Source organism: Phyllobates terribilis, unplaced genomic scaffold (genome assembly GCF_046119375.1).
Source record: "Phyllobates terribilis strain yellow unplaced genomic scaffold, ASM4611937v1 Scaffold_11__3_contigs__length_659146591, whole genome shotgun sequence".
Taxonomy (NCBI): domain Eukaryota; kingdom Metazoa; phylum Chordata; class Amphibia; order Anura; family Dendrobatidae; genus Phyllobates; species Phyllobates terribilis.
In genome coordinates, this window is record NW_027362771.1 from 607154723 (window position 1) to 607226233 (window position 71511).

Here is a 71511-nt window from a genome sequence, read left to right on the forward strand (position 1 = left end):
GCTCCAGGGCAGACCGCTGAAGCTGGTGTTGTGGGTGCAGCAGAGCGTAGCATAACTCCCCACGGGAGGAGTATAGCCTCAGGGCAGTGTATGCGGAGGATGGGGGTGATGGTGCAGGGCAGCAGCAGTAATGACACGGAGTCAGTGATGCAGTCCAGGGCCTTTACTCACAGTTCTTATTATCCAGACCACATCTGCAGGTAACGGCTGCCCACGTCGTACTGTGCTCACCAGGTGAGGGGCTCAGACAACTCCCAGATAACTTTGGAGTGCTTCACAGGACCCCCTTTGTGTGTCCTTTGTCTGGCCTTTCTTACCAACCCTTCTGTCCGGCTGCCTCGGGCCTCCTCTTGGTAAACTTGGCGCCAGTTTCCCTGACCCTATGTGGTGCCTTCCTAGCGGGTGTAGCGAGGGGCTGCGCCACATAAAATGTCACAGCCTCCTGTTTCTAGCTGAGGGTCGTTTCCTGCCTCCACTAGTTTCGGGGACCGGTCTCCCCCTTTGGCCTGATCCCTCCACGCAGGTGGATTCGGGCGTGCGGTGGCGACTCGCCCGTCCGCACCCCTGAGATCCCTTCGTTCCCCGTTTCTGGAGCCTTCTCCGCTCCTCTTCCTTCCTTCGCCCTCTTCCAGGCCTGGGCCTCTGTTACTAGGCCCGCCTCCGGAGCAGAGCTCATGCAGAGCCCCTGCTCCCTGCCACTTCTGCTCAGACTTCTCTGCACTGAACTAAGATGGTGCCCACCTTTTATACTCCCTTCTCAATGCACCCAGGAACTGCTTCCTCCCTGCTCCTGCACTACAGGGTTCCCCTTCCTCAGTGTTCCCTCCCCCCACTTCAGCCAGGGACAGGGACTGTCGTGCCCATCTCAGGGGCATATTGGTCGCCCTGCCCCACGGCAATGTGGTGTAACGCATGCAGGTGTCCGGTCCTGATCCACACTACATCCTTACCTGAGAGTGAGATATCACACCTCTGGGTGAGGTGCAATACCTCTGTAGCAACCGAGCCCTCAGGGTGCTACAGTTCCATTTATCTTCAGCCTAGGTGACGTATTGCGATACAGGGCCGTGATTTTGGCTATAAAAGGGTCCCCTAGACCCCTACCCCAAGCTTTTTAAGAGAATCATATATGGCGTGCCAGGAGACTCTATGGAATGCTTTCTCAGCATCCAACGAGAGTATCTAATTAAAAATTTTTAACTGCATCTAGCACAGGAAATACTTTGTGCCTAGTAGCAGGGTCTGCTAGTCAGCGGATTATCCCGGCTGTTAAGCAAGCTACACCACCTGTAGTTTGGACACTTCATTTTTTCAAAGGAAATGCTTCGGGACCATGGGATACTCAGTGAAGAGCATCAGGAGGCACCCCAAGGCATAGGGGCTAGGACTGGCAGTAGGATGCCTTGCGGTGGACAGCCGAGCTCGATCCTTATAAGAGCTTTTTAACTGCAGCAGCTTTAGTGGACGCTACTGGAGCTGTAATTACGCGGCTGCTGGCATGAGACTTGCCCTCCAATAGATCCTTGTAAATGGATTTAAAGTGTATTTATTCAAATTAGAGAGACAATTTAAATTAAAAAGCTTAGAGCTGCCTCCACCACAGGGGGGCTCGCTCGACCCACCAGCGGACAGGCACCAGTATTGGGAGAGGGGGGCTGGCCGTCAGGGTTCACCGCGGCTCTGGCACAAACCCGGCGACACGGAGGTGGCACGGGCAGGAGCGGACTGAACGTGTCGGCTTCTCACTTTTTGGATTTTAGAAGGGCATGACATGCCTATATCTGTGTCTCCCACTCCTTTTACTCCTCCACCTCTTTTCTTTTCGCATGACTATATGTACTTGTCACTTTTCCATGTGTTAGTTGTGTCTTCTGAGCAGTTTGTCAGCTTTTGGACACCTTTGAAGGTGTTTTCTATGTGTTTCTATGTGTTTTTGTTTGCCTGCCATTGGTTTTAACGGTGTTCGAAGGTGTTCGACGAACAGTTCGACGAACAGATCGGCGAACACACGGGTGTTCGACGAACCGAACCGAACTTGAACACTACGGGGGTGGCTCAACACTAGTTATAAAGGAAAGAAATGTCCAGGAAGGATGGGAGATTTTGCTAAATTAAATTCTCACTGCACAATCAGTAACAATCCCGAAAAGAAGGTAGAATGGAAAGCATTTATGGAGACCAGGATGGCTAAATACTGAACTTAAAAGCTTGCTAAAAAGGAACAAAGAAATGAATATCAAATGAAAAGAATGGTTCATATCTAAAGAATATAATGCTGTCTGCACTGAAAGCTGGGCTAGCATTAGAAGAGCTAAAGCCAGTACTGAAGTGAGGCTTGCAAGAGAGACCAAAAGCAATAAGAAAGGATTTTTTTAGTAAGTCAAAAGTTAAAGAAAAGCCAAAGATGCTATAGGATTTTTAAAGGATGAAAAGGGTAAAGTGGTCAATAATGATGTTGAGAAGACTGAACTTTTAAATTCCTGTTTTGCTTCTGTGTTCTCTAAGAAAGCAAATGTAACATCAAGTGATCTTCACTGTGCTGTAGAAGAAAAGGAACATGTGAGCAAGTCATACGTATGAATACGGCATATGAATAGTCATGTTGGCTTTAGGCATCAGAATTAACTACATAATTTACCATCTATGTTACATCCATGTCAGTTCAATCAATGATCAACCATTCTCAAAATGTGCCAAAATCAATCTTGGTCAAAAGAAGTCTAACTGCTAGCTCATATCCCTGCTGCCTTTTTAGGATTATCAATACAGGATGAGTAGAGTGATTAGCAAACATAAACAGAGCCATGCTGCTTCTGATGCTTTCCAGTAAGTCACCCTAGTGATGGATTCATAGCTACACTGCTCTGCACTGCTGTATAATGTCTTCCTTGCTGCTTCTGATTATCTGTTACGTACAGGCAGGGGTGTAGGAATCCTTCATGTTTGAGGGTCCTGTATATGGGAGATCATAGCAAGTAATCTATACCACCTAATTCAGTGATATCTAAAAATTAGCGGATGAGCCAACAGAGGAAAGATTAGTTAAATATCTGGATACAAGTCATATGTTTTGTAAAATGGTGCCCCAGAGTCAATGTACAAACAAATCCCTGATAACTGCGTTGCTGATGCATAATAACATTTGTATTTTTGTCTAATTAGTTATACAATGTTTCCCGCAACTTATATCATTAGCAAATTTCTGATTTAAATAAGTTTGAACATCCGTATGAGGTAGCGTGGCCGAGCGGTCTAAGGCGCTGGATTAAGGCTCCAGTCTCTCTGGAGGCGTGGGTTCAAATCCCACCGCTGCCATTATTTATTTGGATCTAATTTTTACCAAAAATTAGGAAACAGTTGAGGAAGTATAGGGGGTTGAGAATTTAGGAGGCAGCGGTAATTTTATCCTATACTTTTGAACTACAAAAGGTGGAAAACCTGCGAAAACTGAGATTTTAAGATTGGACTGTAGAAAGGCAGTTTTTAATGGACTCAGTAAAAAGAAAGGAAAAGTAGGATGTTCTAAAGGAAAGAAATGTCCAGGATGGATGGGAGATTTTGCTAAATTAAATTCTCACTGCACAATCAGTAACAATCCCAAAAAGAAGGAAGAATGGAAAGCATTGATGGAGACCAGGATGGCTGAATACTGAACTTAAAAGCTGGCTAAAAAGGAACAAAGAAATGAATATCAAATGAAAAGAAGGGTTCATATCTAAAGAAGAATATAATGCTGTCTGCAGGGAAAGGTGGGCTAGCGTTAGAAGAGCTAAAGCCAGTAATGAAGTGAGGCTTGCAAGAGAGACCAAAAGCAATAAGAAAGGATTTTGGAAGTAAGTCAAAAGTTAAAGAAAAGCCAAAGATGCTATAGGATTTTTAAAGGATGAAAAGGGTAAAGTGGTCAATAATCATGTTGAGAAGACTGAACTTTTAAATTCCTGTTTTGCTTCTGTGTTCTCTAAGAAAGCAAATGTAACATCAAGTGATCTTCACTGTGCTGTAGAAGAAAAGGAACATGTGAGCAAGTCATACATAAGAATACGGCATATGAATAGTCATGTTGGCTTTAGGCATCAGAATTAATTACATAATTTACCATCTATGTTACATCGATGTCAGTTCAATCAATGATCAACGATTCTCAAAATTTGCCAAAATCAATCTTGGTCAAATGAAGTCTAACTGCTAGGTCATATCCCTGCTGCCTTTTTAGGATTATCAATACAGGATGAGCAGAGTGATTAGCAAACATAAACAGAGCCATGCTGCTTCTGCTGATTTCCAGTAAGACACCCTAGTGATGGATTCATAGCTACACTGCTCTGCACTGCTGTATAATGTCTTCCTTGCTGCTGCTTCTGATTATCTGTTACGTTCAGGCAGGGGTGTAGGAATGCTTCATGTTTGAGTGTCCTGTATGTGGGAGATCATAGCAAGTAATCTATACCACCTAATTCAGTGATATCTAAAAATTAGCGGTTGAGCCAACAGAGGAAAGATTAGTTAAATATCTGGATACAAGTCATATGTTTTGCAAAATGGTGCCCCAGAGTCAATGTACAAACAAATCCCTGATAATTACGTTGCTCATGCATAATAACATTTGTATTTTTGTCTAATTAGATATACAATGTTTTCTGCCGCTTACATCATTAGCAAATATCTGATTTAAATAAGTTTGAACATCCATATGAGGTAGCGTTGCCGAGCTGTCTAAGGCGCTGGATTAAGGCTCCAGTCTCTCTGGAGGCGTGGGTTCAAATTCTACCACTGACATTATTTATTTGGATCTAACTTTTACCAAAAATTAGGAAACAGTTGAGAAAGTAAAGGGGATTGAGAATTTAGGAGACAGCGGTAATTCTATTCTATACTTTTGAACTACAAAAGGTGGAAAACCTGCGAAAACTGAGATTTTAAGATTGGACTGTAGAAAGGCAGTTTTTAATGGACTCAGTAAAATGGAAGGAAAGGTAGAATGTTCTAAAGGAAAGAAATGTCCAGGAAGGATGGGAGGTTTTGCTAAATTAAATTCTCACTGCACAATCAGTAACAATCCCAAAAAGAAGGAAGAATGGAAAGCATTTATGAAGACCAGGATGGCTGAATACTGAACTTAAAAGCTTGCTAAAAAGGAACAAAGAAATGAATATCAAATGAAAAGAAGGGTTCATATCTAAAGAAGAATATAATGCTGTCTGCAGGGAAAGGTGGGCTAGCGTTAGAAGAGCTAAAGCCAGTAATGAAGTGAGGCTTGCAAGAGAGACCAAAAGCAATAAGAAAGGATTTTGGAAGTAAGTCAAAAGTTAAAGAAAAGCCAAAGATGCTATAGGATTTTAAAAGGAAGAAAAGGGTAAAGTGGTCAATAATGATGTTGAGAAGACTGAACTTTTAAATTCCTGTTTTGCTTCTGTGTTCTCTAAGAAAGCAAATGTAACATTAAGTGATCTTCACTGTGCTGTAGAAGAAAAGGAACATGTGAGCAAGTCATACTTAAGAATACGGCATATGAATAGTCATGTTGGCTTTAGGCATCAGAATTAATTACAGAATTTACCATCTATGTTACATCGATGTCAGTTCAATCAATGATCAACGATTCTCAAAATTTGCCAAAATCAATCTTGGTCAAATGAAGTCTAACTGCTAGGTCATATCCCTGCTGCCTTTTTAGGATTATCAATACAGGATGAGCAGAGTGATTAGCAAACATAAACATAGCCATGCTGCTTCTGCTGCTTTCCAGTAAGTCACCCAAGTGATGGATTCATAGCTACACTGCTCTGCACTGCTGTATAATGTCTTCCTTGCTGCTTCTGATTATCTGTTATGTACAGGCAGGGGTGTAGGAATCCTTCATGTTTGAGGGTCCTGTATATGGGAGATCATAGCAAGTAATCTATACAACCTAATTCAGTGATATCTAAAAATTAGTGGATGAGCCAACAGAGGAAAGATTAGTTAAATATCTGGATACAAGTCATATGTTTTGTAAAATGGTGCCCCAGAGTCAATGTACAAACAAATCCCTGATAACTGCATTGCTCATGCATAATAACATTTGTATTTTTGTCTAATTAGTTATACAATGTTTCCCGCAACTTATATCATTAGCAAATTTCTGACTTAAATAAGTTTGAACATCCATATGAGGTAGCGTGGCCGAGCGGTCTAAGGCGCTGGATTAAGGCTCCAGTCTCTCTGGAGGTGTGGGTTCTAATCCCACCGCTACCATTATTTATTTGGATCTAATTTTTACCAAAAATTAGGAAACAGTTGAGGAAGTATAGGGGGTTGAGAATTTAGGAGGCAGCGGTAATTTTATCCTATACTTTTGAACTACAAAAGGTGGAAAACCTGTGAAAACTGAGATTTTAAGATTGGACTGTAGAAAGGCAGTTTTTAATGGACTCAGTTAAATGGAAGGAAAGGTAGAATGTTCTAAAGGAAAGAAATGTCCAGGAAGGATGGGAGATTTTGCTAAATTAAATTCTCACTGCACAATCAGTAACAATCCCGAAAAAGAAGGAAGAATGGAAAGCATTTATGGAGACCAGGATGGCTGAATACTGAACTTAAAAGCTTGCTAAAAAGGAACAAAGAAATGAATATCAAGTGAAAAGAAGGGTTCATATCTAAAGAAGAATATAATGCTGTCTGCAGGGAAAGGTGGGCTAGCGTTAGAAGAGCTAAAGCCAGTAATGAATTGAGGTTTGCAAGAGAGACCAAAAGCAATAAGAAAGGATTTTGGAAGTAAGTCAAAAGTTAAAGAAAAGCCAAAGATGCTATAGGATTTTTAAAGGATTAAAAGGGTAAAGTGGTCAATAATGATGTTGAGAAGACTGAACTTTTAAATTCCTGTTTTGCTTCTGTGCTCTCTAAGAAAGCAAATGTAACATCAAGTGATCTTCACTGTGCTGTAGAAGAAAAGGAACATGTGAGCACGTCATACGTATGAATACGGCATATGAATAGTCATGTTGGCTTTAGGCATCAGAATTAATTACATAATTTACCATCTATGTTACATCGATGTCAGTTCAATCAATGATCAACGATTCTCAAAATTTGCCAAAATCAATCTTGGTCAAATGAAGTCTAACTGCTAGCTCATATCCCTGCTGCCTTTTTAGGATTATCAATACAGGATGAGCAGAGTGATTAGCAAACATAAACAGAGCCATGCTGCTTCTGCTGCTTTCCAGTAAGTCACCCTAGTGATGGATTCATAGCTACACTGCTCTGCACTGCTGTATAATGTCTTCCTTGCTGCTGCTTCTGATTATCTGTTACGTACAGGCAGGGGTGAAGGAATCCTTCATGTTTGAGTGTCCTGTATGTGGGATATCATAGCAAGTAATCTATACCACCTAATTCAGTGATATCTAAAAATTAGCGGTTGAGCCAACAGAGGAAAGATTAGTTAAATAGCTGGATACAAGTCATATGTTTTGCAAAATGGTGCCCCAGAGTCAATGTACAAACAAATCCCTGATAATTACGTTGCTCATGCATAATAACATTTGTATTTTTGTCTAATTAGATGTACAATGTTTTCTGCCACTTATATCATTAGCAAATATCTGATTTAAATAAGGTTGTACATCCTTATGAGGTAGTGTGGCCGAGCGGTCTAGGGTGCTGGATTAAGGCTCCAGTCTCTCTGGAGGCGTAGGTTCAAATCCCACCGCTGCCATTATTTATTTGGATCTAATTTTTACCAAAAATTAGGAAACAGTTGAGGAAGTAAAGGGGATTGAGAATTTAGGAGACAGCAGTAATTCTATACTATACTTTTGAACTACAAATGGTGGAAAAGCTGCGAAAACTGAGATTTTAAGATTGGACTGTAGAAAGGCAGTTTTTAATGGACTCAGTAAAAAGGAAGGAAAGGTAGAATGTTCTAAAGGAAAGAGATGTCCAGGAAGGATTTGAGATTTTGCTAAATTAAATTCTCACTGCACAATCAGTAACAATCCCGAAAAGAAGGAAGAATGGAAAGCATTTATGGAGACCAGGATGGCTGAATACTGAACTTAAAAGCTTGCTAAAAAGGAACAAAGAAATGAATATCAAGTGAAAAGAAGGGTTCATATCTAAAGAAGAATATAATGCAGTCTGCAGGGAAAGCTGGGCTAGCGTTAGAAGAGCTAAAGCCAGTAATGAATTGAGGCTTGCAAGAGAGACCAAAAGCAATAAGAAAGGATTTTGGAAGTAAGTCAAAAGTTAAAGAAAAGCCAAAGATGCTATTGGATTTTTAAAGGATGAAAAGGGTAAAGTGGTCAATAATGATGTTGAGAAGACTGAACTTTTAAATTCCTGTTTTGCTTCTGTGCTCTCTAAGAAAGCAAATGTAACATCAAGTGATCTTCACTGTGCTGTAGAAGAAAAGGAACATGTGAGCACGTCATACGTATGAATACGGCATATGAATAGTCATGTTGGCTTTAGGCATCAGAATTAATTACATAATTTACCATCTATGTTACATCGATGTCAGTTCAATCAATGATCAACGATTCTCAAAATTTGCCAAAATCAATCTTGGTCAAATGAAGTCTAACTGCTAGCTCATATCCCTGCTTCCTTTTTAGGATTATCAATACAGGATGAGCAGAGTGATTAGCAAACATAAACAGAGCCATGCTGCTTCTGCTGCTTTCCAGTAAGTCACCCTAGTGTTGGATTCATAGCTACACTGCTCTGCACTGCTGTATAATGTCTTCCTTGCTGCTGCTTCTGATTATCTGTTACGTACAGGCAGGGGTGAAGGAATCCTTCATGTTTGAGTGTCCTGTATGTGGGATATCATAGCAAGTAATCTATACCACCTAATTCAGTGATATCTAAAAATTAGCGGTTGAGCCAACAGAGGAAAGATTAGTTAAATATCTGGATACAAGTCATATGTTTTGCAAAATGGTGCCCCAGAGTCAATGTACAAACAAATCCCTGATAATTACGTTGCTCATGCATAATAACATTTGTATTTTTGTCTAATTAGATGTACAATGTTTTCTGCCACTTATATCATTAGCAAATATCTGATTTAAATAAGTTTTAACATCCGTATGAGGTAGCGTGGCCGAGCGGTCTAAGGTGCTGGATTAAAGCTCCAGTCTCTCTGGAGGCGTGGGCTCAAATCCCACCGCTGCCATTATTTATTTGGAACTAATTTTTACCAAAAATTAGGAAACAGTTGAGGAAGTAAAGGGGATTGAGAATTTAGGAGACAGCGGTAATTCTATCCTATACTTTTGAACTACAAAAGGTGGAAAACCTGCGAAAACTGAGATTTTAAGATTGGACTGTAGAAAGGCAGTTTTTAATGGACTCAGTAAAAAGGAAGGAAAGGTAGAATGTTCTAAAGGAAAGAAATGTCCAGGAAGGATGGGAGATTTTGCTAAATTAAATTCTCACTGCACAATCAGTAACAATCCCGAAAAGAAGGAAGAATGGAAAGCATTTATGGAGACCAGGATGGCTGAATACTGAACTTAAAAGCTTGCTAAAAAGGAACAAGAAATGAATATCAAGTGAAAAGAAGGGTTCATATCTAAAGAAGAATATAATGCAGTCTGCAGGGAAAGCTGGGCTAGCGTTAGAAGAGCTAAAGCCAGTAATGAATTGAGGCTTGCAAGAGAGACCAAAAGCAATAAGAAAGGATTTTGGAAGTAAGCCAAAAGTTAAAGAAAAGCCAAAGATGCTATAGGATTTTTTAAGGATGAAAAGGGTAAAGTGGTCAATAATGATGTTGAGAAGACTGAACTTTTAAATTCCTGTTTTGCTTCTGTGCTCTCTAAGAAAGCAAATGTAACATCAAGTGATCTTCACTGTGCTGTAGAAGAAAAGGAACATGTGAGCACGTCATACGTATGAATACGGCATATGAATAGTCATGTTGGCTTTAGGCATCAGAATTAATTACATAATTTACCATCTATGTTACATCGATGTCAGTTCAATCAATGATCAACGATTCTCAAAATTTGCCAAAATCAATCTTGGTCAAATGAAGTCTAACTGCTAGCTCATATCCCTGCTGCCTTTTTAGGATTATCAATACAGGATGAGCAGAGTGATTAGCAAACATAAACAGAGCCATGCTGATTCTGCTGCTTTCCAGTAAGTCACCCTAGTGATGGATTCATAGCTACACTGCTCTGCACTGCTGTATAATGTCTTCCTTGCTGCTGCTTCTGATTATCTGTTACGTACAGGCAGGGGTGAAGGAATCCTTCATGTTTGAGTGTCCTGTATGTGGGATAACATAGCAAGTAATCTATACCACCTAATTCAGTGATATCTAAAAATTAGCGGTTGAGCCAACAGAGGAAAGATTAGTTAAATATCTGGATACAAGTCATATGTTTTGCAAAATGGTGCCCCAGAGTCAATGTACAAACAAATCCCTGATAATTACGTTGCTCATGCATAATAACATTTGTATTTTTGTCTAATTAGATGTACAATGTTTTCTGCCACTTATATCATTAGCAAATATCTGATTTAAATAAGTTTGAACATCCGTATGAGGTAGCGTGGCCGAGCGGTCTAAGGTACTGGATTAAGGCTCCAGTCTCTCTGGAGGCGTGGGCTCAAATCCCACCGCTGCCATTATTTATTTGGAACTAATTTTTACCAAAAATTAGGAAACAGTTGAGGAAGTAAAGGGGATTGAGAATTAAGGAGACAGCGGTAATTCTATCCTATACTTTTGAACTACAAAAGGTGGAAAACCTGCGAAAACTGAGATTTTAAGATTGGACTGTAGAAAGGCAGTTTTTAATGGACTCAGTAAAAAGGAAGGAAAGGTAGAATGTTCTAAAGGAAAGAAATGTTCAGGAAGGATGGGAGATTTTGCTAAATTAAATTCTCACTGCACAATCAGTAACAATCCCGAAAAGAAGGAAGAATGGAAAGCATTTATGGAGACCAGGATCGCTGAATACTGAACTTAAAAGCTTGCTAAAAAGGAACAAAGAAATGAATATCAAGTGAAAAGAAGGGTTCATATCTAAAGAAGAATATAATGCTGTCTGCAGGGAAAGCTGGGCTAGGGTTAGAAGAGCTAAAGCCAGTAATGAATTGAGGCTTGAAAGAGAGACCAAAAGCAATAAGAAAGGATTTTGGAAGTAAGTCAAAAGTTAAAGAAAAGCCAAAGATGCTATAGGATTTTTAAAGGATGAAAAGGGTAAAGTGGTCAATATTGATGTTGAGAAGACTGAACTTTTAAATTCCTGTTTTGCTTCTGTGTTCTCTAAGAAAGCAAATGTAACATCAAGTGATCTTCACTGTGCTGTAGAAGAAAAGGAACATGTGAGCAAGTCATACATAAGAATACGGCATATGAATAGTCATGTTGGCTTTAGGCATCAGAATTAATTACATAATTTACCATCTATGTTACATCGATGTCAGTTCAATCAATGATCAACGATTCTCAAAATTTGCCAAAATCAATCTTGGTCAAATGAAGTCTAACTGCTAGGTCATATCCCTGCTGCCTTTTTAGGATTATCAATACAGGATGAGCAGAGTGATTAGCAAACATAAACAGAGCCATGCTGCTTCTGCTGCTTTCCAGTAAGTCACCCTAGTGATGGATTCATAGCTACACTGCTCTGCACTGCTGTATAATGTCTTCCTTGCTGCTGCTTCTGATTATCTGTTACGTACAGGCAGGGTTGTAGGAATCCTTCATGTTTGAGTATCCTGTATGTGGGAGATCATAGCAAGTAATCTATACCACCTAATTCAGTGATATCTAAAAATTAGCGGTTGAGCCAACAGAGGAAAGATTAGTTAAATATCTGGATACAAGTCATATGTTTTGCAAAATGGTGCCCCAGAGTCAATGTACAAACAAATCCCTGATAATTACGTTGCTCATGCATAATAACATTTGTATTTTTGTCTAAATAGTTATACAATGTTTTCCGCAACTTATATCATTAGCAAATTTCTGATTTAAATAAGATTGAACATCCGTCTGAGGTAGCGTGGCCGAGCGGTCTAAGGCGCTGGATTAAGGCTACAGTCTCTCTGGAGGCATGGGTTCAAATCCCACCGCTGCCATTATTTATTTGGATCTAATTTTTACCAAAAATTAGGAAACAGTTGAGGAAGTATAGGGGGTTGAGAATTTAGGAGGCAGCGGTAATTTTATCCTATACTTTTGAACTACAAAAGGTGGAAAACCTGCGAAAACTGAGATTTTAAGATTGGACTGTAGAAAGGCAGTTTTTAATGGACTCAGTAAAAAGGAAGGAAAAGTAGGATGTTCTAAAGGAAAGAAATGTCCAGGAAGGATGGGAGATTTTGCTAAATTAATTTCTCACTGCACAATCAGTAACAATCCCAAAAAGAAGGAAGAATGGAAAGCATTGATGGAGACCAGGATGGCTGAATACTGAAATTAAAAGCTGGCTAAAAAGGAACAAAGAAATGAATATCAAATGAAAAGAAGGGTTCATATCTAAAGAAGAATATAATGCTGTCTGCAGGGAAAGGTGGGCTAGCGTTAGAAGAGCTAAAGCCAGTAATGAAGTGAGGCTTGCAAGAGAGACCAAAAGCAATAAGAAAGGATTTTGGAAGTAAGTCAAAAGTTAAAGAAAAGCCAAAGATGCTATAGGATTTTTAAAGGATGAAAAGGGTAAAGTGGTCAATAATCATGTTGAGAAGACTGAACTTTTAAATTCCTGTTTTGCTTCTGTGTTCTCTAAGAAAGCAAATGTAACATCAAGTGATCTTCACTGTGCTGTAGAAGAAAAGGAACATGTGAGCAAGTCATACATAAGAATACGGCATATGAATGGTCATGTTGGCTTTAGGCATCAGAATTAATTACATAATTTACCATCTATGTTACATCGATGTCAGTTCAATCAATGATCAACGATTCTCAAAATTTGCCAAAATCAATCTTGGTCAAATGAAGTCTAACTGCTAGCTCATATCCCTGCTGCCTTTTTAGGATTATCAATACAGGATGAGCAGAGTGATTAGCAAACATAAACAGAGCCATGCTGCTTCTGCTGCTTTCCAGTAAGTCACCCTAGTGATGGATTCATAGCTACACTGCTCTGCACTGCTGTATAATGTCTTCCTTGCTGCTTCTGATTATCTGTTACGTACAGGCAGGGGTGTAGGAATCCTTCATGTTTGAGTGTCCTGTATATGGGAGATCATAGCAAGTAATCTATACCACCTAATTCAGTGATATCTAAAAATTAGTGGATGAGCCAACAGAGGAAAGATTAGTTAAATATCTGGATACAAGTCATATGTTTTGTAAAATGGTGCCCCAGAGTCAATGTACAAACAAATCCCTGATAACTGCATTGCTCATGCATAATAACATTTGTATTTTTGTCTAATTAGTTATACAATGTTTCCCGCAACTTATATCATTAGCAAATTTCTGATTTAAATAAGTTTGATCATCCGTATCAGGTAGCGTGGCCGAGCAGTCTAAGGCGCTGGATTAAGGCTCCAGTCTCTTTGGAGGCTTGGGTTCAAATCCCACCGCTGCCATTATTTATTTGGATCTAATTTTTACCAAAAATTAGGAAACAGTTGAGGAAGTAAAGGGGATAGAGAATTTAGGAGACAGCGGTAATTCTATCCTATACTTTTGAACTACAAAAGGTGGAAAACCTGCGAAAACTGAGATTTTAAGATTGGACTGTAGAAAGGCAGTTTTTAATGGACTCATTAAAAAGGAAGGAAAGGTAGAATGTTCTAAAGGAAAGAAATGTCCAGGAAGGATGGGAGATTTTGCTAAATTAAATTCTCACTGCACAATCAGTAACAATCCCGAAAAGAAGGAAGAATGGAAAGCATTTATGGAGACCAGGATGGCTGAATACTGAACTTAAAAGCTTGCTAAAAAGGAACAAAGAAATGAATATCAAGTGAAAAGAAGGGTTCATATCTAAAGAAGAATATAATGCTGTCTGCAGGGAAAGGTGGGCTAGCGTTAGAAGAGCTAAAGCCAGTAATGAATTGAGGTTTGCAAGAGAGACCAAAAGCAATAAGAAAGGATTTTGGAAGTAAGTCAAAAGTTAAAGAAAAGCCAAAGATACTATAGGATTTTTAAAGGATGAAAAGGGTAAAGTGGTCAATAATGATGTTGAGAAGACTGACCTTTTAAATTCCTGTTTTGCTTCTGTGTTCTCTAAGAAAGCAAATGTAACATCAAGTGATCTTCACTGTGCTGTAGAAGAAAAGGAACATGTGAGCAAGTCATACGTATGAATACGGCATATGAATAGTCATGTTGGCTTTAGGCATCAGAATTAACTACATAATTTACCATCTATGTTACATCCATGTCAGTTCAATCAATGATCAACCATTCTCAAAATTTGCCAAAATCAATCTTGGTCAAAAGAAGTCTAACTGCTAGTTCATATCCCTGCTGCCTTTTTAGGATTATCAATACTGGATGAGTAGAGTGATTAGCAAACATAAACAGAGCCATGCTGCTTCTGCTGCTTTCCAGTAAGTCACCCTAGTGACAGATTCATAGCTACACTGCTCTGCACTGCTGTATAATGTCTTCCTTGCTGCTTCTGATTATCTGTTACGTACAGGCAGGGGTGTAGGAATCCTTCATGTTTGAGGGTCCTGTATATGGGAGATCATAGCAAGTAATCTATACCACCTAATTCAGTGATATCTAAAAATTAGCGGATGAGCCAACAGAGGAAAGATTAGTTAAATATCTGGATACAAGTCATATGTTTTGTAAAATGTTGCCCCAGAGTCAATGTACAAACAAATCCCTGATAACTGCGTTGCTCATGCATGATAACATTTGTATTTTTGTCTAATTAGTTATACAATGTTTCCTGCAACTTATATCATTAGCAAATTTCTGATTTAAATAAGTTTGAACATCCGTATGAGGTAGCGTGGCCGAGCGGTCGAAGGCGCTGGATTAAGGCACCAGTCTCTCTGGAGGCGTGGGTTCAAATGCCTCCGCTGCCATTATTTATTTGGATCTATTTTTTACCAAAAATTAGGAAACAGTTGAGGAAGTATAGGGGGCTGAGAATTTTGGAGGCAGCGGTAATTTTATCCTATACTTTTGAACTACAAAAGGTGGAAAACCTGCGAAAACTGAGATTTTAAGATTGGACTGTAGAAGGCAGTTTTTAATGGACTCAGTAAAAAGGAAGGAAAAGTAGGATGTTCTAAAGGAAAGAAATGTCCAGGAAGGATGGGAGATTTTGCTAAATTAAATTCTCACTGCACAATCAGTAACAATCCCAAAAAGAAGGAAGAATGGAAAGCAATTATGGAGACCAGGATGGCTGAATACTGAACTTAAAAGCTTGCTAAAAATGAACAAAGAAATGAATATCAAATGAAAAGAAGGGTTCATATCTAAAGAAGAATATAATGCTGTCTGCAGGGAAAGGTGGGCTAGCGTTAGAAGAGCTAAAGCCAGTAATGAAGTGAGGCTTGCAAGAGAGACCAAAAGCAATAAGAAAGGATTTTGGAAGTAAGTCAAAAGTTAAAGAAAAGCCAAAGATGCTATAGGATTTTTAAAGGATGAAAAGGGTAAAGTGGTCAATAATGATGTTGAGAAGACTGAACTTTTAAATTCCTGTTTTGCTTCTGTGTTCTCTAAGAAAGCAAATGTAACATCAAGTGATCTTCACTGTGCTGTAGAAGAAAAGGAACATGTGAGCAAGTCATACATATGAATATGGCATATGAATAGTCATGTTGGCTTTAGGCATCAGAATTAACTACATAATTTACCATCTATGTTACATCCATGTCAGTTCAATCAATGATCAACCATTCTCAAAATTTGCCAAAATCAATCTTGGTCAAAAGAAGTCTTACTGCTAGCTCATATCCCTGCTGCCTTTTTAGGATTATCAATACAGGATGAGTAGAGTGATTAGCAAACATAAACAGCCATGCTGCTTCTGCTGCTTTCCAGTAAGTCACCCTAGTGATGAATTCATAGCTACACTGCTCTGCACTGCTGTATAATGTCTTCCTTGCTGCTGCTTCTGATTATCTGTTACTACAGGCAGGGGTGTAGGAATCCTTCATGTTTGAGGGTCCTGTATATGGGAGATCATAGCAAGTAATCTATACCACCTAATTCAGTGATATCTAAAAATTAGTGGATGAGCCAACAGAGGAAATATTAGTTAAATATCTTAATACAAGTCATATGTTTTGTAAAATGGTGCCCCAGAGTCAATGTACAAACAAATCCCTGATAACTGCGTTGCTCATGCATAATAACATTTGTATTTTTGTCTAATTAGTTATACAATGTTTCCCGCAACTTATATCATTAGCAAATTTCTGATTTAAATAAGTTTGAACATCCGTGTGAGGTAGCGTGGGCGAGCGGTCTAAGGCGCTGGATTAAGGCTCCAGTCTCTCTGGAGGCGTGGGTTCAAATCCCACCGCTGCCATTATTTATTTGGATCTAATTTTTACCAAAAATTAGGAAACAGTTGAGGAAGTGTAGGGGGTTGAGAATTTAGGAGGCAGCGGTAATTTTATCCTATACTTTTGAACTACAAAAGGTGGAAAACCTGCGAAAACTTAGATTTTAAGATTGGACTGTAGAAAGGCAGTTTTTAATGGACTCAGTAAAAAGGAAGGAAAAGTAGGATGTTCTAAAGGAAAGAAATGTCCAGGAAGGATGGGAGATTTTGCTAAATTAAATTCTCACTGCACAATCAGTAACAATCCCAAAAAGAAGGAAGAATGGAAAGCATTTATGGAGACCAGGATGGCTGAATACTGAACTTAAAAGCTTGCTAAAAAGGAACAAAGAAATGAATATCAAATGAAAAGAAGGGTTCATATCTAAAGAAGAATATAATGCTGTCTGCAGGGAAAGGTGGGCTAGCGTTAGAAGAGCTAAAGCCAGTAATGAAGTGAGGCTTGCAAGAGAGACCAAAAGCAATAAGAAAGGATTTTGGAAGTAAGTCAAAAGTTAAAGAAAAGCCAAAGATGCTATAGGATTTTTAAAGGATGAAAAGGGTAAAGTGGTCAATAATGATGTTGAGAAGACTGAACTTTTAAATTCCTGTTTTGCTTCTGTGTTCTCTAAGAAAGCAAATGTAACATCAAGTGATCTTCACTGTGCTGTAGAAGAAAAGGAACATGTGAGCAAGTCATACGTATGAATATGGCATATGAATAGTCATGTTGGCTTTAGGCATCAGAATTAACTAAATAATTTACCATCTATGTTACATCCATGTCAGTTCAATCAATGATCAACCATTCTCAAAATTTTCCAAAATCAATCTTGGTCAAAAGAAGTCTAACTGCTAGCTCATATCCCTGCTGCCTTTTTAGGATTATCAATACAGGATGAGTAGAGTGATTAGCAAACATAAACAGCCATGCTGCTTCTGCTGCTTTCCAGTAAGTCACCCTAGTGATGGATTCATAGCTACACTGCTCTGCACTGCTGTATAATGTCTTCCTTGCTGCTGCTTCTGATTATCTGTTACGTACAGGCAGGGGTGTAGGAATCCTTCATGTTTGAGGGTCCTGTATATGGGAGATCATAGCAAGTAATCTATACCACCTAATTCAGTGATATCTAAAAATTAGTGGATGAGCCAACAGAGGAAATATTAGTTAAATATCTGGATACAAGTCATATGTTTTGTAAAATGGTGCCCCAGAGTCAATGGACAAACAAATCCCTGATAACTGCGGTGCTCATGCATAATAACATTTGTATTTTTGTCTAATTAGTTATACAATGTTTCCCGCAACTTATATCATTAGCAAATTTCTGATTTAAATAAGTTTGAACATCCGTATGAGGTAGCGTGGCAGAGCGGTCTAAGGCGCTGGATTAAGGCTACAGTCTCTCTGGAGGCGTGGGTTCAAATCCCACCGCTGCCATTATTTATTTGGATCTAATTTTTACCAAAAATTAGGAAACAGTTGAGGAAGTATAGGGGGTTGAGAATTTAGGAGGCAGCGGTAATTTTATCCTATACTTTTGAACTACAAAAGGTGGAAACCTGCGAAAACTGAGATTTTAAGATTGTACTGTAGAAAGGCAGTTTTTAATGGACTCAGTAAAAAGGAAGGAAAAGTAGGATGTTCTAAAGGAAAGAAATGTCCAGGAAGGATGGGAGATTTTGCTAAATTAAATTCTCACTGCACAATCAGTAACAATCCCAAAAAGAAGGAAGAATGGAAAGCATTTATGGAGACCAGGATGGCTGAATACTGAACTTAAAAGCTTGCTAAAAAGGAACAAAGAAATGAATATCAAATGAAAAGAAGGGTTCAAATCTAAAGAAGAATATAATGCTGTCTGCAGGGAAAGGTGGGCTAGCGTTAGAAGAGCTAAAGCCAGTAATGAAGTGAGGCTTGCAAGAGAGACCAAAAGCAATAAGAAAGGAATTTGGAAGTAAGTCAAAAGTTAAAGAAAAGCCAAAGATGCTATAGGATTTTTAAAGGATGAAAAGGGTAAAGTTGTCAATAATGATGTTGAGAAGACTGAACTTTTAAATTCCTGTTTTGCTTCTGTGTTCTCTAAGAAAGCAAATGTAACATCAAGTGATCGTCACTGTGCTGTAGAAGAAAAGGAACATGTGAGCAAGTCATATGTATGAATACGGCATATGAATAGTTATGTTGGCTTTAGGCATCAGAATTAACTACATAATTTACCTTCTATGTTACATCCATGTCAGTTCAATCAATGATCAACCATTCTCAAAATTTGCCAAAATCAATCTTGGTCAAAAGAAGTCTTACTGCTAGCTCATATCCCTGCTGCCTTTTTAGGATTATCAATACAGGATGAGTAGAGTGATTAGCAAACATAAACAGAGCCATGCTGCTTCTGCTGCTTTCCAGTAAGTCACCCTAGTGATGAATTCATAGCTACACTGCTCTGCACTGCTGAATAATGTCTTCCTTGCTGCTGCTTCTGATTATCTGTTACGTACAGGCAGGGGTGTAGGAATCCTTCATGTTTGAGGGTCCTGTATATGGGAGATCATAGCAAGTAATCTATACCACCTAATTCAGTGATATCTAAAAATTAGTGGATGAGCCAACAGAGGAAATATTAGTTAAATATCTGGATACAAGTCATATGTCTTGTAAAATGGTGCCCCAGAGTCAATGTACAAACAAATCCCTGATAACTGCGTTGCTCATGCATAATAACATTTGTATTTTTGTCTAATTAGTTATACAATGTTACCCGCAACTTATATCATTAGCAAATTTCTGATTTAAATAAGTTTGAACATCCATATGAGGTAGCGTGGCCGAGCGGTCTAAGGCGCTGGATTAAGGCTCCAGTCTCTCTGGAGGCGTGGTTTCAAATCCCACTGCTGCCATTATTTTTTTGGATCTAGTTTTTACCAAAAATTAGGAAACAGTTGAGGAAGTATAGGGGGTTGAGAATTTTGGAGGCAGCGGTAATTTTATTCTATACTTTTGAACTATAAAAGGTGGAAAACCTGCGAAAACTGAGATTTTAAGATTGGACTGTAGAAAGGCAGTTTTTAATGGACTCAGTAAAAAGGAAGGAAAAGTAGGATGTTCTAAAGGAAAGAAATGTCCAGGAAGGATGGGAGATTTTGCTAAATTAAATTCTCACTGCACAATAAGTAACAATCCCAAAAAGAAGGAAGAATGGAAAGCATTTATGGAGACCAGGATGGCTGAATACTGAACTTAAAAGCTTGCTAAAAAGGAACAAAGAAATGCATATCAAATGAAAAGAAGGGTTCATATCTAAAGAAGAATATAATGCTGTCTGCAGGGAAAGGTGGGCTAGCGTTAGAAGAGCTAAAGCCAGTAATGAAGTGAGGCTTGCAAGAGAGACCAAAAGCAATAAGAAAGGATTTTGGAAGTAAGTCAAAAGTTAAAGAAAAGCCAAAGATGCTATAGGATTTTTAAAGGATGAAAAGGGTAAAGTGGTCAATAATGATGTTGAGAAGACTGAACTTTTAAATTCCTGTTTTGCTTCTGTGTTCTCTAAGAAAGCAAATGTAACATCAAGTGATCTTCACTGTGCTGTAGAAGAAAAGGAACATGTGAGCACGTCATACGTATGAATACGGCATATGAATAGTCATGTTGGCTTTAGGCATCCGAATTAACTACATAATTTACCATCTATGTTACATCCATGTCAGTTCAATCAATGATCAACCATTCTCAAAATTTGCCAAAATCAATCTTGGTCAAAAGAAGTCTAACTGCTAGCTCATATCCCTGCTACCTTTTTAGGATTATCAATACAGGATGAGTAGAGAGATTAGCAAACATAAACAGAGCCATGCTGCTTCTGCTGCTTTCCAGTAAGTCACCCTAGTGATGGATTCATAGCTACACTGCTCTGCACTGCTGTATAATGTCTTCCTTGCTGCTTCTGATTATATGTTACCTACAGGCAGGGGTGTAGGAATCCTTCTTGTTTGAGGGTCCTGTATATGGGAGATCATAGCAAGTAATCTATACCACCTAATTCAGTGATATCTAAAAATTAGCGGATGAGCCAACAGAGGAAAGATTAGTTAAATATCTGGATACAAGTCATATGTTTTGTAAAATGGTGCCCCAGAGTCAATGTACAAACAAATCCCTGATAACTGCGTTCCTCATGCATTCTAACATTTGTATTTTTGTCTAATTAGTTATACAATGTTTTCCGCAACTTATATCATTAGCAAATTTCTGATTTAAATAAGATTAAACATCCGTTTGAGGTAGCGTGGCCGAGCGGTCTAAGGCGCTGGATTAAGGCTACAGTCTTTTTGGAGGCGTGGGTTCAAATCCCACCGCTGCCATTATTTATTTGGATCTAATTTTTACCAAAAATTAGGAAACAGTTGAGGAAGTATAGGGGGTTGAGAATTTAGGAGGCAGCGGTAATTTTATCCTATACTTTTGAACTACAAAAGGTGGAAAACCTGCGAAAACTGAGATTTTAAGATTGGACTGTAGAAAGGCAGTTTTTAATGGACTCAGTAAAAAGGAAGGAAAAGTAGGATGTTCTAAAGGAAAGAAATGTCCAGGAAGGATGGGAGATTTTGCTAAATTAAATTCTCACTGCACAATCAGTAACAATCCCAAAAAGAAGGAAGAATGGAAAGCATTTATGGAGACCAGGATGGCTGAATACTGAACTTAAAAGCTTGCTAAAAAGGAACAAAGAAATGAATATCAAATGAAAAGAAGGGTTCATATCTAAAGAAGAATATAATGCTGTCTGCAGGGAAAGGTGGGCTAGCGTTAGAAGAGCTAAAGCCAGTAATGAAGTGAGGCTTGCAAGAGAGACCAAAAGCAATAAGAAAGGATTTTGGAAGTAAGTCAAAAGTTAAAGAAAAGCCAAAGATGCTATAGGATTTTTAAAGGATGAAAAGGGTAAAGTGGTCAATAATGATGTTGAGAAGACTGAACTTTTAAATTCCTGTTTTGCTTCTGTGTTCTCTAAGAAAGCAAATGTAACATCAAGTGATCGTCACTATGCTGTAGAAGAAAAGGAACATGTGAGCAAGTCATACGTATGAATACGGCATATGAATAGTTATGTTGGCTTTAGGCATCAGAATTAACTACATAATTTACCTTCTATGTTCCATCCATGTCAGTTCAATCAATGATCAACCATTCTCAAAATTTGTCAAAATCAATCTTGGTCAAAAGAAGTCTTACTGCTAGCTCATATCCCTGCTGCCTTTTTAGGATTATCAATACAGGATGAGTAGAGTGATTAGCAAACATAAACAGCCATGCTGCTTCTGCTGCTTTCCAGTAAGTCACCCTAGTGATGAATTCATAGCTACACTGCTCTGCACTGCTGTATAATGTCTTCCTTGCTGCTGCTTCTGATTATCTGTTACGTACATGCAGGGGTGTAGGAATCCTTCATGTTTGAGGGACCTGTATCTGGGAGATTATAGCAAGTAATCTATACCACCTAATTCAGTGATATCTAAAAATTAGTGGATGAGCCAACAGAGGAAATATTAGTTAAATATCTGGATACAAGTCATATGTTTTGTAAAATGGTGCCCCAGAGTCAATGTACAAACAAATCCCTGATAACTGCATTGCTCATGCATAATAACATTTGTATTTTTGTCTAATTAGTTATACAATGTTTCCCGCAACTTATATCATTAGCAAATTTCTGATTTAAATAAGTTTGAACATCCGTATGAGGTAGCGTGGCCGAGCGGTCTAAGGCGCTGGATTAAGGCTCCAGTCTCTCTGGAGGCGTGGTTTCAAATCCCACCGCTGCCATTATTTCTTTGGATCTAATTTTTACCAAAAATTAGGAAACAGTTGAGGTTAGTATAGGGGGTTGAGAATTTTGGAGGCAGCGGTAATTTTATCCTATACTTTTGAACTACAAAAGGTGGAAAACCTGCGAAAACTGAGATTTTAAGATTGGACTGTAGAAAGGCAGTTTTTAATGGACTCAGTAAAAAGGAAGGAAAAGTAGGATGTTCTAAAGGAAAGAAATGTCCAGGAAGGATGGGAGATTTTGCTAAATTAAATTCTCCCTGCACAATCAGTAACAATCCCAAAAAGAAGGAAGAATGGAAAGCATTTATGGAGACCAGGATGGCTGAATACTGAACTTAAAAGCTTGCTAAAAAGGAACAAATAAATGAATATCAAATGAAAAGAAGGGTTCATATCTAAAGAAGAATATAATGCTGTCTGCAGGGAAAGGTGGGCTAGCGTTAGAAGAGCTAAAGCCAGTAATGAAGTGAGGCTTGCAAGAGAGACCAAAAGCAATAAGAAAGGATTTTGGAAGTAAGTCAAATGTTAAAGAAAAGCCAAAGATGCTATAGGATTTTTAAAGGATGAAAAGGGTAAAGTGGTCAATAATGATGTTGAGAAGACTGAACTTTTAAATTCCTGTTTTGCTTCTGTGTTCTCTAAGAAAGCAAATGTAACATCAAGTGATCTTCACTGTGCTGTAGAAGAAAAGGAACATGTGAGCACGTCATACGTATGAATACGGCATATGAATAGTCATGTTGGCTTTAGGCATCAGAATTAACTACATAATTTACCATCTATGTTACATCCATGTTAGTTCAATCAATGATCAACCATTCTCAAAATTTGCCAAAATCAATCTTGGTCAAAAGAAGTCTAACTGCTAGCTCATATCCCTGCTGCATTTTTAGGATTATCAATACAGGATGAGTAGAGTGATTAGCAAACATAAACAGAGCCATGCTGCTTCTGCTGCTTTCCAGTAAGTCACCCTAGTGATGGATTCATAGCTACACTGCTCTGCACTGCTGTATAATGTCTTCCTTGCTGCTTCTGATTATATGTTACGTACAGGCAGGGGTGTCGGAATCCTTCATGTTTGAGGGTCCTGTATATGGGAGATCATAGCAAGTAATCTATACCACCTAATTCAGTGATATCTAAAAATTAGCGGATGAGCCAACAGAGGAAAGATTAGTTAAATATCTGGATACAAGTCATATGTTTTGTAAAATGGTGCCCCAGAGTCAATGTACAAACAAGTCCCTGATAACTGCGTTCCTCATGCATTCTAACATTTGTATTTTTGTCTAATTAGTTATACAATGTTTTCCGCAACTTATATCATTAGCAAATTTCTGATTTAAATAAGATTGAACATCCGTCTGAGGTAGCGTGGCCGAGCTGTCTAAGGCGCTGGATTAAGGCTACAGTTTCTCTGGAGGCGTGGTTCAAATCCCACCGCTGCCATTATTTATTTGGATCTAATTTTTACCAAAAATTAGGAAACAGTTGAGGAAGTATAGGGGGTTGAGAATTTAGGAGGCAGCGTTAATTTTATCCTATACTTTTGAACTACAAAAGGTGGAAAACCTGCGAAAACTGAGATTTTAAGATTGGACTGTAGAAAGGCAGTTTTTAATGGACTCAGTAAAAAGGAAGGAAAAGTAGGATGTTCTAAAGGAAAGAAATGTCCAGGAAGGATGGGAGATTTTGCTAAATTAAATTCTCACTGCACAATCAGTAACAATCCCAAAAAGAAGGAAGAATGGAAAGCATTGATGGAGACCAGGATGGCTGAATACTGAACTTAAAAGCTGGCTAAAAAGGAACAAAGAAATGAATATCAAATGAAAAGAAGGGTTCATATCTAAAGAAGAATATAATGCTGTCTGCAGGGAAAGGTGGGCTAGCGTTAGAAGAGCTAAAGCCAGTAATGAAGTGAGGCTTGCAAGAGAGACCAAAAGCAATAAGAAAGGATTTTGGAAGTAAGTCAAAAGTTAAAGAAAAGCCAAAGATGCTATAGGATTTTTAAAGGATGAAAAGGGTAAAGTGGTCAATAATCATGTTGAGAAGACTGAACTTTTAAATTCCTGTTTTGCTTCTGTGTTCTCTAAAGGCCCTGTCACCCATAACGAGATCGCTAGCGAGATCGTTACTACGTCACAGTTTTGAGATCGCTGGAGAGATCGTTCGGGAGCCATCAAACATGTATAACTTGCCAACGATTTCGGCCGCCCCAGCGATCTAACTAACGATCTCGTTGGTCGCTCGGACGCTGTCACACAGCAGCTACTTCAACGATCCACACTCAACGATACACACTTTGAGGGACTGTACTGTGACAGAAAGGCGTGCATAAAATTACCTTTCCGCGCCCACTAATCTCCGATTGGTGGACGCTACTGCGTTCTGATTGGCGGCCGGGTTTTTTAAAAAGGCGACGTTGGGTCAATTCCGCTCCCTTGTTCCTATCTGCGCTCTGCTTTCGGATCGTAGCAGTGTTCTCCGGGCAAGTTTCGTCCATCTGGGATTTGTTGAAGCCTTGTCAGCGTCCTGATTTTGGGATCCTAGTTGCGTTCTACTGCTGTGATTCCATTCATTTGTGGATTTTCTTCAGCTGTGACTGAACATTGACTTTTGGGTTCTTGAGGCACTGTATAGCTTTGTTTCCACGGTAAGTTATTTTAGTGGATTTTTATCACACTCAATAAGTATACATTTGCTTATACATTGGAGGCCATTTTTAGTCAGCAAATGGTGTGTAGTACTTTTTACTTTGTTTTAAAATGTTTCATGTATGCTCACTGTATTGCTATCTTTTTCAGATGGCTTTCAAAAGTGAAGAGTTTGTGAGGGAAATGATTGACCTCTACCGCTCCCTGCCGTGCCTTTGGCAAATAAAATCAACAGACTACTGCAATAGAGAGAAAAAGAGGGAGGCCTACCAGCAATTGATTTCCCTCTTTAAAAGGCATGGCCCCAACGAGAAGGTGGATGAAGAGCTGGTGAAGAGAAAGATCCAGGGTCTACGCACCGTATATAAGAAAGAACTCAACCGGGTGGAGAAATCAAAGAAGTCAGGTACCGGCACAGATGAGGTTTATGTGCCGACATTATGGTATTATGATTTGCTTGCCTTCACCCGTGACCAGGAGCTACCTCGGCGAATGGCGTGTACGATGCGGCCGACCCCGGAAGAAGACCCCGACATACGGACTGACTCCCCTGTTGAAGATGTAAGTACCTTCTTTGCTTCCCTGTAAATAGCATTTATACTTTCAATGTACATGCCATAGTTTAGCCGCCCCTCATATTTGTTTTTTTAGTGCACGTGTACCCATGCTGGTCATAACATACCTGCTGGATGTTGTAACCAAATCTTAACTTTAATTTTGTGTTCCCACAGCACCATCGGCAAGATGACGACATCTTGGCTACGGAACGTGGTATGGAGGAGGCGAGTGTTATGTCAAGGAATGAGGAACCTATGGCATCGGTGAATGAAGACCCTATGGCCTCTACAAGTGAAGACCTTGTGCCTCGGCGACAGAGAAAATCAAGGAAAAGAAAGGCCAGCTTGCCGCCATTGCCAGATCTAGTATCTCTGGCGAACAAGATTCTACTTCTGCAGACCCAGGCCAAGCGGGACAGCTTTGCAACATACGCTGGCGAGAGACTACAGAGGCTGGATGACCGACAGAGGGCGCATGCAGAAAGGGTCATGTTTGAGACTTTAAATAAAGCGGCAGCCGGTGAACTTAATGAAACGTCTACTGTACATACTCTGATTGACCCTGGCCATTTTCAACAACATTCTTGGACCCATAGGCCGGACCCACTTCACAGCACACCAGTGCAGAGGATCCGGCATCCACAAAGCCTTGCCCCCCCCCCACAGTATCCCATGTGTTCTGATTCTTTTGTTTCCCCCAGGCACGGATACACAAATACAGGCAATCGATATGAAGAACTGTAGTGATGTTTCATTTCAATTTTTTTTTATCATTTTGTAAATATTGTTAATTTAATACTTATTTAAATTGTTAAAATTGTTTATATTTTTGTTTGTTTATAAAAAAAAGGTTTATTGTCCTCTTTTTTAACTTTACCCCTGCCCTCTGATCGCCCTCTGATATTCCTGATTGAAATAAAAATGTTTTTTGGTTGCCTTATATTCTGCTTTACCTCTTCCCGAGGGTGGGACCCCTCACCCCTGCCCTCCGATCCCTTCCCAATCTCCGTTCCCTCCCCTCCATTCTCTACCGTCTATTCCCATCCCTGCTCTCCGCTGGTGATCACCTCCTCCCCTTCTCCTCCTCCGGCTCCAGGCTTTATCACCTGTCTTCTGTCTTCTCCCTGTGTCCTCTGGTCTTCTTCACAGCTGGTTTTCTTCCCCTCCTCTTCCTACTTCCCTTCTTTTAGTCTTTGGGGTCATAGTCATGGTGCACGGTATGGCAATGATCTGCCATACCATGCACCATGAGTCTGACTCAGATTATAGGTTGTATATACTAGATTCTTGATAGGGCGTTGATCCAGGGAACTAGTCTGATTGCCGTATGTGGAGTCAGGAAGGAATTTTTTTTCCCAAAACGGAGCATGGTTTTTTTTTGCCTTCCTCTGGATCAACATGTTAGGTCTTCCTTATAGTTTTCATACTATGTTCCTATTCTTTCCTCTTCTCTCTTCTTCTTGAATTAGCTGGCATCTGTGAAAGCCGACTTCAGATGGCTTTCCTGCCCCCACACAACTTCAGCTAATAATATCAATAAGTAGGCGGCAATGAAAGCCGACTTCAGACGGCTTTCCTGCCCCTACACTACTTCAACTGATAACATCAATTAGTAGACAGCTATTAAAGCCGACTTCAGACGGCTTTCCTGCCCCCACACAACTTCAGCTGATAATATCAATAAGTAGGCGGCAATGAAAGCTGACTTCAGACGGCTTTCCTGCCCCTACACTACTTCAACTGATAACATCAATTAGTAGACAGCTATTAAAGCCGACTTCAGACGGCTTTCCTGCCCCCACACAACTTCAGCTGATAATATCAATAATTAGGCGGCAATGAAAGCCGACTTCAGACGGCTTTCCTGCCCCTACACTACTTCAGCTGATAACATCAATTAGTAGACAGCTATTAAAGCCGACTTCAGACGGCTTTCATGCCCCCACAACTTTAGCTGATAGCATCAATTTGCAGGCGGCTATTAAAGCCGACTTCAGACGGCTTTCCTGCCCCCACACAACTTCGGCTGATAACATCAATAAGTAGGCGGCAATGAAAGCCTACTTCAGACTGCTTTCCTGCCCCTACACAACTTCAGCTGATAACATCAATAAGCAGGAAGGTGTGAAAGCCGACTTTGGAGTGGGCTTTACTGCCCCTGCACTGCTTGTTAGGCAGTATCACACAGGATAGGATTAGATACACAACCCATCAGGCAGTATCACACAGGATAGGATTAGATACACAACTCTTTAGGCAGTATCACACAGGATAGGATTAGATACACAACCTGTCAGGCAGTATCACACAGGATAGGATTAGATACACAACCCGTCAGGCAGTATCACACAGGATAGGATTAGATACACAACTCTTTAGGCAGTATCACACAGGATGGGATTAGATACACAACCCGTCAGGCAGTATCACAAAGGATAGGATTAGATACACAACTCTTTAGACAGTATCACACAGGATAGGATTAGATACACAACCCGTCAGGCAGTATCACACAGGATAGGATTAGATACACAACCCGTCAGGCAGTATCACACAGGATAGGATTAGATACACAACTCTTTAGGCAGTATCACACAGGATAGGATTAGATACACAACCTGTCAGGCAGTATCACACAGGATAGGATTAGATACACAACCCGTCAGGCAGTATCACACAGGATAGGATTAGATACACAACCCGTCAGGCAGTATCACACAGGATAGGATTAGATACACAACTCTTTAGACAGTATCACACAGGATAGGATTAGATACACAACCCGTCAGGCAGTATCACACAGGATAGGATTAGATACACAACCCGTCAGGCAGTATCACACAGGATAGGATTAGATACACAACTCTTTAGGCAGTATCACACAGGATAGGATTAGATACACAACTCTTTAGGCAGTATCACACAGGATAGGATTAGATACACAACCTGTCAGGCAGTATCACACAGGATAGGATTAGATACACAACCCGTCAGGCAGTATCACACAGGATAGGATTAGATACACAACCCGTCAGGCAGTATCACACAGGATAGGATTAGATACACAACCCGTCAGGCAGTATCACACAGGATAGGATTAGATACACAACTCTTTAGACAGTATCACACAGGATAGGATTAGATACACAACCCGTCAGGCAGTATCACACAGGATAGGATTAGATACACAACCCGTCAGGCAGTATCACACAGGATAGGATTAGATACACAACTCTTTAGACAGTATCACACAGGATAGGATTAGATACACAACCCGTCAGGCAGTATCACACAGGATAGGATTAGATACACAACTCTTTAGGCAGTATCACACAGGATAGGATTAGATACACAACTCGTCAGGCAGTATCACACAGGATAGGATTAGATACACAACTCTTTAGGCAGTATCACACAGGATATTATTAGATACACAACCTGTCAGGCAGTATCACACAGGATAGGATTAGATACACAACCCGTCAGGCAGTATCACACAGGATAGGATTAGATACACAACTCTTTAGGCATATCACACAGGATAGGATTAGATACACAACCTGTCAGGCAGTATCACACAGGATAGGATTAGATACACGACCCGTCAGGCAGTATCACACAGGATAGAATTAGATACACAACCCGTCAGGCAGTATCACACAGGATAGGATTAGATACACAACCCGTCAGGCAGTATCACACAGGATAGGATTAGATACACAACTCTTTAGGCAGTATCACACAGGATAGGATTAGATACACAACCTGTCAGGCAGTATCACACAGGATAGGATTAGATACACAACCCGTCAGGCAGTATCACACAGGATAGGATTAGATACACAACCCATCAGGCAGTATCACACAGGATAGGATTAGATACACAACTCTTTAGGCAGTATCACACAGGATAGGATTAGATATACAACCTGTCAGGCATTATCACACAGGATAGGATTAGATACACAACCCGTCAGGCAGTATCACACAGGATAGGATTAGATGTAACAAAGTGTAGACAATAGTGGATATAAACTAATTTTTTTTTATAAAAATATAAAAAATATAACCAACCAAATAATATCAACTACATAACAAAAAAGAATTTATTGGCTGCCGTGACGGTCATGGGCTGCCACAAATCTTGCCAGCATCACTCCGTGCTGGTGGATCTCTTCACTCAGTCTCCGTTGTGACGCCAGGAGATCTTGTAGTGTTGGGATTTCTACGGAGGTAATAGTTAAACTTAAAAGTCCAATAATTCTGTACATTCATCAAATTAAGGCTATGTGCCCACGATGCACCACTCCCGGGTACCATCCACACATTAGAACGCGCTAATTACGCAAGTACAGATGCAGTATTGCGGAATTGGCGCATTATAATGCAAGTCAATGGCGGCGCAAAAAAAACACCTTATGCAAAATAATTGGTAGTGCTGCGTTTTTTTACGCAATGATAATGTGCAGCGGAAATTTCCGCAGCATGTGCACAGCACATGCGGATTATCATTTTGGAACATGGCAGACCTTCTACCATGCGCTTTTAATGCGTTTCCACAGCAGCAAAAACGCTGCAGAAACACCTTAAAAAACACATCGTGGGCACACAGCCTATCAGGTACATGTTTGGTATTTAACACTTACGGTTTTCAGGTTGCTCGGATGATGACGAGCTTAAGGACCACCCGGATCCCCTGGCACCACCGGCTAGAGAAAGACACAACACTTAATAGTACATGACAGCCCTACACTTTCCAAGTTGTATTGACCGTATGTTATGTCAAAGCATTACCGAAAGATGAAGCTGCACCTATATCACGGAGTGATGCTGGCGAGCTGGCAGAGGAATGCTGCTGGGGCTCCAGGGCTGGAGGTGACTCCCTTGGGGGCTCTGGGGCTGCAGGCACTGGAAAACAAATAACATTAGATACCTAAGGTGATTGCAGTTGTAACTAATGTGCTGCCATATATTGTGTTAACATATTTTAAAACCACTCACCACTGCGGGGCAGGGACCGTGACCGGATGCTGACGATTCGGTCGGCAGACCTATATTTCAGGTCCGCCAGCTTTTTCCGGATTTGTGTAGCAGAGCGCTGCACCCCAAATCTCCGGAACAGGCCCCGACCGATCCTTTGCAGCACCGCCTGCTTATGGAGCACTGGATGCTCAGAGTGCACATGGCACTCATAATCAAGTGCATCCAGGTGCTCCACAAGGTAGCACACCTCAGCATCACCCCAAGGAGATGCCCTGACCCTGGATGCCATAATGCTCTTTAATAAGTTAGGCTGCAACTACGTCGTTAGACCCGCCCACGACGCATGAACGTCGGTAACCACGCCCACGACGCATGAACGTCGCCAATAAACCCGCGGTTTATTAGAGAACCCTATTGTGACTTGAATTATTAGCGTGTCGGACTAGAGACGCTGTATTGATAATGCAACATCTGTAGAACGCAGCAGTGTCTCTATTGTGACGGTCACACAGGAACACTGGTGTTTAGGTGGTTTTATGTAGAAATATGTATCTATATTTTTATGTCGGTATGCATACTTCTGTGTCTGTGAGTATGTGTGTGTATAGCTGGTTATCTGTATATAAGTGTACATCCTGGTATACAGGGCTGCGGAGTCGATAAGCCAAACCGACTCCTCAATTTCCATTACTCCGACTCCACCTCCCTCATACATGGCTCATGTGATACATTAGGGTCATTGCACTGTGCATGTGGAGGCTAAAAAGGAGGAAGTCACCATCGGGGTATCATACTGTGTTAAGGGGGACACTTTTGTTGGCATTACATTTTTATGGGGCTATGAAAGAGTAATTTATGAGTTCAGAAAGGAAGAAAGGCTGGAAGGTTGTGGGATCTGCTCTTCTGTGTCCCCAACAATTATTTCCTTTTTTTTTTTTTTTTTTTGTGGGGGGGGTCCCAATTATAACTTCTGCTATGAGCTCCCATGATTCCTATGTCCGCCCCTGGAGTACACGTATGTGCATACGGGCCCTTACTATTGAAACAATGATAAACAAATCTTTTGCAAAGTTAAACACAGTTTATTACACAAATCAATACAAAACTGAAAGTAGTGTATAATTGTCAGTAGTTGCCCACTATAAGTTATGATGTTGCCAAGTAACAGCACCAGGACCGTTAAAATACTGGCAGTAGTTGTCGCGGCTGGTCTTCGCATCCTGGGTGTTTCTGCCATATCCCACTGGTTGAAGGCCTGCAATTGCAGGATCGTTTGAATGCCATTCAACGAGCTCCACTTCCCCATTGGCTAGGTCCACAGAGTCCACGAAGCCAGGCGGACAGTACGTAATTGCCTCACGTCGACGAAGAAAGTTGTGAAGTGTGCAACAGGCCAAAACAACAGAGTCTATTGATGTAAGCTTCATGTTAATTGGCGTGTGAAAAACTCTGAAGCGGTTGGCCATGATACTGAAGGCATTTTCGACAACACGACGTGCCCTTGACAAACGATAATTGAAAATTCTTCTTTCCTGGGTAAGACTTTTTTGGGGGAATGGTTTAATAAGATAGGGATGAAGTGGGAAGGCTTCATCGCCGACAAAAACAAAATTAAGGTTACCTGTAGTCTTTGAGTTGGGAGGCAAGTGTAGGTCACAATTGTCCAATCGCTCTTCAAAAAGTGTGTGCTCTAAAACACCACCATCAGAAACCCTGCCGTTCATGCCAACATCTACATTTATAAATTCGTAATTGGCATTAACAAGGGCCATCATGATGATGCTGAAATAGCCCTTATAATTATAAAAATAGGATCCGCTATTTGGTGGCTGAGTGATTCGGACATGTTTCCCGTCCAAAGCCCCACCACAGTTAGGGAACTGCCACAGCTGCTCAAAATCAGAGGCAATCTTTTTCCATTCCTCCTCCGTGTTGGGAAACTGTACGTAACTACGTAGACTGTGGTAAATTTCATTACATGTCTCCGGGATTAGAACACTGAGCATGGGCCTTGAAATGGATGCAGAAAAATGCAAGTCTTGGAGTGAGCGTCCGGTGGCCAGGAATCTCAGTGTGACTGCCAATCTTTCATCTGCCGGAATGGCAGCACGCATCGCTGTATCCTTCCGTTGAATACGTGGCGTAACTCGTTCCAATAACTCTTTAAAAGATTCCTCTGACATCCTCAGATAGTTGCGGAAATCATGAGGATTCTTCTCCTGAAGCTCTCTTACAAGTTGCATGTGGGACAATTCAGACCTCTTCTGCAGCCACTCTCTGGTCCACATGCGACGCTTTCGTTTGGAACGCCTCTGTAGCTCTCGTGCCTCATCTTGACGCCGAGCTTCCTCAAGCAGCAATGCAGCAACCACAATAGCACACTGCCCGTCGTCCATGATGTGCAAACTGCAAACATAACATGAAAAGATGAGAACACTTTCAACAAAACAATTAACACAAGTATTGAAACCGTATATAAAAAATATCATGGAAAACCATATTCCATTCTGTTAGTGAGCATGACAGAAAATGCGCTGTGTGGGTGCATGTGCATGAGACCCCTAAAATATCTGCCCATTCAAAAGCATACATATATATATATACAAATAGAAGCCAAGCCCTCCCTCCCTGAAAAGCAAAGATAACAGATAATTAGTAAATGTGTGATAAAAGATTAAAAAATGGAAACGCATCTGAGACCTCAAACAATACCTACCTTACTAAAGATGTCTGATATGTTCAAAGCGGAGTCACAGCTGGAGAACGCTGCAATGATCCGCAAAAATCAGCACTAGTCCAATGAACGGATATTAGCAGCCCGGAGAACTCTGGTAGGATCTGCAATAAGCACGAGGTCAGAAACAAAGGACGGAATCGCTATTCTGTTGCCTTCTTTTTGCACGTCCGGAAATGAGAACGCCGTAGCGACCACCAATCGGGGACGAGGGGCGCGGAATAGTCCAATTTATACACGCCTACGTGTCTCAGTTCTGAATCGCTGGACGAGGTCATTGGCTAGGTGTCAAATACAGCGATGCACACTGCCCAGCGGGAGTGCAACGACCCAGGAATGGTCCAGGGAGCTTTATAACGATCAATGATCTCGCAGCAGGGGCCTGATCGTTGCTACCTGTCAAACGTAGCGAGATCGCTAGCGATGTCGCTGTTGCGTCACAAAACCCGTGACGTATCAACGATCTCGCTAGCGATCTCGTTATGTGTGACAGGGCCTTAAGAAAGCAAATGTAACATCAAGTGATCTTCACTGTGCTGTAGAAGAAAAGGAACATGTGAGCAAGTCATACGTATGAATACGGAATATGAATAGTCATGTTGGCTTTAGGCATCAGAATTAACTACATAATTTACCATCTATGTTACATCCATGTCAGTTCAATCAATGATCAACCATTCTCAAAATTTGCCAAAATCAATCTTGGTCAAAAGAAGTCTAACTGCTAGCTCATATCCCTGCTGCCTTTTTAGGATTATCAATACAGGATGAGTAGAGTGATTAGCAAACATAAACAGAGCCATGCTGCTTCTGCTGCTTTCCAGTAAGTCACCCTAGTGATGAATTCATAGCTACACTGCTCTGCACTGCTGTATAATGTCTTCCTTGCTGCTGCTTCTGATTATCTGTTACGTACAGGCAGGGGTGTAGGAATCCTTCATGTTTGAGGGTCCTGTATATGGGAGATCATAGCAAGTAATCTATACCACCTAATTCACTGATATCTAAAAATTAGTGGATGAGCCAACAGAGGAAATATTAGTTAAATATCTGGATACAAGTCATATGTTTTGTAATATGGTGCCCCAGAGTCAATGTACAAACAAATCCCTGATAACTGCGTTGCTCATGCTTAATAACATTTGTATTTTTGTCTAATTAGTTATACAATGTTTCCCGCAACTTATATCATTAGCAAATTTCTGATTTAAATAAGTTTGAACAACCATATGAGGTAGCGTGGCCGAGCGGTCTAAGGCGCTGGATTAAGGCTCCAGTCTCTCTGGAGGTGTGGGTTCAAATCCCACCGCTGCCATTATTTATTTGGATCTAATTTTTACCAAAAATTAGGAAACAGTTGAGGAAGTATAGGGGGTTGAGAATTTAGGAGGCAGCGGTAATTTTATCCTATACTTTTGAGCTACAAAAGGTGGAAAACCTGCGAAAACTGAGATTTTAAGATTGGACTGTAGAAAGGCAGTTTTTAATGGACTCAGTAAAAAGGAAGGAAAAGTAGTATGTTCTAAAGGAAAGAAATGTCCAAGAAGGATGGGAGATTTTGCTAAATTAAATTCTCACTGCACAATCAGTAACAATCCCAAAAAGAAGGAAGAATGGAAAGCATTTATGGAGACCAGGATGGCTGAATACTGAACTTAAAAGCTTGCTAAAAAGGAACAAAGAAATGAATATTGAATGAAAAGAAGGGTTCATATCTAAATAAGAATATAATGCTGTCTGCAGGGAAAGGTGGGCTAGCGTTAGAAGAGCTAAAGCCAGTAATGAAGTGAGGCTTGCAAGAGAAACCAAAAGCAATAAGAAAGGATTTTGGAAGTAAGTCAAAAGTTAAAGGAAAGCCATAGATGCTATAGGATTTTTAAATGATGAAAAGGGTAAAGTGGTCAATAATGATGTTGAGAAGACTGAACTTTTAAATTCCTATTTTGCTTCTGTGTTCTCTAAGAAAGCAAATGTAACATCAAGTGATCTTCACTGTGCTGTAGAAGAAAAGGAACATGTGAGCAAGTCATACATAAGAATACGGCATATGAATAGTCATGTTGGCTTTAGGCATCAGAATTAATTACATAATTTACCATCTATGTTACATCGATGTCAGTTCAATCAATGATCAACGATTCTCAAAATTTGCCAAAATCAATCTTGGTCAAATGAAGTCTAACTGGTAGCTCATATCCCTGCTGCCTTTTTAGGATTATCAATACAGGATGAGCAGAGTGATTAGCAAACATAAACAGAGCCATGCTGCTACTGCTGGTTTCCAGTAATTCACCCTAGTGATGGATTCATAGCTACACTGCTCTGCACTGCTGTATAATGTCTTCCTTGCTGCTGCTTCTGATTATCTGTTACGTACAGGCAGGGGTGTAGGAATCCTTCATGTTTGAGTGTCCTGTATGTGGGAGATCATAGCAAGTAATCTATACCACCTAATTCAGTGATATCTAAAAATTAGCGGTTGAGCCAACAGAGGAAAGATTAGTTAAATATCTGGATACAAGTCATATGTTTTGCAAAATGGGGCCCCAGAGTCAATGTACAAACAAATCCCTGATAATTACGTTGCTCATGCATAATAACATTTGTATTTTTGTCTAATTAGATATACAATGTTTTCTGCCGCTTACATCATTAGCAAATATCTGATTTAAATAAGTTTAAACATCCATATGAGGTAGCGTGGCCGAGCAGTCTAAGGCGCTGGATTAAGGCTCCAGTCTCTCTGGAGGCGTGGGTTCAAATCCCACCGCTGCCATTATTTATTTGGATCTAATTTTTACCAAAAATTAGGAAACAGTTGAGGAAGTAAAGGGGATTGAGAATTTAGGAGACAGCGGTAATTCTATCCTATACTTTTGAACTACAAAAGGTGGAAAACCTGCGAAAACTGAGATTTTAAGATTGAACTGTAGAAAGGCAGTTTATAATGGACTCAGTAAAATGGAAGGAAAGGTAGAATGTTCTAAAGGAAAGAAATGTCCAGGAAGGATGGGAGGTTTTGCAAAATTAAATTCTCACTGCACAATCAGTAACAATCCCGAAAAGAAGGAAGAATGGAAAGCATTTATGGAGACCAGGATGGCTGAATACTGAACTTAAAAGCTTGCTAAAAAGGAACAAAGAAATGAATATCAAGTGAAAAGAAGGGTTCATATCTAAAGAAGAATTTAATGCTGTCTGCAGGGAAAGATGGGCTAGCGTTAGAAGAGCTAAAGCCAGTAATGAATTGAGGTTTGCAAGAGAGACCAAAAGCAATAAGAAAGGATTTTGGAAGTAAGTCAAAAGTTAAAGAAAAGCCAAAGATGCTATAGGATTTTTAAAGGATGAAAAGGGTAAAGTGGTCAATAATGATGTTGAGAAGACTGAACTTTTAAATTCCTGTTTTGCTTCTGCGTTCTCTAAAAAAGCAAATGTAACATCAAGTGATCTTCACTGTGCTGTAGAAGAAAAGGAACATGTGAGCAAGTCACACGTATGAATACGGCATATGAATAGTCATGTTGGCTTTAGGCATCAGAATTAACTACGTAATTTACCATCTATGTTACATCCATGTCAGTTCAATCAATGATCAACCATTCTCAAAATTTGCCAAAATCAATCTTGGTCAAAAGAAGTCTAACTGCTAGCTCATATCCCTGCTGCCTTTTTAGGATTATCAATACAGGATGAGTAGAGTGATTAGCAAACATAAACAGAGCCATGCTGCTTCTGCTGCTTTCCAGTAAGTCACCCTAGTGATGAATACATAGCTACACTGCTCTGCACTGCTGTATAATGTCTTCCTTGCTGCTTCTGATTATCTGTTACGTACAGGCAGGGGTGTAGCAATCCTTCATGTTTGAGGGTCCTGTATATGGGAGATCATAGCAAGTAATCTATACCACCTAATTCAGTGATATCTAAAAATTAGTGGATGAGCCAACAGAGGAAAGATTAGTTAAATATCTGGATACAAGTCATATGTTTTGTAAAATGGTGCCCCAGAGTCAATGTACAAACAAATCCCTGATAACTGCATTGCTCATGCATAATAACATTTGTATTTTTGTCTAATTAGTTATACAATGTTTCCCGCAACTTATATCATTAGCAAATTTCTGATTTAAATAAGTTTGAACATCTGTATGAGGTAGCGTGGCCGAGCAGTCTAAGGCACTGGATTAAGGCTCCAGTCTCTCTGGAGGCGTGGGTTCAAATTTCACTGCTGCCATTATTTATTTTGATCTAATTTTTACCAAAAATTAGGAAACAGTTGAGGAAGTAAAGGGGATTGAGAATTTTGGAGGCAGCGGTAATTTTATCCTATACCTTTGAACTACAAAAGGTGGAAAACCTGCGAAAACTGAGATTTTAAGATTGGACTGTAGAAAGGCAGTTTTTAATGGACTCAGTAAAAAGGAAGGAAAAGTAGGATGTTCTAAAGGAAAGAAATGTCCAGGAAGGATGGGAGATTTTGCTAAATTAAATTCTCACTGCACAATCAGTAACAATCCCAAAAAGAAGGAAGAATGGAAAGCATTTATGGAGACCAGGATGGCTGAAAACTGAACTTAAAAGCTTGCTAAAAAGGAACAAAGAAATGAATATGAAATGAAAAGAAGGGTTCATATCTAAAGATGAATATAATGCTGTCTGCAGGGAAAGGTGGGCTAGCGTTAGAAGAGCTAAAGCCAGTAATGAAGTCAGGCTTGCAAGAGAGACCAAAAGCAATAAGAAAGGATTTTGGAAGTAAGTCAAAAGTTAAAGAAAAGCCAAAGATGCTATAGGATTTTTAAAGGTTGAACAGGGTAAAGTGGTCAATAATGATGTTGAGAAGACTGAACTTTTAAATTCCTGTTTTGCTTCTGTGTTCTCTAAGAAAGCAAATGTAACATCAAGTGATCTTCACTGTGCTGTAGAAGAAAAGGAACATGTGAGCACGTCATACGTATGAATACGGCATATGAATAGTCATGTTGGCTTTAGGCATCAGAATTAACTACATAATTTACCATCTATGTTACATCCATGTCAGTTCAATCAATGATCAACCATTCTCAAAATTTGCCAAAATCAATCTTGGTCAAAAGAAGTCTAACTGCTAGCTCATATCCCTGCTGCCTTTTTAGGATTATCAATACAGGATGAGTAGAGTGATTAGCAAACATAAACAGAGCCATGCTGCTTCTGCTGCTTTCCAGTAAGTCACCCTAGTGATGGATTCATAGCTACACTGCTCTGCACTGCTGTATAATGTCTTCCTTGCTGCTGCTTCTGATTATCTGTTACGTACAGGCAGGGGTGTAGGAATCCTTCATGTTTGAGGGTCCTGTATATGGGAGATCATAGCAAGTAATCTATACCACCTAATTCAGTGATATCTAAAAATTAGCGGATGAGCCAACAGAGGAAAGATTAGTTAAATATCTGGATACAAGTCATATGTTTTGTAAAATGGTGCCCCAGAGTCAATGTACAAACAAATCCCTGATAACTGCGTTCCTCATGCATTCTAACATTTGTATTTTTGTCTAATTAGTTATACAATGTTTTCCGCAACTTATATCATTAGCAAATTTCTGATTTAAATAAGATTGAGCATCCGTCTGAGGTAGCGTGGCCGAGCGGTCTAAGGCGCTGGATTAAGGCTACAGTCTCTCTGGAGGCGTGGGTTCAAATCCCACCGCTGCCATTATTTATTTGGATCTAATTTTTACCAAAAATTAGGAAACAGTTGAGGAAGTATAGGGGGTTGAGAATTTAGGAGGCAGCGTTAATTTTATCCTATACTTTTGAACTACAAAAGGTGGAAAACCTGCGAAAACTGAGATTTTAAGATTGGACTGTAGAAAGGCAGTTTTTAATGGACTCAGTAAAAAGGAAGGAAAAGTAGGATGTTCTAAAGGAAAGAAATGTCCAGGAAGGATGGGAGATTTTGCTAAATTAAATTCTCACTGCACAATCAGTAACAATCCCAAAAAGAAGGAAGAATGGAAAGCATTGATGGAGACCAGGATGGCTGAATACTGAACTTAAAAGCTGGCTAAAAAGGAACAAAGAAATGAATATCAAATGAAAAGAAGGGTTCATATCTAAAGAAGAATATAATGCTGTCTGCAGGGAAAGGTGGGCTAGCGATAGAAGAACTAAAGCCAGTAATGAAGTGAGGCTTGCAAGAGAGACCAAAAGCAATAAGAAAGGATTTTGGAAGTAAGTCAAAAGTTAAAGAAAAGCCAAAGATGCTATAGGATTTTTAAAGGATGAAAAGGGTAAAGTGGTCAATAATGATGTTGAGAAGACTGAACTTTTAAATTCCTGTTTTGCTTCTGTGTTCTCTAAGTAAGCAAATGTAACATCAAGTGATCTTCACTGTGCTGTAGAAGAAAGGGAACATGTGAGCAAGTCATACGTATGAATACGGCATATGAATAGTCATGTTGGCTTTAGGCATCAAAATTAACTACATAATTTACCATCTATGTTACATCCATGTCAGTTCAATCAATGATCAACCATTCTCAAAACTTGCCAACATCAATCTTGGTCAAAAGAAGTCTAACTGCTAGCTCATATCCCTGCTGCCTTTTTAGGATTATCAATACAGGATGAGTAGAGTGATTAGCAAACATAAACAGCCATGTTGCTTCTGCTGCTTTCCAGTAAGTCACCCTAGTGATGAATTCATAGCTACACTGCTCTTCACTGCTGTATAATGTCTTCCTTGCTGCTGCTTCTGATTATCTGTTACGTACAGGCAGGGGTGTAGGAATCCTTCATGTTTGAGGGTCCTGTATATGTGAGATCATAGCAAGTAATCTATACCACCTAATTCAGTGATATCTAAAAATTAGTGGATGAGCCAACAGAGGAAATATTAGTTAAATATCTGGATACAAGTCATATGTTTTGTAAAATGGTGCCCCAGAGTCAATGTACAAACAAATCACTGATAACTGCGTTGCTCATGCATAATAACATTTGTATTTTTGTCTAATTAGTTATACAATGTTTCCTGCAACTTATATCATTAGCAAATTTCTGATTTAAATAAGCTTAAACATCCATATGAGGTAGAGTGGCCGAGTGGTCTAAGGCGCTGGATTAAGGCACCAGTCTCTCTGGAGGCGTGGGTTCAAATCCCACCGCTGCCATTATTTATTTGGATCTAATTTTTACCAAAAATTAGGAAACAGTTGAGGAAGTAAAGGGGATTGAGAATTTAGGAGGCAGCGGTAATTTTATCCTATACTTTTGAACTACAAAAGGTGGAAAACCTGAGAAAACTGAGATTTTAAGATTGGACTGTAGAAAGGCAGTTTTTAATGTACTCAGTAAAAAGGAAGGAAAGGTAGAATGTTCTAAAGGAAAGAAATGTCCAGGAAGGATGGGAGATTTTGCTAAATTAAATTCTCACTGCACAATCAGTAACAATCCCAAAAAGAAGGAAGAATGGAAAGCATTTATGGAGACTAGGATGGCTGAAAACTGAACTTAAAAGCTTGCTAAAAAGGAACAAAGAAATGAATATGAAATGAAAAGAAGGGTTCATATCTAAAGATGAATATAATGCTGTCTGCAGGGAAAGGTGGGCTAGCGTTAGAAGAGCTAAAGCCAGTAATGAAGTCAGGCTTGCAAGAGAGACCAAAAGCAATAAGAAAGGATTTTGGAAGTAAGTCAAAAGTTAAAGAAAAGCCAAAGATGCTATAGGATTTTTAAAGAATGAAAAGGGTAAAGTGGTCAATAATGATGTTGAGAAGACTGAACTTTTAAATTCCTGTTTTGCTTCTGTGTTCTCTAAGAAAGCAAATGTAACATCAAGTGATCTTCACTGTGCTGTAGAAGAAAAGTAACATGTGAGCAAGTCATACATAAGAATACGGCATATGAATAGTCATGTTGGCTTTAGGCATCAGAATTAATTACATAATTTACCATCTATGTTACATCGATGTCAGTTCAATCAATGATCAACGATTCTCAAAATTTGCCAAAATCAATCTTGGTCAAATGAAGTCTAATTGCTAGCTCATATCCCTGCTGCCTTTTTAGGATTATCATACAGGATGAGCAGAGTGATTAGCAAACATAAACAGAGCCATGCTGCTTCTCCTCCTTTCCAGTAAGTCACCCTAGTGATGGATTCATAGCTACACTGCTCTGCACTGCTGTATAATGTCTTCCTTGCTGCTGCTTCTGATTATCTGTTGCGTACAGGCAGGGGTGTAGGAATCCTTCATGTTTGAGTGTCCTGTATATGGGAGATCATAGCAAGTAATCTATACCACCTAATTCAGTGATATCTAAAAATTTGCGGATGAGCCAACAGAGGAAAGATTAGTTAAATATCTGGATACAAGTCATATGTTTTGTAAACTGGTGCCCCAGAGTCAATGTACAAACAATTCCCTGATAATTACGTTGCTGTTGCATAACAACATTTGTCTTTTTGTATTATTTGATATAAAATATTTTCTGCCACTTACATCAAAAGCAAACTTTTGATATAAAACACCTTAAACATATGTAAGAGGTAGTGTGGCTGAGCGGTCCAAGGCACTGAATTAAGGCTCCAGTCTCTCTGGAGGCGTGGGTTCATATCCCACCACTGCCATTATTTATTTCGATCTAATTTTTACCAAAAATTAGGAAACGGTTGAGGAAGTAAAGGGGATTGAGAACTTAGGAGGCAGCGATCATGCTATCCTATAATTTTGAACTACAAAAGGAGGAAAACCTGCGAAAACTGAGATTTTAAGATTGGACTGTAGAAAGGCAGTTTTTAATGGACTCAGTAAAAAGGAAGGAAAGGTATTATGTTCTAAAGGAAAGAAATGTCCAGGAAGGATGGGAGATTTTGCTAAATTTAATTCTCACTGCACAATCAGTAACAATCCCCAAAAGAAGGAAGAATGGAAAGCATTTATTGAGACCAGGATGGCTGAATACTGAACTTAAAAGCTTGCTAAAAAGGAACAAAGAAATGAGTATCACATGGAAAGAAGGGTTCATATCTAGAGAAGAATATAATGCTGTCTGCAGGGAAAGCTGGGCTAGCGTTAGAAGAGCGAAAGCCAGTAATGAATTGAGGCTTGCAAGAGAGACCAAAAGCAATAAGAAAGGATTTTGGAAGTAAGTCAAAAGTTAAAGAAAAGCCAAAGTTGCTATAGGATTTTTAAAAGATGAAAAGGGTAATGTGGTCAATAATGATGTTGAGAAGACTGAACTTTTAAATTCCTATTTGGCTTCTCTGTTCTCTAAGAAAGCAAATGTAACATCAAGTGATCTTCACTGTGCTGTAGAAGAAAAGGAACATGTGAATAAGTCATACGTATGAATACTGCATATGAGTGGTCATGTTGGCTTTAGGCATCAGAATTAATTACATAATTTACCATCTATGTTACATCCATGTCAGTTCAATCAATGATCAACCATTCTCAAAATTTGATAAAATCAATCTTGGTCAAAAGAAGTCTATCTGCTAGCTCATATCCCTGCAGCCTTTTTTAGGGTTATCAATAGAGGATGAGCAGAGTGATTAGCAAACATACACAGAGCCAAGCTGCTTCTGCTGTTTTCCAATAAGTCACCCTAGTGATGAACTCATAGCTACATTGCTCTGCACTGCTGTATAATGTCTTCCTTGCTGCTGCTGCTTCTGATTATCTGTTACGTACAGATAGAGGTGTAGGAATCCTTCATGTTTGAGTGTCCTGTATATGGGAGATCATAGCAAGTAATCTATACCACCTAATAAAGTGATATCTAAAAATTGGCGGATGAGCCAACAGAGTCAAGATTAGTTAAATATGTGGATACAAGTCATATGTTTTGTAAAATGGTGCCCCAGAGTCAATGTACAAACAAATCCCTGATAACTACGTTGCTCATGCATAATAACATTTGTATTTTTGTCTAATTAGTTATACAATGTTTTCCACAACTTATATCATTAGCAAATTTCTGATTTAAATAAGGTTGAACTTCCGTATGAGTAAGCGTGGCCGAGCGGTCTAAGGTGCTAGATTAAGGCTCCAGTCTCTCTGGAGGCGTGGGTTCAAATCCCACCACTGCCATTATTTATTTGGATCTAATTTTTACCAAAAATTGGGAAACAGTTGAGGAAGTATAGGTGGTTGAGAATTTAGGAGGCAGCGGTAATTTTATGTTATACTTTTGAACTACAAAAGGTGGAAAACCTGCGAAAACTGAGATTTTAAGATTGGACTGTAGAAAAGCAGTTTTTAATGGACTCAGTAAAAAGGAAGGAAAAGTAGGATGTTCTAAAGGAAAGAAATGTCCAGGAAGGATGGGAGATTTTGCTAAATTTAATTCTCACTGCACAATCAGTAACAATCCTGAAAAGAAGGAAGAATGGAAAGCATTTATTGAGACCAGGATGGCTGAATACTGAACTTAAAAGCTTGCTAAAAAGGAACAAAGAAATGAGTATCACATGGAAAGAAGGGTTCATATCTAAAGAAGAATATAATGCTGTCTGCAGGGAAAGCTGGGCTAGCGTTAGAAGAGCGAAAGCCAGTAATGAAGTGAGGCTTGCAAGAGAGACCAAAAGCAATAAGAAAAGATTTTGGAAGTAAGTCAAAAGTTAAAGAAAAGCCAAAGTTGCTAAGGATTTTTAAAAGATGAAAAGGGTAATGTGGTGAATAATGATGTTGAGAAGACTGAACTTTTAAATTCCTATTTGGCTTCTCTGTTCTCTAAGAAAGCAAATTTAACATCAAGTGATCTTCACTGTGCTGTAGAAGAAAAGGAACATGTGAGCAAGTCATATGTATGAATACGGCATACGAATAGTCATGTTAGCTTTAGGCATCAGAATTAATTACATAATTTACCATCTATGTTACATCCATGTCAGTTCAATCAATGATCAACCATTCTCAAAATTTGCCAAAATCAATCTTGGTCAAAAGAAGTCTAACTGCTAGCTCATATCCCTGCAGCCTTTTTTAGGGTTATCAATACAGGATGAGCAGAGTGATTAGCAAACATACACAGAGCTATGCTGCTTCTACTGCTTTCCAGTAAGTCACCCTAGTGATGAACTCATAGCTACACTGCTCTGCACTGCTGTATAATGTCTTCCTTGCTGCTGCTTCTGATTATCTGTTACGTACAGGCAGGGGTGTAGGAATCCTTCATGTTTGAGTGTCCTGTATATGGGAGATCATAGCAAGTAATCTATACCACCTAATTCAGTGATATCTAAAAATTAGGGGATGAGCCAACAGAGGAAAGATTAGTTAAATATCTGGATACAAGTCATATGTTTTGTAAAATGGTGCCCCAGAGTCAATGTACAAACAATTCCCTGATAATTACGTTGCTGTTGCATAATAACATTTGTCTTTTTGTCTTATTGGATATAAAATATTTTCTGCCACTTGCATCAAAAGCAAACTTCTGATATAAATAACTTTAAACTTCTGTTAGAGGTAGCGTGGCTGATCGGTCTAAGGCTCTGGACTTAGGCTCCAGTCTCTCTGGAGGCGTGGGTTCAGATCCCACCACTACCATTATTTATTTGGATCCAATTTTTACCAAAAATTAGGAAACGGTTGAGGAAGTAAAGGAGGTTGAGAACTTAGGAGGCAGCGATCATGCTATCCTATAATTTTGAACTACAAAAGGAGGAAAACCTGCGAAAACTGAGATTTTAAGATTGGAATGTAGAAAGGCAGTTTTTAATTGACTCAGTAAAAAGGAAGGAAAGGAAGGATGTTCTAAAGGAAAGAAATGTCCAGGAAGGATGGGAGATTTTGCTAAATTAAATTCTCACTGCACAATCAGTAACAATCCTGAAAAGAAGAAAGAATGGAAAGCATTTATGGAGACCATGGTGGCTGAATACTGAACTTAAAAGCTTGCTAAAAACGAACAAATGAATGAATATCAAATGGAAAAAAGGATTCATATTAGTGTTGAGCGAGCACTAAAATGCTCGGGTGCTCGAAGCTCGGGCCAAGCTCACTGTGATACTCGGGTGCTCGACCCGAGCAACGAGCCCAATGTTAGTCTATTGGAGACCCGAACATTTTTGCGGCGGCTCCCCCGGCAGTCTGTAGAAAGCCTAAAAAGTGCCCAAAACGATAGTGACAGTGCTCAAATGACATTGGGACAGCATGGGGATCGCCCCTGGAAGTATTTCTGACCCCCAGGTCACTGCTGTCAACAACGTGGTCAGAAGTATTAAGCCACTTTTACAGGCTCACAATAAAACGTTCAAAAACGAAAGTGAAAGTGCTTTCCTGTGAAATATGTTAACCCCTTAACGACCATGGGTCTTTCTGTTTTTGTGTTTTCCTTTTTTGCTCCCCTTTTTCCCAGAGCCAGAACTTTTTTAATTTTCGTTCAATATGGCCATGTGAGGGCTTATTTTTTGCGGGACGAGTTGTACTTTTAATCAGCGTCACTGGTTTTACCATATCGTGTGCTGGAAAATGGGAAAAAAATTCCAAGTGCAGTGAAACTGCAAAAAAAATGCAATTCCACAGTTGTTTTTTGGGTCCTTTTTTTACCACGTTCACAGATTGCTAAAACTGACCTGCCATCATTATTTTCCAGGTCGTTATGAGTTCATAGACACCAAGCATGTATAGGTTCTTTTTTATTTAAGTGGTGAAAAAAAAATCCAAAGCTTGCTAAAAAAAACAAAAAAAATGACGCCATTTTCCTAGACCCTTAGCTTCTCCATTTTTCGGAATCTGGGGCCAGGTGAGGGCTTATTTTTTTGCGTGCCGGGCTGATGTTTTTATTGATACCATTTTGGGGTAGATCCGATGTTTTGATTGCCCGTTATTGCATTTTATTGCAAAGTTGTAGCGACCAAAAAAACTTAATTCTGGCGTATAACATTTTTTTCTCGTTACGCCGATTACTGATTGTATTAATTCTTCTTTTATATTGATAGATCGGGCGATTCTGAAAATGGCGATACCAAATATGTGTATGTGTTTTTTTTTATATATATATATATATATTTTATTTTAATGGGGCGAAAGGGGGGTGACTTAAACTTTTATATATTTTTTATTTTATTTATATTTTAAAAACTTTTTTTTTACACTTTCTGCTTGCTTCTATAGTCTCCAGAGGAAATTAGAAGCAACAGTTGTCTGATTGCTTCAACTGCATACAAGCGATGAGCAGATCGCTTGTATGCAGGAGAAATGTTCACTTGCTATGAGCGCTGACAACTAGGTGGCGCTCATAGCAATTGAGACATGACAACCACAGGCGTCTGCTGCAGACCCTGAGTTGTCATGCCCACCCATTGGTGACCCGCGATCACGTGATGGGGTCACTGATGGGCGGGGCTTAGGACTCCCGGAAGCGCGAGTTAAATGCCACTGTCAGAGATTTAACATGTTAACAGCCGCGGGTGGATTGTGATTCCAATAATCAGCTGACATGTGCTCGCTTCAGTGCGGGCTCACCGCCGGAGCCCCCGCTGAACCGGCCTTCCCGACCTGGTGCGTACTATTACTGACCAGGTCGGAAAGGGGTTAAGGAACATCCTTTCCAGGGTAAAGACTTGTGTATAAGGTAAAATAAATAACCAAAACAAAAATACTCCTCCACACCTTGGGCTATGTTCACAAGTAGCATTTTTTATGTGTTTTTGCACGTTTGTATTGCTTTCAACCGTGACAAATGCATTCACCGGGAAATGTCATTTTAACATTTCACAACCTTATCTGGCCATGTGCTGTGTGACACATGCATACAGTGCTAAAAAGACATGGGAACAGCATGGGGAAGACCCCTGGAAGCATCTCTGACACCCAGGTCACAGCCTAAAAGTGTGCCCATCAGAAGTGATCCTTGCCGCATCAGCAGATGCAGACTTGCAACTATCCCCATGCAAGTCCTTGTCCCAGGGCAGTGTTCAATTGTACCTCCTCCATAACTTGCAATACAAGCGCAAGTATGCAGCCTGCCACCCACCCACCCCCAGGCTGCAATACCATACTGCTAGCTTGCTTGCACTTGAAATTGGGCCTTTTAGGCATGTGGAGGTGGAATCTGGCCACCACGTCATGGCTGCGTCGGTAGCCTGGCATTCATACTCAGTCCCCAGCCGCCCGGCGGCCGGGTGTCCACACTTGGCACCCAGCTGCCAGGGGGCGGCCGGGTGTCCATACTCAGTCCCCAGCCGCCCCGCGGCCGGGTGCCCACACACAGTCACCAGCGGCGTGGGGATGGCCGGGTGTCCATAAACGGTCCCCAGCCACCCCTATTTGTCCCGGTGCGCCTTATACACAAGCGCGCATACCAAAACATTACCTGTGCCCTCCCCAGTGCATTTAGTGGGAAGGACAGCCTAACCACAAACACATGGACAAGTGAATGTGGCCAGGAATGGTCCATCTCACTGACACCTTCACACTGGGTTAATATTGTGGAAGCCGGGACACAGTTGGACACTGGGATGCAACACGTCCTCCAGACATAGAGGATTGCGGGTCCTGGGTCAATCAGGATTCAACACAAAGTTCAGAAGGTAGACAGCAGCAGTGGTAGGCCTCCTATACAACGAGTAAATTATTCATGATCATGAGGCCATCCACCTCCTTAGCTTTCTGTTCATTGGAATGCAAGCGCATGTATGTAGTAGCAGCTAGGCCTGAGGTGGTCAGCGTTTTGGCGCATTTTCTACCTCCTTCAAGGATTGCTGGATGTTTTTCTGCTACTATCCCAGTTCTATGACTCACGTTAAAACAAAGCTTCAGGTGATAAATGATGGATGAGGTGGTGGCAAAGGAGAAAGAGCAGGAGGAACAGGGAACATTCACATCAATATCAGGCCAGCCAACCACACATGTCTTGTAGGATATGTTTCTGTAACAAAAGGAGCGGTTCGGCTACACAGTTATAGGGCATACAGTGAGTGCAATGCCTACCAAAAATTTCGAACATTGACAGTGTTCCCCTGCATCTGCTGGATTGGAGTTGCTTCTCTCTCGCCTGTATGCCTTAGTTGGGCAGCGAACTGTGACCTCTGTCGCTACCGTGTTCAGATGGGAATTTTTTTAATAGTTCTGCAGCAAGGGCCTTCTGGTACTGCCCCATTTTTATAGACCTCTCCAACTTATCTATAAGAGAGTGAAAGTTCTCCTTGTAGAGGGGGTCTAAAAGTGTCATCAACCAGTAATGACTGTCACCCAACATTTTGACAATGCGAGGGTCACGGTTAAGGCAGCGTAACATAAAGTCAGCCATGGGTGCCAGACTGGTAATGGGCAAGACTTCCGTGTCCTCACCAAGGTGACCACTGAGTGATCACTAAAATGCTCGGGTGCTCGAAGCTCGGGCCGAGCTTACCGTGATACTCGGGTGCTCGACCCGAGCAACGAGCCCAATGTTAGTCTATGAGAGACCCGAGCATTTTTGCGGCAGCACCCCCGGCAGTCTGTAGAAAGCCTAAAAAGTGCCCAAAACGATAGTGACAGTGCTCAAAAGACATGGGGGCAGCATGGGGATCGCCCATGGAAGCATTTCTGACCCCCAGGTCACTCCTGTCAACAACGTGGTCAGAGGTATTAAGCCACTTTTGCGGGCTCACAATAAAACGTTCAAAAACAAAACTGAAACGGTTTTCCTGTGAAATATGTTAAGGAATTTACTTTCCATGGTAAAAACTTGTGTATAAGGGAAAATAAATAACCAAAATCAAAAATACTCCTCCACACCTTGGGCTTTGTTCACAAGTTGCATTTTTCATGCGTTTTTGCACTTTTGTATTGCTTTCAACCGTGACAAATGCGTTCACCTGGAAATGTCATTTTAACATTTTTCAACCTTATCTGGCCATGTGCTGTGTGACACATGCAAACAGTGCTGAAAAGACAAGGGATCAGCATGGGGAAGACCCCTGGAAGCATCTCACCCCCAGGTAACTGTCTAAAAGTGTGCCCATCAGAAGTGATCCTTGCCGCACCAGAAGATGCAGACTTGCAACTATCCCCGTGCAAGTCCTTGTCCCAGGGCAGTGTTTAATTTTACCTCCCCCATTCCTTGCAATGCAAGCGAAAATATGCAGCCAACCACCCACCGACCCGCAAGCTGCAATACCATACTGCTAGCTTTCACTTGAAATGGGGCCTTTTAGTTTGGAGGAGGCCGAAGCTGGCCACTACCTCATGGCCTCTTCGGCAGCGAGGTATCCATACTCTGTCCCCAGCCGCCCGGCGGCCGGGTGTCCACACTCGGTCCCCAGCCACCCTGATTTCTCCTGTCACCTTCCCCCACACTTTTCTTAGCCTGGCCTGCTTTAGGGCAGCATTGGACGAGCCCACCAGAGAACCAGACTCCTCCAGTGGGCCCTGGCTTCTCCATCAGGGGAGTTGAGAGTGCCTAGGTGAGGAGCATGATGATGATGATAGAAGTTAGCATCTGCTTTGTTTTCTTGGAATGCAAGCGGATGTATGTAGTAGCGGCTAGGCCTGAGGTGGTCCGCGTTTTGGCGCATATCCTAACTCCTCCGAGGATTGCTAGATGTTTTCCTGCTACTATCCCAGTTCTATGACTCCCGTTAAAACAAAGCTTCAGGTGATAAATGATGGATGAGGTAGTGGCAAAGGAGAAATAGCAGGAGGAACAGGGACCATTCACATCAATATCAGGCCAGTCAACCAGATATGTCTTGTAGGATATGTTTCTGTAACAAAAGGAGCGGTTCGGCTACACAGTTATAGGGCATACAGTGAGTGCAATGCCTACCAAAAATTTCGAGCCACTCCAATGCCCCTTGGAAATGACAAGGATTTATAGCAACTGGGTCTCCCGTGCACTGTTGGCCTAAACAGTGAAAGGAAGGCTTTCCAAAAATTATGAGGAACTGCAATGCCCCTTACAAGAGCCATGTGTGGCACCCCAGGGGTCTGGTCACCACAGTAATAGAGATATTACGTCGGAGAGCAAGTGGGAGGTTTCCTGGTCAGGATCCCTTAAACATGCAACATCCTCCTGCCCCAATCCTGGGAGGGGAGAATTCTGCCCTTATAAACTGGATCTGGGGCGGGGTTGAGTGAGTCAGAGAACAGTCAGAGTCAGAGTGAGAGCAAGGGAAAGTAACAGCAAGGAGCTCTGTAGGAGCTAGGAGCTAAAGACCAGGGGCTGGAAGCTGAGCAGAGCTCGCCCTGGCAGAAGACAATAGGAACCGGACACAGGAGTCCAAAGCTGTGAGGACTTATATATCCAGCAGCAGAAACCAGCCGGCAGGGAATTTCAGGTCCTCTGGCCATAGAAGCCCGGAGGCTCAGTCACAAGCAAGGGACCAGCACCGCCGTCGTGGAGCGGAGGCTAACAGAAGGCCCCAAGTCACCAGCCATATGGGTGAGCACTACACGGTACACTCAGGGACGTGGGCTACTTCTACCCGCTTACAGCAAGGTAGCCAGGAAGAGTGCAGACAGACGGGGAGGCCTAAAACTCCACCTTGCCAGGGGAACTCCAGCTTGATCACAGACTGACCAGGCCTCTTATGCTAGCCAGTACTCCCGGGAGGGTCTACCTTATAAGCAAAAATCAAAGAAACTTCGGCACTCCAATGTAGATGCACAAAAAATTTTATTTTATTGTATCGGTAGAACCCCACAGAAAGTAGATCGGCCAACGTTTCGACCTAAAAGGTCTTTATCAGGGCCTTTTCTAAGCATAAATGAAAAATGCATGTTTTAATAAATCAGGAATTAAACCAACATTGTCTGTACACAGGTCGGGATATATTGCATGTAATATGACACAAGGTCTAATTAAATTTACATAATAAAGAAAAATTGCAGATAAGAAATACGATCACCATGCATAATATATAGGGGGCTATCTTCAATAACAATGAAGAAATGGCATAAAACAAGAGACATACTCTAATAAAGGGCTGTGCTTCATGGTATACATGGAATAATGTGTAGTCACAGAAGCCCAGTATCATCAAAATCAATTAATAGACAAAGGATGTTCCATGGGGGAAAAAGGAAAGAAAGGGAATCTGGAGAGGCAGGCATTCTATAGTGCCTATAGGTAGAAGGCATACTAGTCAAATAGAGCGAAATAGGTACATTCTAAATAACAGGAAGGGCGACATAAACACATTCTGTGTATGACATACCTGGTAGATGGGGGAATGTATGAGACAGGTGAAGCGGTGACATGCCGTGCAGTATGAGAGAGATGAAGCCCCATCCTTCTTATAGCCGGTGAGGCAATTAATGCCATGTGTATGGTAGTGTCGGTAATGTGTGTCCGTTCATGCGTGGCGTGCGTGGTGCCCTCTTCCGTCTACCTTATAATCATCAGTAAAGACCCTGAACTGCACTGAAAAGACTCTGAGTCGTTCCTGCTGCGCTCGTGCACCATCACCCCCATCAACCACACTCACTGCCCTGAGACTATACTCCTCCCAAGGGGAGTTATCCCATTCTATGCTGCGCACACAACACCAGCCTCAGCGGTCTGCCTCGCAGCGGTGGTACTCCCTGACCGCAATCCACGGGTGGCACAGTCGGACAATTAACCTCAAAACCTAAGAAAGACTGCCACTGGTTTGACCAGCCTGAGCCACGGGACCGGGTCTCCGCCACGGAGACTACAGACCCCAGAGACGCGGCACTGGGTATCCCACACACATGTACACATGGCCCAGGGGGCGCGTCACATGCAGTACAGCATATTACAAACATAAGTCCCATTATTGGGGTGTGGGTGTCCCATAGTATTTGCTTATGCCTTGCAAGCAAAAGCTGCCAAAAATTAGGACGGAGCAACTTGCAATGCCCCTTACAAGAGCCATGCAGTACAGCATATTACAAACATAAGTCCCATTATTGGGGAGTGGATGTCCCATAGTATTTGCTTATGCCTTGCAAGCAAAAGCTGCCAAAAATTAGGACGGAGCAAATTGCAATGCCCCTTACAAGAGCCATGCAGTACAGCATATTACAAACATAAGTCCCATTATTGGGGAGTGGGTGTCCCATAGCATTTGCTTATGCCTTGCAAGCAAAAGCTCCCAAAAATTAGGATGGAGCAAATTGCAATGTCCCTTACAAGAGCCATGCAGTACAGCATATTACAAACATAAGTCCCATTATTGGGGAGTGGGTGTCCCATGGTATTTGCTTATGCTTTCCCAGCAAAGCTGCCAAAAATTAGGACGGAGGAACTTGCAATGCTGGCACCCTGGTGGTATAGTGGTGGTGGAGGCTGAGGATAAGGAGAAGAAGATTAAACAGCGGAAACGAGGAAGTGTATACCCATGTGTGGGTGTGAAGCGGTGCATGTGAATACACCTTCCGAAATAACACAGTGGATTTGACTTTGTGTTACTCTGCTGTTATTTGGTGGTGATGAGAAGTCAGGCCCAATCCAGCCCTTGTTCATTTTGATAAGGGTCAGCTTGTCAGCATTGTCAGTTGACAGGCGAGTGCGCTTATCAGTTATAATTCCCCCAGCGGCACTAAAAACACGCTCCGATAACACGCTAGCGGCAGGGCAGGCCAGGACCTCCAAGGTGTACAGAGCAAGTTAATTCCAAGTGTCCAGCTTGGATACCCAATAATTATAAGGCACAGAGGAATCACGGAGGACGCTGGTACGATCGGCAAGGTTCATCTTTTGAAACTTTCCACTCCTTATGAGAGTACCCCGCGCCTCAGGGCCTGAAAGCTGGTCGGGTGTCAGAAAACTGTCCCAAAACGCTGACAGTGTTCCCCTGCCTCTGCTGGATTGGAGTTGCATCTCTCTCACCTGTACGCCTTGGTTGGGCAACGAACTGTGACCTCTGCCGCTAGCGTGTTCAGATGGGAATTTTTTTAAGAGTTCTGCAGCAAGGGCCTTCTGGTATTGCCCCATTGTTGTAAACCTCTCCACCTCAGGAATAAGAGAGTGAAAGTTCTCCCTGTAGCGGGAGTCTACAAGTGTCACCAACCAGTAATGACTGTCACCCAACATTTTGACAACGCGAGGGTCACGGTTAAGGCAGCGTAACATAAAGTCAGCCATGCGTGCCAGACTGGTAACGGGCAAGATTTCCGTGTCCTCACCAAGATGACGACTGACCATGCTCTCCTCCTCCTCCTCCTCTTCCTCCTCCCCTGTGTCCTCAGGCCACCCACGCTGAACCGACGGTATGACACTTGTACAGGTACTACCGTCTACAATGCATGATAGATGCTCCTGTTCTTCCTCCTCCTCCTCCTCCTCTCCCTCATTGTCCCCCAATGCACATTGGGATGAGATGAGGCTGGGCTATGTGTAATCGCCCGCTACGGCTTCTTGATCCATCTCATCATACTCTGGCTGCAATGCCTCCTCTTTAATTCTCTGCAGAGAGCGTTGCAAGAGACAGACAAGTGGGATGCTGATACTAATGATGGCGTCATCGCCACTCACCATCTTGGTGGCCTCCTCAAAGTTTGTCAGGATGGTACATATGTTAGACATCCAGGTCCACTCCTGAGGTATTATGTGTGGAGTCTGACCTGAATATCGACGGCCTTGTTGCAGCTGGTACTCCACAACTGCTCTCTTCTGCTCACAAATCCTTTGCAACATGTGGAGGGTAGAGTTCCAACGTGTGGGGACATCACACACCAGTCGGTGTGCCGGAAGCTGCAAACGCTGCTGCAACACAGCAAGGGTGGCGGAAGCTGTAGCCGACTTGCGAAAATGAGCTGACAGGCGGCGTACTTTCACGAGCAGATCTGGCAACTCGGGGTACGATTTAAGAAACCGCTGAACCACGAGGTTAAGCACATGAGCCAGGCATGGTACATGTGTGATCTCACCTCGCCTCAGAGCCGCCACCAGGTTACGGTCATTGTCACACACGACCATACCGGGATGTAGGTTCAGCGGTCTCAGCCAGAGATCTGCCTGCTCTTTCACAGCTGTCCACAACTCACAAGCAGTGTGAGGTTTATCACCTAAGCTTATGAGTTTCAGCACAGCCTGTTGCCGCTTGGCGGAGGCAGTACTGCAATGCTTCCAGCTTGTAACTGATGTGGTGATATCTGAGATGGAGGCTGAACATGAGGAGGAGGAGGAGGAGGATGCGCAGGAGCTGTACACTGTGGGGGCAACTCTGACTGACATAGGGCCCGCAATCCTCGGTGTGGGGAGGATGTGTTCCGTCACAAGGTCTGACTGGGTCCCGGCTTCCACTATGTTTACCCAGTGTGCCGTCAGAGAGATGTACCGTCCCTGGCCACAAGCACTTGTCCACGTGTCTGTTGTCAGGTGGACTCTCCCAGTAACTGCGTTGTTGAGGGCATGGCAGATGCTTTGGGACACGTGCTTGTGTAGTGCGGGGATGGCACACCGGGCAAAATAGTGTCGGCTGGGGACCGAGTACCGAGGGATGGCCACCGCCATAACATTGCGGAAGGATTCCGTCTCCACCAGCCTAAAAGGCAGCATTTCCAATGCAAGCAGTCGTGAAACGTGCGAATTTAGGACTGTGGCCTGTGGGGCGTTAGCTGCGAATTTCCGCTTTCGTTCAAAGGTCTGGGATATGGACAATTGAACGCTGCAGTGAGACGTGGACGTTGATCCTGTTTCTTGAGAAACTGTCATAACAAGTGAAGACTGAGAGGAGGGGGCATCTTTACATGCAGTATGGACAGGGGATTGCCTTGCACACACAACAGGGGGTTCTATTGCACGCACAACAGTGGAAGAAGCAGTGGTGACACCCGCTGACACTGGTCGTGGACCCTGGGTTTCGCCCCACAAAGTCGGGTGCTTTGCTGCCATGTGCCTGATCATGATGGTGGTGGTCAGGCTGGTAGTTTTGTCACCCCTGCTGATGCTGGCATGGCAGGTGGAACATATGGGCTTTTTGGGGTTAACAGCAGAGTCTTTAAAAAATTCCAGACTCTGGAAGGCCTACCGCTTGTACTGGCAACGTCCCTCGTGTTGGTGTTACGGGGAACGGTTGCCTGCCTTCTGTCTGCGGCCACCACACTGCTTCTTCCTGCATGTTGGGGTGCTCTGCCTCCCTCCCCCGTGTGCTGCTGGCCTCACTCTGCATGTCCTCCTTCCACGTTGGGTCAGTTACTAGATTATGTACCACCTCCTCCTCTTCCACTTGCGCACCACGATCCTCCTCCTCACTTCCTGGCAATTGTGTCTCGTCATCGTCCACCTCTTGTGACAGATTGCCAAAGTCGACTTCCTGTGGCCGTGGCTGTTCAAATATTTGGGCATCGCAACATGGGATCTCCTCTTTAGTGTTGAGCCACCCCCGTAGTGTTCGAGTTCGGTTCGGTTCGTCGAACACCCGTGTGTTCGCCGAACTGTTCGTCGAACTGTTCGTCGAACACCTTCGAACACCGTTAAAACCAATGGCAGGCAAACAAAAACACATAGAAACACATAGAAAACACCTTCAAAGGTGTCCAAAAGCTGACAAACTGCTCAGAAGACACAACTAACACATGGAAAAGTGACAAGTACATATAGTCATGCGAAAAGAAAAGAGGTGGAGGAGTAAAAGGAGGGGGAGACACAGATATAGGCATGTCATGCCCTTCTAAAATCCAAAAAGTGAGAAGCCGAGACGGCCAGTCCGCTCCTGCCCGTGCCACCTCCGTGTCGCCGGGTTTGTGCCAAAGCCGCGGTGAACCCTGACGGCCAGCCCCCCTCTCCCAATACTGGTGTGTGTCCGCTGGTGGGTCGAGAGAGCCCCCCTGTGGTGGAGGCAGCTCTAAGCTTTTTAGTTTAAATTGTCCCTCTAATTTGAATGAATACACTTTAAATCCATTTACAAGGATCTATTGGAGGGCAAGTCTCATGCCAGCAGCCGCGTAATTCCAGCTCCAGTAGCGTCCACTAAAGCTGCTGCAGTTAAAAAGCTTTTATAAGGATCGAGCTCGGCTGTCCACCGCAAGGCATCCTAGTGCCAGTCCCAGCCCCTATGCCTTGGGGTGCCTCCTGATGCTCTTCACTAAGTATCCCGTGGTCCCGAAGCATTTCCTTTGAAAAAATTAAGTGTCCAAACTACAGGTGGTGTAGCTTGCTTAACAGCCGGGATAATCCGCTGACTAGCAGACACTGCTACTAGGCACAAAGTATTTCCTGGGCTAGATGCAGTTAAAAATTTGTAAGTAGATACTCTCGTTGGATGCTGAGAAAGCATTCCATAGAGTCTCCTGGCACGCCATATATGATTCTCTTAAAAAGCTTGGGGTAGGGGTCTAGGGGACCCTTTTATAGCCAAAATCACGGCCCTGTATCACAATACGTCACCTAGGCTGAAGATAAATGGAACTGTAGCACCGAGGGCTCGGTTGCTACAGACGTATTGCACCTCACCCAGAGGTGTGATATCTCACTCTCAGATAAGGATGGAGTGTGGATCAGGACCCGACACCTGCATGCATTACACCACATTGCCGTGGGGCAGGGCGACCAATATGCCCCTGAGATGGGCACGACAGTCCCTGTCCCTGGCTGGAGTGGGGGGAGGGAACACTGAGGAAGGGGAACCCTGCAGTACAGGAGCAGGGAGGAAGCAGTTCCTGGGTGCATTGAGAAGGGAGTATAAAAGGTGGGCACCATCTTAGTTCAGTGCAGAGAAGTCTGAGCAGAAGTGGCAGGGAGCAGGGGCTCTGCATGAGCTCTGCTCCGGAGGCGGGCCTAGTAACAGAGGCCCAGGCCTGCAAGAGGGAGAAGGAAGGAAGAGGAGCGGAGAAGGCTCCAGGAACGAGGAATGAAGGGATCCCAGGGGTGCGGACGGGCGAGTCGCCACCGCACGCCCGAATCCACCTGCGTGGAGGGGTCAGGCCAAAGGGGGAGACCGGTCCCCGAACTAGTGGAGGCAGGAAACGACCCTCAGCTAGAAACCGGAGGCTCTGACATTTTATGTGGCGCAGCCCCTTGCTCCACCCGCTAGGAAGGCACCACATAGGGTCAGGGAAACTGGCGCCAAGTTTACCAAGAGGAGGCCCGAGGCAGCCGGACAGAAGTGTTGGTAAGAAAGGCCAGACAAAGGACACATAAAGGGGGTCCTGTGAAGCTCTCCAAAGTTATCTGGAAGTTGTCTGAGCCCCTCACCTGGTGAGCACAGTACGACGTGGGCAGCCGTTACCTGCAGACGTGGTCTGGATAATAAGAACTGTGAGTAAAGGCCCTGAACTGCATCACTGACTCCGTGTCGTTACTGCTGCTGCCCTGCACCATCACCCCCATCCTCCGCATACACTGCCCTGAGGCTATACTCCTCCCGTGGGGAGTTATGCTACGCACTGCTGCACCCACAACACCAGCCTTAGCGGTCTGCCCTGTAGCGGCGGTTCACTCTGACCGCAATCCACGGGTGGCGTAGTCGGACATTTAAACATCAAAACCACATAAATAGTTCCGCCACTGGTTTGACCGCCCTGAGCCACGGAACCGGATCGCCGCCACGAAGACTACAACCACCAGCATCCACCAAAAAGGGTCCGGCTCCGGGTGTCCCAAGGCCCAGGGGGTGCGTCAGAACATTTTCATCACCATTCACAATCACCAATGGGACAAGGCAGGGATGTCCTCTGTCCCCTCTCTTATACATCCTAGTGACGGAGCACCTGCTCTCATCAATTCGCCATAACCCCAATATTAGGTGGATTGAGGTGGGAGGCACCGAGTACAAGTGCTCTCTATTTGCTGATGATGTCCTAGTATATATCACTCAATCACATATATCCATCCCTGCTGTTATGGCTGAAATAGATCACTTCGTTACATGGTAAAATTTTAAAATCAATGCAGCGAAGTCTGAGGCCCTCGATGTCTCCCTTCCTAAATCCATATAGGATTCCATCCAGTCCAACTTTCCCTTTGCCTGGCCCTCACAGGGTATCAAATACTTAGGAATTCCTATTCATAGAGACCTCTCCCATCTATGTTATCTTAATTTTGGGCCCTTTATTGAACAATTCCATACAGACCACGGTTGGCAAGTTAGAACTGTAAGATTCACTACGTGAACCACTGGTGTTTTGTGGAAAAGCACATGTACACCGCGTTCCAAATTATTATGCAAAAAGTGTTTAGGAGTGATAAGGGAAGAATTTGTTTGTTTGTCAGTTAAACTCATTGATGGTGATGTGTGTCAGGGCTCTTTATATCACTGTAAGCAATTGCAGACACCTGTGCTAATTAGTTTGGCAGGTGTGTCCAATGAAAGGCAAGACTACTTAAGAAGGCTCTCTCACATTATTAAGCAGCCTACATTTTCTGCCAAAATGGGAAAGAAAAAGGATGTGTCGGCTGCTGAGAAGCAACAAATTGTGGAGTGTTTAGGTCAAGGCATGACTACAATCAACATTGTGCGATGATCAGGATGAAGTGTCTTGGCAATCAAGAAGTATGTAGCTGATTCACAGTACACACGTGTGCGTGCTGATAAGGGCAAATTGAGGACTCTTTCCTACAGGCAATTACGTCAGGTTGAAAGAGCAGCGGCAAAAAAGCCTTGTCATAGCAGCAGACAAGTTTTTGAAGCTGCTTGTGCCTCCAACGTCCCCCGAACAACAAGATGCAGGGTCCTTCAGAGGTTTGCAGCTGTGCATACGCCATCCTGTCGACCTCCTCTATCCACTTCACACAAGCAGAAACGGCTCCAGTGGGCCAAACATTACATGAAGACTGATTTCAAAACTGTTTTGTTCACGGATGAGTGCCGTGCAGCGCTCGATGGTCCAGATGTGTGGAGTGGAGGATGGCTGGTTGATGGACACCCCTCGCAAACACGGCTACAGCGCCAACAAGGAGGAGGTGGAGTAATGTTTTGGGCTGGAATCATGGGGAGAGAGATTGTCGGCCCCTTTAGGATCCCTGAAGGCGCTAAAAATGAACTCCATAATGTATGTGGATTTTCTCAAACAGCACTTCCTGCCATGGTTCAAGAAGAAGAACCGTGTATTTCACAGCAAGATCATTTTTCTGCATGATAATGCACCATCTCATGCTGCACATAAAACATCTGCATCTCTGGCTGATATGGGCATAAAAGGGGACAAACTTATGGTGTGACCCCCATGCTCCCCTGACCTCTACCCCATTCAGAACCTTTGGAGCATCATTAAAAGGAGTGTCTATGATGGCGGGAGGCAGTTCACATCTAAGCAACAGCTCTGGGAGGGTATTCTGTCCTCATGCAAAACAATTGAAGCAGAAACCATCCAAAACCTGACAAATTCAATGGACGAGAGAGTTCAGAAGGTCCTTTCGAACAAGGGGTCCTATGTGAAAATGTAACATCACCTAGAATAAAGTTTTGAGTTGAAAACTGTTTGATTTCAGTTTCTAACAACCTGCTAATGCTTATAATTTCAAAAATGACCATTTTTTTTGTCTTTATTAAAATGAAAAGGTTGATCGAAAAGTTTGGGGGATCTAAGAGTGTGGCAACCCAGTAGTCATGATTACTTCGAATTCTGACAATATGAGGGTCATGCTGCAGGTAGTGCAGCAAGAAGGCACTTATGTGTCTTGCGCATCTCGGAGCCCCAAAATTATTTTCCGGGCTAGATGCAGCTAAAAATTATTTTTAATTTTAAATCTGGTGAAGCTTATTATAGATGGCCTAATAGGATCAGTGCTGCACACTGCTACAAAGCCCAAATTATTTTCCAGTCAAGATACAGATAAACATGATTAGTAATTTGAAAGCTTAAAACGGTTGGTAGGGTGATTTTAACCAATCATCAAGCTTTTACTCTCCCCAGGATGACACAGGGGTAGAAAAGTCGTTTCGGATCCATGATTTGTTCATCTTTATGAACGTGAGTCTGTCTACATTATCAGTGGAGAGCCGCGTGCGCTTATCTGTCAGCACACCACCAGCAGCGCTGAACACACGTTCAGACAGAACGCTGGCTGCGGGGCATGACAAGATCTCCAAGGCGTAAGTGGCTAGCTCCGGCCATTTATCCAGATTGGAAGCCCAAAAAGAGCAAGGGTCCAGTGACACAGTCGTGGCTTCAATGTTTACTTGGAGATACTCCTGTACCATCGTCTCTAGGCGTTGACTATGTGTCAGACTTCTTGTCTCCTGTGGCCTTGCAAAGGATGGGCTAAAAAAGTGGTGAAATGATTCCGCAAAATTGATGTTACCAGCAGATACTGTGGTTCTGTTACGGTTTGAGTGCTGAACACTTGACGGTCCCACGGTTGGCAAGTTGGAACTGTGAGATTCACTACGTGCACCACTGGTATTTTGTGGAAAAGCACATGTAAGATTCTGCAACAGTCTCTGCTGATACTCCTGCATGCGTGCATCCCTTTCTATGGCAGGAATAATTTCTGCAAATTTACTTTTGTACCGGGGATCTAACAGTGTGGCAACCCAGTAGTCAGGATTATTTCTAATTCTCACAATTCGAGGGTCATGTTGCAGGTAGTGCAGCAAGAAGGCACTCATGTGTGTTGCGCATCCAGGAGCACCAAGTCCCTGTTGTGTTGGTGGCGAGGTAAAAATCATGCTTCCTTCCTCTGTCCTCTCCCCCCAACCTCGCTCAACAGAAATGTGATCAAGGTCTCCCTCATCTGATGAGTCTTCCATCAGTTCGTCCTCCACTTCTTCCTGGGCTCCTGCACCTTCCTCACTAGTTTGGCTGCTACCATGCGCCCTGGTAAAATCATCTCCCCCACCCTCACATGCCTGCCGCCCTGGTGCTGCCGACCGTCTGGACCTTGCAGATGTTAGCCCTTCCGCATACAACTCCTCCTCCTCTACTTCCTCCACCTCCTCTTGTGCCACCACCTGACTCCGAATTCTGTTTAACATGTGCTCCAGCATGTAAATCACCGGAATAGTCATGCTGATAATGGCATCGTCAGCACTAAACATCTTCGTCGCCATTTCAAAACTGTGCAGAAGGGTGCATAGGTCCCTGATCTGAGACCACTCCTCCAGCGTGATTTGCCCCACCTCTGAATCTCGTTGGCCCAGGCTATACGTCAGAACGTATTGCACCAGGGCTTGTCGGTGCTGCCACAGTGGCTGCAACATGTGCAGAGTTGAATTCCACCGGGTAGGCACATCGCATTTTAGCCGGTGAAGTGGCAGGCCCAACGACTTCTGTAGAGATGTAAGTCGCTGAGCTGCGGGATGCGAACGGCGGAAGTGAGCACACAGCGACCGTGCCCTCTGCAGAAGGCCATCTAGTCTGGGATAGTGGGCTAAAAATTGCTGGACAACCAGGTTCAACACGTGAGCCATACAAGGCACGTGTGTGACATTGCCCCGGCGAAGGGCCGCACCCAGGTTTGCAGCATTGTCGCACACGGCCTTCCCTGGTTTCAGGTCCAGTGGAGACAACCATTCATGAAATTGGTTCTCCAGAGCTGACCACAACTCCTCAGCTGTGTGACTCACATTTCCCAGACATTTCAATGTAAAAACCGCCTGATGACGTTGCCAGCATAGTAAGGAGGTGTGCAGGATCCCTTCTGCGCAGTTAGAAAGCTTGTGGCATGACCAGACAGGCTTTGGGTGCAGGTGGAAGACCGAGAGGAGGTTGAGGAGGCAGAAGCAGTGGAGGAAAAATGACATAAAGAGGATTGACGCACAACTCGTGGTGACGGCAAGACTTGGACAGCAGCCCCTTGTCCTGCTGTCACCATAGTTACCCAGTGCCCAGTCAGCGACATGTAACGCCCCTGTCCATGCCTACTCGTCCAAGTGTCTGTGGTGAAATGCACCCTGTCACACACAGAGTTTCTCAAAGAAGCGGTGATGTTGTGTGCGACATGCTGGTGGAGCGCAGGCACACATTTCTTTGAGAAGTAGTGCCGACTGGGCATCTGGTACTGGGGCACTGCGACGGACATAAGGTCTCGAAAATCCTCTGTGTCCACCAGGCGGAAAGGCAGCATTTCTGTAGCCAAGAGCTTGCAGATGGTGAAATTCAACCTCTTAGCTTTCTCATGGCTAGGAGGAAATGGTCTTTTACTTGTCCACATCTGAGGGACCGAGGGCTGGCTATTGTGCTTAGACGGGGTTGATAAGGGTGTCCCCAGCAAACTGCCGGTCTGTGAGGAAGATGCAGGCGGACATGTTAGGTTGCCTTGATCCAAAGGTGGTGCTATCGATGTCGGACAGCGCTCAAGACCAGCTGGTGTTACCACCTCCAAAGAAAATGATGACCTGCCAATCACGCTGGCTGTTGCGGGTAAAGAGGTGGCAGGTCTGCGCCCCAAAACAGGTGTGACTGCTGTCCCCCCAGTCACAGAGGATGAAGAGGCCGCGGATGCACAAGATATGGCAGACGGTGGTTGGCCCGGTCGGCTAGACCGCATTGTAGCACACTGAGCTTCCCACTGCAACTTATGCTTCATGTCCATGTGCCGGTTCATGCATGAAGTACTCAAACTATGTATTTTTTGGCCTCTACTTAGCTTTTGCTGACAAATGTTACAGATAACACGAGTTGGGTCATATTTATCGATCTGAAAAAATGCCCAGGCTATGCAAGGCTTAGCACCCATGCGACCTGAAGAGCCACCACGACTTGTGGTGAGAGGCAGAGTTGTGTTTGAGGATGCAGTTGTTGACGTGCTTCCAGTACTACGTCTCTGTCCAGGAAGGCGCAACCTGACCTCGTCGTCACTAGCATCTTCCTCCACCTCCTCTGCTGACCTCATCTCTTGGCTGACTGTGGGTTGACAGTAAGTGGGATCTCCGACCTCATCATCATCACCCTGTGCGTTATCACACCCGTCGTCCTCAGAGCCAACCTGTTCCTGCCCTGACAAAAAACTAAAGTTGTCGCTCCAATCAGGTATTTGAGTCTTATCATCGTCTTCCTCATTGTCTCCACCAACAGGAGTTACAGTTTGGGAATGAGGGTCTACATTATGGTCAGAACCTTCTGCGTCTGGTCCTGGATCCGACTCATAAAGATTCTGGGCATCAGTGCAGATCATTTCCTCGTCTGGATTCACAGAAGCGCTGGAGTCGACCTCTGATTCCCAGGCTATAGTATGAGTAAACAGCTCTGCAGACTCAACCATCTGTTCTACCTCATACTCAGACGGGCAGCTGGAGATTTGGGAGCTGTGAGGAAGCAAGTGCGATTTGGGTGACACCTTTGAGGGCTGGAGTATTTGTGATGTTGAAGTTGATGTGGAGGAGAGCCCACTTAAAGGAGCACTTGATATCCGTTGAAGCACCTGCTGTTTTTGTGCCTCATCTGGAATTTGTAGCGATTGGCGTGGCCGTAAGAAAGGGATCTTATCACATTGTCCGCTAAAAGAAGTAGACATTTTAGTTTGGCTGGAAGATGGTCTTTCTTCTGCACCTACCCCACGGACACAACCTTTTTTCCCCTTCCCAACACGCCTATTCCCCTTTCCACCAGCAGCAGGCCTTTTTCCACTCATTTTGGTGGTTAACTAATTCACAACTCTGGAGTTGTTTGCACAAAAAAACAATGGATGGTAACCGAGCAGAGCTGAGTGGCCAAACTGTGGTATTAGGCCAAAACTATTGGCTGGGTTAGATGCAGAAAAAAATTATTTTTAATTTGCAACCTGATGGAGGTCAGTATAGATGGACTAATAGACCAAGTCCCACACACCGCTAGAAGCCCAAATATTTTTTCAGAGCTAGATGCAGAAAAAAATTATATTCAATTTGCAACCTGCTGGACGTCAGTATAGAAGGACTAATAGAACAAGTCCCACACACTGCTAGAAGCCCAAATATTTTTTCAGAGCTAAATGAAGAAAAAAATTATTTTTAATTTGCAACCTGATGGAGGTCAGTATAGATGGACTAATAGACCAAGTCCCACACACTGCTAGAAGCCCAAATATTTTTTCAGAGCTAGATGCAGAAAAAAATTATTTTTAATTTGCAACCTGATGGAGGTCAGTATAGATGGACTAATAGACCAAGTCCCACACACCGCTAGAAGCCCAAATATTTTTTCAGAGCTAGATGCAGAAAAAAATTATATTCAGTTTGCAACCTGATGGAGGTCAGTATAGATGGACTAATAGAATGATGCTATGCCCAAAAGATTTTACTTCACTAGGTGCAGTAAAAAAATTGGTATTCTATACACAGGTGGTATATCTTGCAACACAGATAGGCTACTCCACTGACTAACACACTCTGCAATAGGCCAAAAAGGATTAGCTTTGCTAGATTCAGCCAAATGCTGTGAAAAAAACTTGCACAGCACTGGCACAGACCTGCCTGGCAAAAACTGATAGGAACTGATGTAACCTAGTCCTGAAAAGGACTCCAATTACAATTAGTCTTTACTCCCACAATCTATCTATTTAAGAGCACAGACCTGCCTGATAAAAGTCGTAGGAAATGCTGTAACCTAGTCCTTAAAAGGACTGCAATCACAACTATTCCCTACTCCCAAGCTATCTGTAGATTTGTGCGAAAATTGGCTTGAAATTAACAAGGTATAGCGCACACAGCAACAGCGGTGCCGTCTAACACACAGCTGCAGCAGTGAGAAAATGGTGGCGACGGGGAAAATGGCTTGGTCTTATAGGGCAAGGACATGTGACATACACTGCCAATCACACATGCCCTTGCTTGTGTGAAAAAAAGCACTTCGCTCCGTGTGTGCGCTGCTGATAGGCTGACAGATTGCACCTCCCCACTGCAAATGCGGGAAAGAGAAAAAAAAATGGAGCTCTTCATTGTTCCTGCAGAGATCCATCCCCTGCCCCTCCCCCCGCCCCGCTGTACACTCAAACTGCGTATTAACATTAATTTTCATCATTACTGAGAAAAAATCCAGTTATGATTTTGGTGCACGAACAGTTATCGAACATAACCTCGAACAGCCGAATTTTTCTCAAATTGTTCGTGTTCGCCGACCGGCTCGAACACCGCCCAAAACAGCTCGAATTTGAGATTGGCGAACAGTTCGAGTAGAACAACGCTCATCTCTACTCCTCTTCCACCACTTCAAGCGTATCAGGCGAGGGGCCCAAATATGGAAATGGACCAGTGAACAGCTCTTCAGAGTGTCCAAGTGTGGGATCACTTGCTGTCTGATGACACTCGGCATGGTGGGAGGAAGGAGCATCAGGGTGAGGAGGAGTATGCGGTCGAGACTCACGGCTACTAAGAGTTGACCGTGTGGAAGACAGACTGAAGATGGTGGTGCCCAGGTAACAGGAAGTATTGTCTGCTATCCATTTAATAACCTGTTCACACTGATCAGTTCTCAATACTGGTGTTGTTCTGTGCTTCCCTAGTAATTCGGTCAAGAAGTGGGAGCGAGAAGATGTGGCAATTGGTTGTGGCACATTTTCACCTTGGCCACGGCCCCGTCCTCTGCATGAACCATCACCAGAACATCCACTTCCACGTCCCTTGCCACGCGCCTTGCCCATTGTAAATGAAGTAAAATAGCTTACACTTGCACTATCAATGGAAAAAGGGTAATAAAGAGTAGATTAGAACCGTGGAAGAGGAAAACCACAGTTATTGTTTACTGGGGTATACCACACTTTTTTAAATAGAGATATTTGTGGCTGAACAGTGAGCGACACACTCAAACTGCTTTTTTTTTCGATACCAAAGGCCCAAAACTGGATAGTATAGCGATTTGACCCATGGAACTGCGAAACCACACTGGGATGTCGGGCCTACACAAGACTATTTTCAACAGATATATTTTTGTGTCACAACAGTCAGGAGACACTACTGTTTTTCTTTACGGAAAAAACTACCAAAACCTGAATAATAGAGATATTTTACCGTGGAACAGCAAAACCACAGTTATAATTTACCGGTGTATACCAGGCTTTTTAAAATATATATATATTTGCGGCTGAATAGTGAGCGACACTCTCAAACTGTTTTTATTAGATACAAATGGCCCAAAAGTGGATAATACAGAGGTTTGTAATGTGGAACTGCAAAACCGCACTTGTATTTCTCGGGCCTACACCAGACTATTTTCAACAGATATATTTGTGTCTGAAAAATCAGGGAGACACTATTTTTTTTTTTTACAGCAAAAAATGCAAAAAGCAGGATAATAGAGATTTTTACCGTGGAACAGCAAAAGCACACTTCTGTCTCTCTGCCCTACACCAGACTATTTTCAACGGATATATTTGTGTCTGAAAAATCAGGGAGACATTATTATTATTTTTATACAGCAAAAAATGCCAAAAACAGGATAATAGAGATGTTTTACCATGGAACATCAAAACAACAGTAATAGTTTACTGGTATATACCAGGCTTTTTAAAATATATATATATATTTGCGGCTGAACAGTGAGCGACACACTCAAACTGTTTTTTTTAGATACAAATGGCTCAAAAGTGGATAATACAGAGGTTTGTACCGTGGAACTGCAAAACCACACTTGTATTTCTCGGGCCTACACCAGACTATTTTCAACAGATATATTTGTGTCTGAAAAATCAGGGAGACACTATTTTTTATTTTTTTTTACAGCAAAAAATGCAAAAAGCGGGATAATAGAGATTTTTTTACCGTGGAACAGCAAAAGCACACTTCTGTCTCTCTGGCCTACACCAGACTATTTTCAACAGATATATTTGTGTCTGAAAAATCAGGGAGACACTTTTATTATTTTTATACAGCAAAAAATGACAAAAACAGGATAATAGAGATGTGTTACCGTGGAACATCAAAACCACAGTAATAATTTACTGGTGTTTACCAGGCTTTTTAAAATATATATATTTGCAGCTGAACAGTGAGCGACACACTCAAACTGTTTTTTTTAGATACAAATGGCCCAAAAGTGGATAATACAGAGGTTTGTACCGTGGAACTGCAAAACCACACTTGTATTTCTCGGGCCTACACCAGACTATTTTCAACAGATATATTTGTGTCTGAAAAATCAGGGAGACACTATTTTTTTTTTTTTTACAGCAAAAAATACAAAAAGCAGGATAATAGAGATTTTTTACCGTGGAAAAGCAAAAGCACACTTCTGTCTCTCTGGCCTACACCAGACTATTTTCAACAGATATATTTGTGTCTGCAAAAACAGGGAGACACTATTATTATTTTTATACAGCAAAAAATGCCAAAAACAGGATAATAGAGATGTTTTACCGTGGAACATCAAACCACAGTAATAATTTACTGGTGTATACCAGGCTTTTGAACATATATATATATATTTGCGGCTGAACAGTGAGCGACACACTCAAACTGTTTTTTTTAGATACAAATGGCCCAAAATTGGATAATACAGAGGTTTGTACGGTGGAACTGCAAAACCACACTTGCATTTCTCGGGCCTACACCAGACTATTTTCAACAGATATATTTGTGTCTGAAAAATCAGGGAGACACTATTTTTTTTTTTTTACAGCAAAAAATGCAAAAAGCAGGATAATAGAGATTTTTTACCGTGGAACAGCAAAAGCACACTTCTGTCTCTCTGGCCTACACCAGACTATTTTCAACAGATATATTTGTGTCTGAAAAATCAGGGAAACACTATTATTATTTTTATACAGCAAAAAATGCCAAAAACAGGATAATAGAGATGTTTTACCATGGAACATCAAAACCACAGTAATAATTTACTTGTGTATACTAGGCTTTTTAAAATATATATATATTTGCGGCTGAACAGTGAGCGACACACTCAAACTGTTTTTTTTAGATAGAAATGGCCCAAAAGTGGATAATAGAGAGCTTTGTACCGTGGAACTGCAAAACCACACTTGTATTTCTCGGGCCTACACCAGACTATTTTCAACAGATATATTTGTGTCTGAAAAATCAGGGAGACACAAATTTATTTTTTTTTTTTACAGCAAAAAATGCAAAAAGCAGGATAATAGAGATTTTTTACCATGGAAAAGCAAAAGCACACTTCTGTCTCTCTGGCCTACACCAGACTATTTTCAACAGATATATTTGTGACTGAAAAATCAGGGAGACACTATTATTATTTTTATACAGCAAAAAATGCCCAAAACAGGATAATAGAGATGTTTTACCGTGGATCATCAAAACCACGGTAATAATTTACTGGTGTATACCAGGCTTTTTAAAATATATATATATTTGCGGCTGAAGGCTGGGTGCACACGTAGCGTTTTTCAAGCATTTATGCTGCGGAATTTCCGCAGCGGAAACGCTTGTGAAACACTAGGTAATCCGCACCCCATGGTCCCCAAGGGGATTCCCCATGTTCTATGCACATGCTGCTGATTTTTCCGCAGCGTTTATGTTGCGTACAAAAATCCGCAGCATGTCATTTAATTTTGCGGAAGCGCAGTGGAACTCCCGCCATTGACTTGCATTGAAACGCATAGAAACCGCGACTGTACATTTTTACAAGCGGCTTCTATGCGTCTCTATGTGCGGATGGTACCCAGTTCTGGAGGAGAGGAGACTCTCATCCAGACCTGGGTACCATTGTACCTGTAAAAAAAGAATAAAATAACAAATAAAGTTTATATTCACCTGTCCGGCGGCTTCTCTCTGAATGCCGGCATCGCTTGAGGACCTGCGGTGATGTCACAGTCATGTGACCGCAGGCCCTTCACCGCTCTGTCTCGCGATATGCCGGCAGCCGGGAACCAGACAGGAACGAGCGCTGCGGCACACACCGGGGCCTCGGGGGTGAGTATAGCTTTATTTGTTTTAATTTTTACGGTTCACACTGTATAAATCCATGCTGTTTGCATGGATTTATACAGTGTGACCTAGTTGTCAAGCACTTTCCAAGTGATGCTATCGCCTGGAAAGCGTTTGTCAATCTGCATGCGGAAACTCATGTGAATCCGCATGTGGATCCGCATGTATTCTGCAGGAAAAACGCATGCACAATCTGCATGCGTTTTTTCTGCCAGGGAGATGCAGAAATGCTGCAGAAATTTTCTGCTTCATTTCTGCATCGTGGGCACATAGCCGAACAGTGAGCGACACACTCAAACTGTTTTTTTTAAATACAAATAGCCCAAAAGTGGATAATACAGAGGTTTGTACCGTGGAACTGCAAAACCACACTTGTATTTCTCGGGCCTACACCAGACTATTTTCAACAGATATATTTGTGTCTGAAAAATCAGGGAGACACTATTTTTTTTTTTTTTACAGCAAAAAATGCAAAAAGCAGGATAATAGAGATTTTTTACCGTGGAACAGCAAAAGCACACTTCTGTCTCTCTGGCCTACACCAGACTATTTTCAACAGATATATTTGTGTCTGAAAAATCAGGGAGACACTATTATTATTTTTATACAGCAAAAAATGCCAAAAACAGGATAATAGAGATGTTTTACCATGGAACATCAAAACCACAGTAAAAATTTACTGGTGTATACCAGGCTTTTTAAAATATATATATACAGTCATATGAAAAAGTTTGGGCACCCCTATTAATCTTAAGCTTAATGTTCTATAAAAATTGATGTTTTTGCAACAGCTATTTCAGTTTGATATATGTAATAACTGTTGGATACAGTAATGTTTCTGCCTTGAAATGAGGTTCATTGTACTAACAGAAAATGTGCAATCTGCATTCAAACAAAATTTGACAGGTGCATAAGTATGGGCACCTCACCAGAAAAGTGACATTAATAGTTAGTAGATCCTCCTTTTGCAAAAATAACAGCCTCTAGTCGCTTCCTGTAGCTTTTAATGAGTTCCTGGATCCTGGATGAAGGTATTTTTGACCATTCCTCTTTACAAAAGAATTCCAGTTCAGTTAAGTTTGATGGTCGCCGAGCATGGACAGCCCTCTTCAAATGATCCCACAGATGTTCAATGATATTCAGGTCTGGGGACTGGGATGGCCATTCCAGAACATTGTAGTTGTTCCTCTGCATGAATGCCTGAGTAGATTTGGAGCGGTGTTTTGGATCATTGTCTTGCTGAAAGATCCATCCACTTTGTAACTTCATATTTATCACTGATTCTTGAACACTATTGTCAAGAATCTGCTGATACTGAGTGGAATCCATGCGTCCCTCAACTTTAACAAGATTCCCAGTGCCAGCATTGACCACACAGCCCCAAAGCATGATGGAACCTCCACCAAATTTTACTGTGGGTAGCAAGTGTTTTTCTTGGAATGCTGTGTTTTTTTGCCACCATGCATAACGCCTTTTTGTATGGCCAAATAACTCAATCTTGATTTCATCAGTCCACAGGACCTTCTTCCAAAAAGAAATTGGCTTCTCCAAATGTGCTTTTGCATACCTCAGCCAACTCTGTTTGTGGCGTGCTTGCAGAAACGGCTTCTTTCGCATCACTCTCCCATATAGCTTCTCCTTGTGCAAAGTGCCTTGTATAGTTGACCGATGCACAGTGACACCATCTGCAGCAAGTTGATGCTGCAGCTCTCTGGAGGTGGTCTGAGGATTGTCCTTGACTGATCTCACCATTCTTCTTCTCTGCCTTTCTGATGTTTTTCTTGGCCTGCCACTTCTGGCCTTAACAAGAACTGTCCCTGTGTTCTTCCATTTCCTTACTATGTTCCTCACAGTGGAAACTGACAGGTTAAATCTCTGAGACAGCTTTTTGTATGCTTCCCCTGAACAACTATGTTGAATAATCTTTGTTTTCAGATCATTTGACAGTTGTTTTGAGGAGCACATGATACCACTCTTCAGAGGAGATTCAAACAGGAGAACAACTTGCAAGTGGCCACTTTAAGTAGCTTTTCTCATGATTGCATACACCTGGCTATAAAGTTCAAAGCTCCATGAGGTTACAAAACCAAAAAAAGTGCTTTAGTAAGTCAGTAAAAAGTAGGTAGGAGTATTTAAAACAAGAAAATGATAAGGGTGCATATACTTATGCACCTTTCAAATTTTGTTTGAATGCAGATTGCACATTTTCTGTTAGTACAATAAACCTCATTTCAAGGCAGAAACATTACTGTGTCCAACAGTTATTACATATATCAAACTGAAATAGCTGTTGCAAAAACACCAATTTTTATAAAACATTAAGCTTAAGATTAATAGGGGTGCCCAAACTTTTTCATATGACTGTATATTTGCGGCTGAACAGTGAGCGACACACTCAAACTGTTTTTTTTTAGATACAAATGGCCCATAGAACTGCAAAACCACACTTCTATTTCTCTGGCCTACACCAGACTATTTTCAACAGATATATTTGCATCTGAAAAATCAGAGGCACACTTTTTTTTTGGGGGGGGGCACCAAAAGGTTAATAAGATGGGAATTTGTACATTGTGAAGGACGAAAAAAAAAAGAGGATTTAGATTAAAAAAAAGGATTTTTCCTGGCCCCCGGGACCTGGAGCTAAGT

At 42.1% G+C, this 71511-nt stretch overlaps 16 non-coding genes across 16 annotated transcripts; all 16 read left to right on the top strand.

Moving 5' to 3' along the window:
• Window positions 1–3233: 3233 nt before the first annotated feature.
• TRNAL-AAG (transfer RNA leucine (anticodon AAG)) lies at window positions 3234–3315 on the top strand. The gene has a single exon. It is a non-coding gene; the product is annotated as a tRNA-Leu (tRNA).
• A 2837-nt stretch (window positions 3316–6152) lies between these two features.
• Window positions 6153–6234, top strand: TRNAL-AAG (transfer RNA leucine (anticodon AAG)). The gene has a single exon. It is a non-coding gene; the product is annotated as a tRNA-Leu (tRNA).
• Window positions 6235–9075: 2841 nt separating this feature from the next.
• On the top strand, window positions 9076–9157 carry TRNAF-AAA (transfer RNA phenylalanine (anticodon AAA)). Its single transcript has one exon. It is a non-coding gene; the product is annotated as a tRNA-Phe (tRNA).
• Window positions 9158–10535: 1378 nt separating this feature from the next.
• On the top strand, window positions 10536–10617 carry TRNAL-AAG (transfer RNA leucine (anticodon AAG)). The gene has a single exon. It is a non-coding gene; the product is annotated as a tRNA-Leu (tRNA).
• Window positions 10618–11996: 1379 nt separating this feature from the next.
• TRNAL-AAG (transfer RNA leucine (anticodon AAG)) lies at window positions 11997–12078 on the top strand. Its single transcript has one exon. It is a non-coding gene; the product is annotated as a tRNA-Leu (tRNA).
• A 1376-nt stretch (window positions 12079–13454) lies between these two features.
• TRNAL-AAG (transfer RNA leucine (anticodon AAG)) lies at window positions 13455–13536 on the top strand. The gene has a single exon. It is a non-coding gene; the product is annotated as a tRNA-Leu (tRNA).
• Window positions 13537–16369: 2833 nt separating this feature from the next.
• Window positions 16370–16451, top strand: TRNAL-AAG (transfer RNA leucine (anticodon AAG)). The gene has a single exon. It is a non-coding gene; the product is annotated as a tRNA-Leu (tRNA).
• A 1377-nt stretch (window positions 16452–17828) lies between these two features.
• Window positions 17829–17910, top strand: TRNAL-AAG (transfer RNA leucine (anticodon AAG)). Its single transcript has one exon. It is a non-coding gene; the product is annotated as a tRNA-Leu (tRNA).
• Window positions 17911–19288: 1378 nt separating this feature from the next.
• TRNAL-AAG (transfer RNA leucine (anticodon AAG)) lies at window positions 19289–19370 on the top strand. Its single transcript has one exon. It is a non-coding gene; the product is annotated as a tRNA-Leu (tRNA).
• Window positions 19371–20746: 1376 nt separating this feature from the next.
• On the top strand, window positions 20747–20828 carry TRNAL-AAG (transfer RNA leucine (anticodon AAG)). Its single transcript has one exon. It is a non-coding gene; the product is annotated as a tRNA-Leu (tRNA).
• A 1377-nt stretch (window positions 20829–22205) lies between these two features.
• Window positions 22206–22287, top strand: TRNAL-AAG (transfer RNA leucine (anticodon AAG)). The gene has a single exon. It is a non-coding gene; the product is annotated as a tRNA-Leu (tRNA).
• A 12173-nt stretch (window positions 22288–34460) lies between these two features.
• TRNAL-AAG (transfer RNA leucine (anticodon AAG)) lies at window positions 34461–34542 on the top strand. Its single transcript has one exon. It is a non-coding gene; the product is annotated as a tRNA-Leu (tRNA).
• Window positions 34543–35921: 1379 nt separating this feature from the next.
• TRNAL-AAG (transfer RNA leucine (anticodon AAG)) lies at window positions 35922–36003 on the top strand. The gene has a single exon. It is a non-coding gene; the product is annotated as a tRNA-Leu (tRNA).
• A 2837-nt stretch (window positions 36004–38840) lies between these two features.
• Window positions 38841–38922, top strand: TRNAL-AAG (transfer RNA leucine (anticodon AAG)). Its single transcript has one exon. It is a non-coding gene; the product is annotated as a tRNA-Leu (tRNA).
• A 1377-nt stretch (window positions 38923–40299) lies between these two features.
• Window positions 40300–40381, top strand: TRNAL-AAG (transfer RNA leucine (anticodon AAG)). The gene has a single exon. It is a non-coding gene; the product is annotated as a tRNA-Leu (tRNA).
• A 1378-nt stretch (window positions 40382–41759) lies between these two features.
• On the top strand, window positions 41760–41841 carry TRNAL-AAG (transfer RNA leucine (anticodon AAG)). Its single transcript has one exon. It is a non-coding gene; the product is annotated as a tRNA-Leu (tRNA).
• The last annotated feature ends 29670 nt before the right edge of the window (window positions 41842–71511 follow it).